At 41.0% G+C, this 72,089-nt stretch overlaps 1 pseudogene; it reads left to right on the top strand.

The window, feature by feature from the left end:
* Nucleotides 1-13,443: 13,443 nt before the first annotated feature.
* Nucleotides 13,444-41,102, top strand: LOC141638669 (calpain-type cysteine protease DEK1-like; annotated as a pseudogene).
* The last annotated feature ends 30,987 nt before the right edge of the window (nt 41,103-72,089 follow it).

The raw sequence follows: 72,089 nt of genomic DNA, 5'->3' as shown, positions 1-72,089 counted from the left end.
AACTTAGGGATATCCGTCATGCTAAAGTTAGTGGGCAATTTGGAATTGACGGCTTCATACTTACGATTGTTCTCCCGGTAAATGTCATCCCCCTTAAGGTACATCAATTGCTCCTCTAGGTATTGGAGTCTTTTCTCACCGCGGTCATCCCCATGAGAGGACTTTCATCCTTAGACTCGTCATCGGAAAATTGTAGTACTTCACCTTTAATGGGAGGCAACCTTCCCTCTACGTCAAAGATACGGCCTTCGATGAGCTCGAGGCGGTCATAGGTTTGGTTTTGGGTGACTTGCATTTGGGCTAGCGCGGCTAGGATTCGATCATTACTTTCTTGAATTTGCTTTGGAGGTTCGTATCATCACTTGACCCGGGCATCTTGAAAACTGGATAAGAGATCGGCGACGAATCAAAACACGATCGACCTTTCTATCACACTTGCTAAAAGAGGAAAAATTTGACTCGTGAAGTGGGTGTGTGCCACTTGTGTTGAGTGAGTTTTGGAGAAAGACAAGGTCTTTGAAAATGTGTGTCCTAGTCAACCGTAGTGTAGTTGTAGGAGTGGACTCGAAGTGAGGTTTGAAATGGGCTTGTGGCCCGAATTTTGACACGACAAACGGACAGAGCTTTGACCGGATTTATACTAATTAAAGGCCCTATTTCGAAATTCTTGATTGAAAACGGGTTTTGATTTTTTGAAAATTCGTCATGGTTTTGTTTAGAAATGGTGATCACGTAAGGTTTACATATTTATACAAGCATTATAACGGGATGTTGAGTGCTTTTAGAAGGGTTTTGGTTTAAAGGGTGGGTTGCCATACCGAACCATCAAACCCGAAGTCTCAGGGAGAGGCTCGTGCCAAACAAGAGTAAGGCCGATTCCTAGTCCATTTCCTCAAGTAGTGAAGGCCCTTGATACAAACAAGAGTAAGCACCATGGTATGGATGACGTCAATCGCTATCCATCCTTAGGCCCAAATAAGAATTAGGACCGTTTAGACGGGACGATTGGTCGAATGGGTTGGGTTGGGCCTAGGAAGGCCGAATTAAACGGTCTAGGAAGACCGAGTTATGAAAACCGACAATTGTCTTGTACAAACTTATTCCCTAACCTTGTTCAAGTTTCACCCTAGCTACACGTAAGTGTATAATCCCAGTGAGTCGCCAAATCGTGGACAGCGGGCCGCCCACGGGGCGCTTGGTGAAGGGGCTCGAAAACAAGCGTTTGCATTTTGTATGGAGTCGCCACCAATTTTTATGGGAAATTGGAACCGTTCGAACACCTCGTGTCATGTCAAGACACAAAGTAGTGACATGAACACTAAGCAATCGTTACCCTTAGCATTCTATGTCTAGAATGACTCTCGTGGATGCCAATGAACACGGGTGCTCACGGAGATCCGGGTAAGGGGTGAGGGTACGTATTAGGAAGCTCTTTTGATCGAACACCTAATCCCGCCCGCCTCGATAGCGGCCTCTACTAATGATTAGGGAAGTTATTCATACTTGATATACCGTCGGCTATATGCATGCAATGCAACATCCATAGATTAATCCTAACATGTGAGAATTAGACTAAGTCGGTTGACAATCAATTTAGCATACTATTGGGTCGAAGTAGTATTTAATGCTCATTTACATGTGAAAACATACAAACAATAAAAGAAATACAATAATTATAAATTACAATAATGAAAATTACATTAATTACATTGAATTAGGCGATTTATGTCGAAAATACCTTTAAAACGGATGATTTGAGAAAAAGAAATAAAAGAATAAATTAAATAAACTAACGAACAGGAATTAGCGTGATATTACGGATAATAGTTAGATAATACGTAGACTAATTATACTACGTCAAGGCAGAAACGGAGTTCAGGGACAGAACTCATCCTGGAACAGGCGCAGCAGAGCTGCGTCTTTTGGAATAGGCGCAGCAGACGCTGCGTCTGTTCCTTGGCTCAGTTCTGGTTGTGAAGCCGTATATGCACACCGTTAATGTCAATTGGTAAATTTATCGATGGATTAAAATAATTACTCGGATGAAAGTGATTAACAGGTTATTTAACATATGAATGGGTCATAAAAACAGTAAAACATGGATGAGACGGAATTAAGATGAATTAATTACATGGATGAACGATTAATGAACGAATTAACAAACTAACTAAACAAATTAATTAGACTAAACATAATGAATGATGACGAATTAATGAATAAACAGATGAAAATATATCAACGATGAATCCCAGAAACTCAATATGAACGAATTGAATTTCTAAAACCCGAATTGAATATTAATGACGAAAACCCGCAAATATGAATTACTTGGGATTTAAGTCGGATTAGATGAATTAAACATGTGAATGAATGATGAAATTATATACATGAATTAATTATGCTATCATGTGAACGAATTAAAGAACAAACAAACGAAATCAAATAAGAACAACGAATTACGAGAGGGACGAAGAAGAAGAAGAAAAGAAGCGAGAAATCTGCGGCGCCCTCACGAAGAGGCGCAGGAATCGCGCTCCTCAAGAGGCGCAGCAGTTGCTGCGTCTTTTCTCGACGTCTGTCTACTGGAAATCCGCAAAAACAGATTTTAACAAAGGGTTTTTAGAAATCGATTTTAATGAGGTACTTTCGACATAAACCTTACAATTGTTATGCAATAATTAAAAATACAATAAATAAAAGGAATTATACACCCTCAGACTTACATGTTGACGGAACGAGAAGAACTAAGAAGATCGATTAGTGATGCTCGACGCGAATGCAAGGAAAGAGTGCCCTCTTAAGAGGAAAACGATTTAACAAGTTGATTAATTAGATTGATTGAGTGTAGTGGTCAAATTGGTCGGTCATGCAACGGAGAGGCTGGTACCCGGAAAGATCCGAGCTTACGTGGTCGGAAGTCCAAGCACGTAGGCGCCAATTAGTAAGAACGAAGTCTAGAATGCAAAGGGAGAAGAGAAGGGCGGACACTCGCGTGAGAAATATGAGGAACGAAAGCTCCTATTTATACTAATCACGTGAAGGAATAGGGTTTCGGAGACTCTTTGGAAGTGAATCTCGGAAAGATATAAAAAAGATACGTAAATCATGCAAAGAAGGGCCTGGGAAGAGGCGCAGCGAGCCACATGCGTCTCTTGGAAGAGGCGCAAAGACTGGCTGCGTCTTTCCCCGGAGGTTTCCTCCCGCTAAGAAAGATTTCCGTGTTTAAGTTATGGTAGGACGGATTTAATTCGATTATCTTTTGAATATTACGGGATATTGTTTGCCAAAAGATAAAATTTGATGAATATGGAATAGAAATATCCGGAACATTCCAGAACATTCGACTCGGGATTTAACAACCATCGAAATGGAGACGGTTTTTGACCCGACTCCAATGTACTCTAATTACTGCCAAAACGACCGTATCGGCACGTAGATGACAACTAAGAGGTTGACATAAATGTTTGAGCAATCACTTGACGATAAACTTACGAACTGTCACTAATCGTTCCGCGAATCAAACATGCGGCCCAATCATCACCGGGTGGTTTGCGAGGGGTGCAGAAACGAGGTGTCTACACTTGGCCCACCCATATGCACTACCCGCCCCATATAGACCAATGTGGTATCGATTTGCCTCGTCTCTTGTTTGTGACGGATAGCGTCCGTCACAAACAAGAATTTGTGTGCTAAGATTACCCACTAATTTATTTTCTTTCCTTAAATTCTCTTTAAATAGAAGGGAATAATAAGAGAGGGTAAACCTCGATTATTAGTATTCTACTATCTATTTAGGACAATATCATACCCTCCCTCCTAGTCAGTATAATGTTCCCTCTTTCCCAAAACGGATTATTCAACTAATGTTTCCCTTTCTATTTTTAGAAACTTTTACTCTTATTTTATTCATTCCTCTCTCCTATCACCAAACCCCACACAACTCTTTTACTCCTATTTTATTACTTTCTTTTATGTTTTGGCCCCACAATTCTTTATTTAACTACTAATAATTCATCTCTCTCTTCAATCACCAACCCCACACAACTATTTTACTCCTATTTTAATATTTTTCCTTAAATATTGTGCTCATATCAAATGGGAACAATATAGTGACCGAGAGTAGGGATGGCAATGGGTAGGGTCTGGGTAGGGTCCATCCAGACCCGAACCCGAGATTTTCCCTTTGGACCCGTACCCGACCCAAACCCGTAAGGGTCTAAAATTTGAGGACCCATACCCGGACCCTATGGGTAAGGGTCGGGTCTGGGTCTACCCGCGGGTCCGAGTTTCAGCCACTTTAATAATAGGATTAACAGCTATGGGGTCTATAATATAAAAAAAAATTATACTACTTCAACATTATGAGTTTATTAATCTCTATTGTATACTACCAAATCCAATATACATACCAAAGAGATTAAGAAAGACAAAGAAGACCTAAATTAATTTTACCTTTAAATACATCTGAAAGAATCAAACTCGGAACCCTAAAATCAATATCGTACTTGATAGCCGTCTCCATCTAACCGTCGCTGGCTGCCGTTAATGGTGGTTCTCGATCGCCGCCTATTAGAGAGGTGGTTGCCAGTCGCGTATCAGTGCTATGGTGGTGGTTTCCTTGTGTAAGTGGTGGAGTGGTGGTATCTACATAGTATAAAAGCTGAGTTTTTTCTTGGCTTCTGATTGGCCGCTGAGTTTTTACATGTGGGTCCCCCCATGTTTTCTTATTCTATTAAATTACTCTCTCTCCTCGACACAATTCCTATTTATATCTCTTATTCCTATTTTATTTACTTATGTTAAAACATAGGTTAAAATGTCACAATTTACATAAAATATTGCAATTTAAATACATTTAACGGGTCTAACATGTCAAATAACTTTAATATAATTCTAATAAAATAAGATTGTACATTATCTAATATTTATCAAATATTCGAATCTCCAAATATAGACTATTTATATTGTCACGGCATTGAACACTTAATCACGCTCAATTATATGTTCATGTATCTAATGATAGCGTCTGCTATTACGACCCGTGCATTTTTTGCACGGGTATAAAACTAGTTGTCAAAAGAGTTTGGTCGGGTTTTATCACTTTATGGGATGAGGGAAGAGAAAGAGACTTTAGTTACTTTGTTTCTACGGTCCAGTATGAATTCAGAAAAGTTGTGATTTTGATTTTTTTTTTTTTTTTAATAAAGGGTCTAAGGGTCGGGTATGGGTCTCATAACTTAGATCCGGACCCGGACCCGAAATATTTTCTTAAGATCCATACCCGCCCCACACCCATTGGGTCTGAAAAAATGAGACTCATACCCGACCCATTAGGGTCCGACCCTCAGGGTCTGGGTCGGGTTCCCGACCCACTGCCATCCCTAACCGGGAGGGAGTATGAAGCTTCTTAACTACTCCCTCCTATTCAAGATAAACCTCCCTATTTCCATTTCCGTCTATTCACAATAACTTCCCTATTTCCTTTTTTGGTAAGTGTTTGTGTGGTCCAAATTTAATTGTATAGTGGGGTAGTGTATTTGTGTGGTTCAAATTTATTTATATGGTAATGTGTGTTGATGTGGCACTTAAAAAAATATGGCCCTTAGATATGAACTATTAGTAATTCATTAAAACTATTTATTTATTTTTTTAAGACATACTCTCTTCAATTCACTCATTTCTTCCCTTTTTTCTTATTCTGTTTGTTCATGTTTTCTTCCCCTTTTTTTTGAAATTTTTTAGTTGCAAAGATGACCAAATGGTCCTTGTCTATTTTTGTGTTTTACACCAATTGTCACTCATTAACCCAACCTCCTCATTGATCCACTACATTTCTCTCCACAATCTTCTTGGTCCATTTGGTACCTTTATTCATTTTTTTAATTCCATTCATTAATTCTTGTGTACAAGAACAAAAAAAAAAGTGAATATGAGGAAATATTTTTAAATTTGTTAAACCTAAAGCAAACCATTTAGGCATGGATATAGGTTCGATTGTGCATGTCAATGTACTTCGAGCAGTGGTTTTAGTCCCTTTACAAAATTGGGTTGTTTAATAGAAATAATCCAAAGTCCAAACTATTAGTCATCTTCTCCTAATAATCAAAACTTCAATTTAACTCAAAATAAACATTACTCTTACTCTCTTTTTCGCATACTACACTTAGTCATTCTTAACTTGTAAAATCCGGTAAACCACCTTTATCAACCAGTCTCATTTTTTTTCTTTTAGCTTACTTTCTCCTCCTCATCCATCAACAATACTTGTCAGTTTTGTCACCAACCATGCAACCACCACCACCCACCACCAGCCTATAATTCAGTCTCAGTATGCGGCTCTGGCAGGTGAGATGAATGATAGGAGTGGGTGGGAGAAGGAGAGATGGCTTTGGAATCGTCTTTGGAAAGTTCTTGTGTGACCTCGTGTCAAGCTTTTCTTCCGGCAATTGTGTATTGAAGCACTGACAACAACGGACAACATTGCTACTTGAGTTAAAGGTGAGTCCTCTTCATGTTATTTATGTTTTGCCTTTAATGAGTCTTTTCTTCACTTGTTTCGGGATTATGGAGTGGCTAAGTGGGTGTGGGATGGCTTGGGGTTGAGTTGTGAGGAGGAGGGCGTAGGGAGTGGATTGAGCATCGGTGGAGAGAGTTGGCTGTTGTGGAGTGTTGGCTATTTATGATGGGGTGTTGGGCGCTACGGGAACACCGTAACAAAGTAGCTTTCGAAGGGGTGGGGGTGGATCCGAAGAGGGTGGTTAAAAGGGTAAAGGACGTGGTGGTTGGTGAGGCTGGTGGGAAGAGACGGGGTGGTAACGGGCGTGGTGATAGGCTATCGCACACCTAACAAAGATAACTACTCTAGTAACAAATGAATGTAATAGTAGGGGTCGAACACAAGGAGACAGGAGTTGCTAAACAAATTGTCATGGAGCGGATTTATCAAGGTTGATTAACGATTGGGTGTTTGTTTTGGTTTTAGAAACAATGATAACATAATGGAAGAAAACAATAATAAAGAGGAGTCTAGGGGAATCGGGTAACACATGCAATTATGTAAATGCTCATGCCAAACAAGGAATTCTTAATAACGATAATTGTGTAGGCTTAAAGACAACCACCTCTCGGCCTTATTGTCAATCATATAACGGGTTCTAGCGAGCTCTCTCTACTACTAGACCGGTCTAATAAAACATACTTAGTCTAATTCAATTTCGTGCCTCTTGACTTTTAAAAGTGAAGTAACAAATTTAATCTAAGATAATGATCAATTATCAAAGACTAACAAACAATACAAGCATCTGATAGAAACTTTTAATCGGTATCATAGCATCCTAATTCAAAATTTACAAGTACTATTTATGCATGGCTCCCCTTGTAACATTCCGTTTGATGTTATGAGTGTCTTGATATCGCATTTTCTAGTGGATAATATGTTACGGAGCTATCAACGTTTGTGGATAATAGTTGGTAGTGTTTGGAGTTGGTGTCGAGAGAGACTATGATGTAGTTGATACGATACCGTGAGCCGTGTTGTGGAGGTAGACATAGTTGGTGGAGATAGTGTTAAAAATTCATGTTTTATAGGTTGGGGTTTTGTTTTGAGTTCTTAGTTGCGTTGTTGTGTCTTAATCGAGTTAGTATGTTTATTTTTATGTATGGGTTGAACTTAGGGGACGAAGTTCCTTTTTAAGGAGGGAAGATTGTAATACTACGGTTTTCTATGTCTTTGGGTACTCTATCGAGTGGGCTTACTTTGTCGAGTAAGTAAGTTGTTTTACAAAACAATGTTCTGTCTGATGGGTACTCGATCGAGTATGTGTAGGTTGTGGCACTCGATCGAGCAAGTGACTTACTCGATCGAGTAAGTGTGTTTTACGGGTGATTTTGACGGGTTTTGTTAATAATGCGGGATTAGTATATAAAGCCTCTGTCATCTTTCTTAATCTCTTTTATCATTCTAAAAACCCCTTTTGAGAAGAAAATAAGTTACGTAAGTGTGTTCCTCGCATTGATAACAAATCCCCAAGGCTAGGAGTGTCGAATCATCTTGTTCTTTACGCCGTTGTGATCCTTGTGTCGAGGGTAAGCTTTTTATATAATTTTTATAATGTTTCGTTAAAGTTGGTTGAAACCCTAACTGGGTAATTTGGGGGTTTTGGGGAGTATTGTTGATGTTAGATTGTGATTGTATGATTGTATGTTTGATAGGAAATAATTTTAGGGAAGGACGATATTGATTAGCTGATTGCGATGATCTTGGTGATTGTTTTCCAGGTAGGATTTCCTTACTCAGTATTGGTTACATAATGTTGTTGTTGTTGTTGTTGTTGTTGTTGTTGTTGTTGTTGTTGTTGTTGTTGTTGTTGTTGTTGTTGTTGTTGTTGTTGTTGTTGTTGTTGTTGTTGTTGTTGTTGTTGTTGTTGTTGTTGTTGTTGTTGTTGTTGTTGTTGTTGTTGTTGTTGTTGTTGTTGTTGTTGTTGTTGTTGTTGTTGTTGTTGTTGTTGTTGTTGTTGTTGTTGTTGTTGTTGTTGTTGTTGTTGTTGTTGTTGTTGTTGTTGTTGTTGTTGTTGTTGTTGTTGTTGTTGTTGTTGTTGTTGTTGTTGTTGTTGTTGTTGTTGTTGTTGTTGTTGTTGTTGTTGTTGTTGTTGTTGTTGTTGTTGTTGTTGTTGTTGTTGTTGTTGTTGTTGTTGTTGTTGTTGTTGTTGTTGTTGTTGTTGTTGTTGTTGTTGTTGTTGTTGTTGTTGTTGTTGTTGTTGTTGTTGTTGTTGTTGTTGTTGTTGTTGTTGTTGTTGTTGTTGTATCTCATATCGGTATTGGATTGGTTTTGGTGATTGTTGATAGTATAATGTTGATTGGTTGTATAACTGCCTGTGATCTTCGGGGTGCGTCCCTGGCTGAGTGGAGTCACTTGCGGGAGTGGCTTCACGCCTTTGATTCGCTTTATGTGGAACCCGCCATAGAAGGGATGTGCACATTAATGAACATGGGTTTATCGCTCGATGGAAATGAGCGAGGCTTAGGTGGGAACGGCTGCGGTCCCCCACTGGCGGTGAGGAGTACCTGTTGCGATGGGTGCTCTAGCAGGGCTACACACTGTTGGGAAATGTGCCCTCAACAATAGTGCGATCACATGATTTAAATATCATTATTATATCTCATTTTAAGAATACATGTGGGATGTAATATTTTACAGTCAACTGGTCCACACATATCGGTAATGATTGGCTGACTAGAGTTTGACATTACTGTCGTGCGACGGTGGTGATCAGTTGATCCCCTTAGGTCATACCTATAGGGAAATACTCTTAATTGATTATTTAATTGATCGTATACCGATACGAGTTAATTAAATTACTTAAAATTGACGGATGATTTTGTGAGTATAATTTACGTATCTTATTGTAAATATGATTAAATGAGACACGGTCTAAGTAATCGAATTGTTTTATTACTTAGATGAAATCATTGTTTACAGAAACAATTGGAACGGAATGAATAAATAATTATAAATACAGAATGTTGTAATTTATAATTTGGAAACATTTTGGCACGAGTAATTACGAATTACTAGTCAATTTTGTAAATGACATATTTTATGAGTATGTTGATTTTTAATATGTTAAAAATACATTACATTGTGACATGTCATGTAACATGTTACATGTGACAAATTTGACAAATGACAAAATAAAATGGATTCTCCATTTTATACCTAAAACCGAAAATATGGGTGTGTGTATAGTTTATATTGTGTTATTTATTTTTAAATGGAAACACAATCATAACACTAGGTAGTAGGCTTGCATGCCTAGTCTCTTGTGAAGAGCAAAAATGAAAGCTATTGGGCAACCTACCCAAAGTCATATTTTCGGCCAAAATGAAAAGAAAAGAGAGGGTTTTCTTTTTCAAATAATTCATTCATACAACATGATAATTTTCTAGTGTGAGAAAATTAAGATACTCTCTACATATTGTGAAATCTAGAGAAATAAAATCTTACAAAACACTCCCTCTTGACCGAAATATTCAAGAGGACAAATACAATTTATTTTGTGTCAATTTTATAGTAAAACATATATTATTACTAGATCATAATAATATTTGTTATTGAGAGGTTTCCTTGGGTATATGCTTTTGGGAGGGATTCTATACTTGAATCCTTGTTCTTCCATTTGGAGAGCTCAAGAACAAGTGAGTAGGAGAACTCACTTGTGCCCATAAAATCCGAAACATCCAATGTAAGATGATGATTTCTTCTTTATATTGTTTAGTAGTTTGCATGCATAAGATCATTAGTTAATTTTATGACAAATTAAATTAAAACATATATGAGTATGTTAAGTATATAGATCTACTTTTCCTTCACACACTTCGGTGTGTAGTCAGATGTGTGGAGAGGAGATGGAGTTGTGGAGATTGTGTTGTATTGTTTGAGTGTTTATAATATTGTTTCGTTGCAGCTGCTTGTTTTGTGTAATCAGTACTGACCCCGTTTAAATGTTTTAAAAACTGTGATGATCCATCCGAGGGTGGTGAGCAGTTATTGAGCAGGTATGGTTGATGCGAATGGATAGCTGGGTTGAGTCATCACGAGCTGTTTTAGAAGTCTTCCGTTGTGTCGAACGTTGTTCTTTAGCTAGTTGGTTTAACATTTGAGAACCTTTGTATTTTCTTTTATCAGTTTCGGATTTGATTGTATCGCTTTAAACTTTATTATTATTAAAGTACATTTCATTATTGTCTATTTGATTATCATTGCCTCGGGTAACCGAGATGGTGGCGTTCTCATACCTTAAGTGGTCCTAGTAAGGCACTTGGAGTAAGAGGGGTGTCACACCCCTAATCCCTAGACAAATAAACTACTCACACATATTAAAAATTAAACTAATAACATATGATGTAATAAACATGATGGTAATGGAATAATATAAGTACTAGATAAAGAATTATCTTAACAATAGAAATGGAAAATATAAATGAAGAACAAGGTAGTAAATGAAAATAACTTGAAATGTAATTTGTATTACAACTTGAAATGCTTAAAAGTAATGTTTGTAACAACTAAAGAAAATTAAAGGAAATTTAAATTTTATTCTGAAAGTTAAGACTAAAACATATGAAAAAGTGTGTAAGTGGTGTAAAAGCGGTGCGATAAATGACGGATTCAACACCCCTTATATAAGAATAAGGGGTGAAACGTAAAAAACTCAAAGAGGGGTAACCCCGATCGGGGACACCCAACCCCGATGGGGGTCGTGGTGATTCGAGATTTGTCATTTATATGTTGATTAATTGGTATAGGGAATCTAATGACCCGTCTTAATGCCTCTTAATTTCTCCGACTTAGTGCACAAAAGAGGATCCTAAGCTTTGCTTCTATATCTTTATGGGCTTCATTTGTTTACTTCTCCACCAACCAAAGTTGGTTTCTTCATGCTCGGGATTTCCATGCTTGGAATTTCCCAAAACGCCCATCCATGGTCAAGTCTCGTTTCTTTTAGCCTTGTGAACTTTAGTGCTTGCTGACTTGACGGGAAAAGGCTACCGAATGCTTCATTTCCTCGAAAATACAATGAATACAAGCAAAAACACCTAGAACACGGAATTAACTCACAAATACACTTATAGAAGTGCAATAATCAAATAAAACCGAGTTAAAATAGGGAGTTAAACTATATATAAAATAAACTTATCACGTGGAAATGTGGCTGGGCAGGAACAGAAGGGATGGAGGCCGGCCGGAGCGGGTTTGGTGAAGGTAAATGTTGATGTCGGAGTGAAGGAAGGGGATGGGGTGGGTACATGGGCGGTGTGTAGGGATGAGCATGGTGCAGTTTTGTAGGGATTGTCGATTGCTAAAGAAGTGACGTGGGAGCCTGGTATTGTGAAGGCGGTTGCGGTTTTGGATGGTCTCCAGGAAGCGCTGACGAGAGGACACTAGCTTGTGGTTGTGGAGAGCGATTGTTTGTAGGTCGTTGATGCGCTGAATGGGAAGAACAAGGGACAAAATATCTTCTCGCTGAACATTGATGATGTTTTTGTGCTTTGTAACAATTTTCAGTCAGTTTTTTGGTCGCATACGAGCTGTGTAAACAATTGTGTGGCTCATGTAGTGCCTAGGGTGGATAGCAAGGTAGTGTGGTCAGATGTGCTACCACCATCTGCGAATTTTGTTATTTTGTTCGATTTATCTTTATTGAAGTAATGCCCTTCGGGATTTTTTCCCTCGAAAAAAAAAGGTAAACAAAGGGTCATGCTCATTCGTGTACATGATTTACTCAATCATGGACATGAATGACCATTATATCCTTGTCATTTCTATTCTATAATCTTCCATTTGTTTCATAATCAATAAATCCTCTCAACTCCGTCCTGCAAACCATCAGCATCTGCCACCATCGCCTCCCATCCCCTCACCTATGATACCACCGGACCCCTACACCGAAGACACCATTGGGGCGACCCCACCGGACCAACCGCACTGACAATACTACATACACCCTTCACCAGCCTAATTGTTACTATCATTTGCATAGTTTTATACGATATATAACACTAAATTGGGTGATCAATGTATCATATACCCCCATCTCCACTGAATATGAAAGTATATCCAAAGAGTTTGGTGAACAATAATTCTCGAATAATGGACTTAAAATTAATTGATAGGAATAATAATTTTTGCAATAAAGTGTAGATTGCTGGAAAGATAAAGGAATACACAAGAGAAGACAATGGTGCGGATTGTGGAGCATTTGAAGTCCAAAAACATTATATAAAGTATTCATCTGTGAATCAATGATACACGACATTATAACTTATTCAAACCCTAATTTCATTAGTCTAAATTAATCGAATTCCTCTTATTTGATATAACATAGTTAATAAATTAGAATTATTACTTGATCGACGTGAGAATTAGCGTTCATAATTGAGTAATTTGACGGATTTGATTAATTTGTGAGGAAGAGAATTAGAGAGATAGTGATTATTTTGTGTTTTTAGAGAAGAGTTAAGCTATGGAAAATTAATTGACAAATAGTCCATAAAAGAGTAATTATTGTCCATGAAAGAACAACTACTTTATACTTTTGAATTTGGATAATCGATTTTCGCGGTTGTATTCTCACAATAAATAGTTACAACTTTTTGTAAAAAGATAATACGAAAATAGATTATATAAATTGTAAATGACAAATTTAACAATGTAAATTTTCGTATATTTGGAGGAGTTATGGGGGGCAAATTTAAAATTCATTTACAAAATGAGGTTATAAGTGTTTTTGGAAATCCTAAAAAAAGAAAAAAGAAAAAAGAAAGAAAAGTTGGGGTAAAGGTAAAGTGTGGTAGGAGCAGTAGGTAGTAGAAAGTAGAAAGTGGAGGTAATGTCAAGTGTGAACAAATTGTGAATTAGTGTGTCTGTAGTCCTCCGTACTTGGTAGTGGCGTTATCGCTTTTCTACCTTTCTTCTTCTTCTTCGTCTTCTTCTTCTCTCTTTCTGAAATTGAAAAATTGAAAAATTAAATCAGTTGAGTTAAGGTGTTGGGTTTGTTGGGTTTGTTTGAACCCCATCGTCAATTAATTACTAATTAGTGAGGCGGAAAGCCGAGTTGAGCTACTAGTAATAGTAGCAGTAATCAGTGAGTTACTCATCTGGATTCATTCATTCATTTGGTAGGTATTCCGTATTCATTCATTCCGTAGCAGTAGGACGCTACTTGGTTGTTGCATTTGATTTTGGGGGAAAGGAAGATTACTGACTGACTAGTACTACCAAACCCTAGCTTTGAATTAACAATTAAGGTGGTGGACTGTGGAGGGATGAGTACCTGCTGCTGCTGCTGCTGCTGCTGCTGCTGCTGCTTGTTGCAGCTTATGCTTTGAACAACACACTCACTCACCTATATTCCTAATTCAACCATAAATGGAGCATCACGCTCACCACTTTGCTGTTGCCTGTTTAGTATCCGCTTCCCTTTTCGCCTTCCTCGCTGCCTCCTCCTTCTCTCTTCTTTGGGCCGTCAATTGGCGCCCCTGGCGTCTTTACAGGTACGTACTCCTTTCTTCCTTCCTTCCTTCCTTCCCTGTCCTTTCTTTTACTACTTTGCTAACACTAGTCTTTTGTCTTCCTCAGTTGGATCTTCGCTAGAAAATGGCCTCTTTCTTTTCAGGGATCCAGACTCCCTCTCCTCTGTGCCTCTCTCACTCTCTTTGCTTGGACTATTGTTGTCTCCCCTCTCCTCGTCCTCCTCGCCTCCGGTTCCTGGTTTATTCTTATTTTCCGCAGAGATCTCCTTGGCTTGGCTCTCATTATGGCTGGAACTGCTTTGCTTTTCGCCTTTTATTCTATAATGCTTTGGTGGAGAACCCAATGGCAGAGCTCCCGTACGTCTTTCCTTTTCCCTACTTTCTCTCTTTCCTATCTTTTCTTCTACTTTTCCCTTCTTCACCGAGTCTCTAATTACGCTACTTGGTCCCCATACATAAGAGACTCTTCCACTTCCAGTCTTCACCAATATTGATTTGGTAGAACCACAAAAGCTATGGCCTACCCCATTTCGTTAGCATGAGGAGACAATGCCTAGTTGCCTACATATTGGGATTATAATAAGCTTAAGCGACTTTATTGTTCAGTCACCTATATGTTCCGACATCAGGAAAACAACTATTTATCTCTATGAGAGAAAATTCTTGAAATCTTCAATAGCCAAGGTCTTCTTGTGTGAGTTAGTGGTCTTACTTTCTATATGAGATACTGCTCAATTGATGAAAACATCCGATGTTAGGAGTAAGCATTCATGTTCCTTTATGGCAATGCCCACTAAATCCGTTCCTTCTACTACTAGCATAGTCATGAAAGGTATACGGAAGTCCAAAGTTACAGTAAAAGTCAGAGGTTTGTTGGTCTATGGCTTTGGGTAGAATGAACATATAGATTGCCCTAAAAGGTGTAGATCTGTTACTGTTCTTGGTCCATATGTGTGTGTTCTGTGCTGGAAATATATGGAGTCCGGATGTATGTATTCCCTCATTGAATCTGTTACTGTTAGTGGTCCATATGTGTGTGTTCTGTGCTGGAAATATTGTGAGCCAGGATTTATTTATTCCTGCATTGTGATGCTGCCCACTTCATGGCTGTGGTTAATTGGATTTAGTCCAGAAAATTGGATTTGTCCTTTTCCGGTGATTAATCGGCATTAATTTTTGAGGGTGAGGACTACGAGAGGAAAGTTGTCTTGGAGATACGCGGTGATGTCCGTCTTTTTTTTGGTGGATCTGGTTGGAGCTGAATTCTTGTACTTTTCAGCAAGGGGTGTAAACTAGCTGATATGATCTCGAGTTCGATTGGGCTGGGAATCGGTTTGAAATTTTGAGCTCGAAGCTGGTCGAGTATAAAAATTGAAGCTTGAGCTCGGCTCGGAAAAAGCTTGAGCTAGTCATTATGTTATTTTCATTTTTAAGTATAAATATAAATATAAATATTTGTTTTTAAAACCAAATATAATTAATTATAAAATACCAGAATATAATTATAAATGATTAAATGCCAAAATAACATATAATTAAAAAATATTAAAATTACACAAAAAAAACTAAAAATGAGCCTAAATGGGAGTCTCGTTGAGCTCGGGATCGACTCAGGTTCAGTTAAGTTTGGCCCGAGCTTGAACTTAAACTCGATTTGACCGAGCTTGAGCCAAGCTTTGACCAAACCGATTCTGAGGGTTCATCGAGCCGACTTTCAAGCGCTCATCGAGCCGACTCAGATCATTTACATCCTTCTTCAGAAAAATGCGTACTCTGGTAATAATTGGGGATTCAGTTGTTTTACTAGTTTCTCTGTGGGATAGAGCTGGCAGTGCTTTTAAGTCCATTTAAATGATGTTTCTGTAACAACACCGGCCTTCTTTGTGTATTTGCAAATTAAGAGCCCCTGTCCTCTTTTGCTTCTTCATTTCTTTAGAAGTATCTATTTAATTGTTGAAAAAAAAGCAACCCCTAATACGTAGAAGCTAGAAGTACTGATCATGTGCAGAAAATAAAGATGAAAATTAAAAATACAAAGTTCATGTAAAAGCTGATTGGCTGTGAAGAGTGATATAATCATATAACTATTTTATGCTGTACAGATTTATTTCTAGTTAATGGTTATGTTTCTGCTTATTCAGTGACATGTTTTATTTATTTATTTATGGCATTGATGTTCTTACAGCGGCTTTTCATACGAAGAGACTGAAGAAGTTCTGCTTCTCTCATCTGACTCTTTTCTCGGTTTATCCTGACAGGGGCTGTTGCTTTTCTTCTTTTTCTCGGGGTTGGATTACTTTGTGCCTATGAGCTTTGTGCTGTGTATGTCACAACAGGATCCAGTGGATCAGAGCGATATTCTCCTTCAGGATTCTTTTTTGGTGTATCTGCTATTGCCTTGGCAGTCAATATGCTTTTTATATGTCGAATGCTATTCAATGGTAATTTCTTCAAGGCTGGCTAGAATTAACTTATATTTTGTTTAAGTATTTGCGGTTTTGCATTCGTCAGCTCTTGTTTGTGTCTTTATAATTACTTTGTAGTTGTTGAATTTATGCCTTGTCCACATCTTTACTTGTGCAAACCTTGTCAGGAAATGGTTTGGATGTGGATGAATATGTGAGGAGGGCATACAAATATGCGTACTCTGACTGTATTGAGGTGGGCCCTGTTGCTTGCTTGCCAGAACCTCCGGATCCAAATGATCTATATCCTCGTCAATCCAGTAGGCAAGTCCTTATTAATTCTGTCTGTTTTAATGTTGACTTGCTTAGTCAGGCTGTTTTCACATCCACTAAAGGCATTTAAAAGCTCGCTCTTAATTCCATCAGACTTTCTTGCAACTATTTCACTTGTTTTTACTTGTCTGGAAAGGTGATATTACTAGATCTTGTAAATAGTTAATCTTCTTCGGGAAGGGGTGCATCTAATGTCATGCTTGGATTTGTGCATCACGATGATGGGATTTCATTTTGTGTTTGGATTGTGGACTTCTATCTGCAGGGCGTCACATCTGGGGATTCTTTACCTTCTATCATTGCTGGTACTTCTTGTCTACTCAATATTGTATGGGTTGACGGCTAAGGAGGCACGTTGGTTAGGATCCATCACTTCAGCCGCAGTTGTAATTCTTGGTATGCCTTCTGGTGTTTGTTAAGAGTTGGGCCTTTGTTTCTAATAGGTCTGATATTTGGATGCGATTTCTTGTGCTCTTGACTTTGGCGCAGATTGGAATATGGGGGCATGCTTATACGGCTTCAAGCTTCTCGAAAGTCGCGTTGTTGCGCTGTTCATTGCTGGCGCATCTCGTGCTTTCCTCATCTGCTTTGGAGTACATTATTGGTTAGCATCTGTATTTTTTTTCATGAATTCATGAGGTGGTATTATTTGCTTTGCTTAATTTTCATTTTTAAATGTTTTTTTATAATTACATCTCATGCATAGTAAATTCTTCTTCTTTTGGCTCTGAGATAAAATGGACTGAATCAATGTGATTTGTAAAGCCCTTATGCTTTCCCTTCTTTTTATGAAAAACCACACGGCCTTCCTGGTTTTGATTTGATGGTCACTTGGGAAACAACCCCTTTGATGTTGTAGCCTTGTCGAGTTGTGGGGTAAAAGACTACGTATCTCCAACCCCTTCGACTCTGTTTTGGTGGGAGCATCTCTATGGGCACGTGAGAAGTGATGATGATGATTGCATCTCATTTGTATTTCTCTGCTTATAGGTACTTGGGACATTGCATAAGCTATGTAGTTATGGCATCTGTATTGTTAGGAGCTGCTATCTGTCGTCATCTACTTGTTGTTAAATCCTTCAGCTGCAAGAAGAGATGCGTTGCAGAGTACAGTTATTCGTCTCAGGGAGGGGTTTCGCCGGAAAGAGAATCACACTTCGTCCAGTTCTTCTGAAGGATGCGGCTCAAGTATGAAACATAGCAGCAGTACTGAAGTGGGTCACCTCGGACATGGAATGGAAGCTATCAATAGAAATGCCGTGCATTGTACTGGGGATACCAGTGGCTGGAATGGCAGTACTTTGCACAGAACCACAAGCTCCCGTGAGGGAATTAACAGTGAAAAAAGCATGGATAGTGCAAGGCCTAGCTTAGTTTTGCGTAGTAGTTCGTGTCGTTCTGTTGTTCAAGATCCTGATGCTGGTCCCTCCCTTGCTGAGAAGAGCTATGATCACACCTCGGTCATTGCTTATAGTGGTGGTCTTGAAAGTCAAGGCTACGAGTCAAGCACATCTACTTCAGTGAATCATCTTCCAGATCTAAATATAGCTCTTGCATTTCAGGAAAAGTTAAATGATCCCAGGATTGCAGCCATGCTTAAGAAGAAGGCAAAACAAGGCGACCGTGAACTGACAAATTTATTGCAGAATAAAGGATTGGATCCAAATTTTGCGATGATGTTGAAAGACAGAAGTTTGGATCCAACAATTTTAGCATTACTTCAAAGAAGTAGTTTGGATGCTGATAGAGATCATCGTGACAACACAGATCTTACTATTATTGATTCTAGTAGTGTTGATGCTTTGCCAAACCAAATTTCTTTATCTGAAGAGTTAAGGCTCCACGGTCTAGAAAAATGGTTGCAACTTTCAAGATTACTTTGGCATCATGCAGCTGGTACTCCAGAGCGAGCATGGGTTCTTTTTAGTTTTGTTTTCATTGTAGAAACAGTAGTCGTGGCCTTCTTCCGTCCAAGGGTGATTAAAATTGTAAATGCTACTCATCAACAGGTGAGCTGCTATTTCACCTTTTCACTTTTAACCATTCTTGCCTCTATATTTTTTTATTTCAAATTTGAATGTAGAGCTTTCCTGAAATCTAAGCTTAAATTCTGTAGTTTGAGTTTGGAATCTGTGTGCTGCTGTTATCACCTGTTATCTGCTCAATAGTGGCTTATATGCGGTCCCTGCAAGCTGACGATATGTCAACCTCATTTACTCCCCGAAAGGTATCTCACTTTATTCCTTCACGCCTTCCAAGTTATATGACTGCCAGTTGGACATGATTTTCTTTTAAATTTGTACTCCCCGACATCTCATTTACATCATCGGTTATTTGACTTTGGTGGTCGAATGACGTCGACTTTGGCAGCGGGGTAGAAGAAAGATTGTTGCTGGAGAGAGAGGAGGTGAGATTTGTGGGAGGGGATCAGAATTAGTGTGGTTAATTGTGAGTTTTAGTTAGTTTAATACAATGCTATAAAATTTCTTATATACCGTACCAAAAGTAAATGGGAAGAACACGTCAGATGGTAGGGAGTATTATTTTAACAGATACTCACGTAAGTTTTTAGGATAAAAATGCGAGTTTTCAAAATTGTAACCAACACTTATAACACCAAACTTCATCTTCAAAATTCCCGATTCTGTATCTAAAAGTTAAGTTATGGTTTTATCTTGGAAATTAATGCCGGTAAGTTTGTTCAAATTGTCATATACTGAGATACGAGAATATGTACAACCCAACACATCAGATGTAATATACATGTAAGGCTGTGAATAGCCAAGATTCAAAAGGGTAATTTAATTATGCATTAGCATGCATTTCAACTAGACTCGCTTAAGGAACGTCATTCTATTGAGTGATTTCGTATCTGGTAATAACATCCTAAGTTAATAACAATATTCTCTATTTTGTATTCACTTAAATATATAACCTATCCTAGTGTTTTTGTAGGCTTTAGGCATACCTAACGTCCTAACCTGAGTTTTTTTTTTTGGTTTTTGTTTTTACTTCACAACAATTCCTATCCGTAGTATTTTAACAGTACTCATCACGTAGGCCTCATATGGAAGGAGATTCAGGGTAATTTTTAATAAATCTACCTAACTGAATTTACTATGATATTATTAGTGTTATTATTTTCTTACCACATTAGTTAGAACTTCTGGAGGTACATGAGTACATCTAGGACCAAGTGACTCTTATACAAACACTTCAATGGAATCTATATATATAATTTATAGAGGAACATGTTTGGCTAAATGTAATCAAGAAAATAAATGTTTATACTTTAAGCTTTATAGAATCGTTCGATATCGTTCGATATAGGAAATCCTTTTATAGCTTGCAAGTTAGAAAACAAATTTCAATTCCTTTTTACGTGATATTTTAACTCTTATGAGGTTCAAGAAAACAATGGACTTGTATTAGTGAAATAAATCTGAAAAAATTACTAAGCTTACTTGAACATTGCAATTAGGAAATTTTTTCGCATGCAAAAAGTATAGGTTAGTTAATTCCAAGCCTACATGGATACTAGAAACACGAAATATTTTGAGTGAATACCATAAGAATAATGATTATTTTTATATTGAATACTACTTTACGAAATCACTCCATTTTATTGCTCATTTTGATAAGGTCATTTTATTGCTCTATTGTTCTCGAGAGCTTTACTTGGTCATTTTTTTTGTATAGGTAAGAATTTATTTATGTATTAATAAACAACAACATCACATCCTTAATCCCAAAATGATTTGGGGTCGGCTGACATGAATCATCCCTTAGAACCGTCCATGGGTGAACGCAGACCTCAAATGCAAAAACAAAAAATAGAAAAGAAAAATTGAAAAACAAAAGGGGAGTGAAACATAATACAAAAGTCACGTAAACTTTTAGGTTTTAAAATCGAAGTCCGGATTTCTTTTACTAAAAACTTAGAATTTAAACTAGGGATGTCAGCAGGGCGGGTAAAAGCGGGTATCGACCCGCACCCGCCGCGGGTACGGGTAGAGCTTTCGCGGGTGGTGGGGCATGTACAAACAACAACGACAACAACATCAGAGCCTTAATTCCAAAATGATTTGGGGTCGGTTGACATGAATCATCCCTTAGAACCGTCCATGGGTGAACGCACACCTCAAAATGCAAAAAAAAAAATAGAAAAGGGAAAAATGAAAAACAAAAGGAAGAGCGAAACATAATACAAAGTCTAAGGTAAACTTATAAGTTTAAAAATCGAATTCTGGATTTCTTTTATAAAAAACTTAAAATTTAAATCGAGAATAAAGATTAAAACCATTTTGAAAACCGAAGTAGAAGTTAAGGATCCGGAATACCTTAAAAGTAAACTAAGTAAAATATATAAGAAAGTGGTTGGTAAAAAAGATGTAATAAAGGAGAGAAGAACAAATAAATTCTTTAAAAATTAAATAAAAACACTAAATATGTCAAATAACAGCAAATACTAAAAAACAACATGCATCCTTTCCCTTCATTGTGCCCTCTCCGTCATCATACTCTCCTCAAGCCCGAGAAATCTCATATCGTGCTCTTTCACTCTAAACCATGTCTGTCTCGGTCTCCCTCTACCCCTAGAGACATTTTCTGTTCTCCAAGTCTCCAGCCTCGGTGGGTCCATAGTTCTCCTTCTCACATGGCCAAACCATCTTAGTCGATTTTCCATCATCTTGTCCTCTAGTGGCGCGAGTTTTACCTTTTCCCTAATCACCTCATTTCTTAATCGATCTTTCCTTGTATTACCGCACATCCACCTCAACATATGCATCTCCGCCACACTCATCTTTTGAATGTGACAATGTTTCACGGCCCAATGGAACCGTAAAAGTAAGGCAGGCCTAATTGCCGTGCGATAAAATTTTCCCTTTAATCTTTGGGGCATATCTTTATCGCATAAAACCCTGAAGCGCTCTTCCACTTTAATTCTGTGAGCCACATCTCCGTCTAACTCCCCATCTTTTTGAATAATAGATCCTAGATATCTGAAGAAATCTGACCCTTCAACAACATTCCCATCGAAAATAATACTCCCCGCCTCTATCGATCTCGACCCCACCTCGGTCTTTACTCCTGCTCAGCCTAAACCCACGAGTACTAAAATTAAAATTCCACCCGCCATGGGTGGTGGGGCGGGGATGGGTTTTAAGTCATACCCACCTAATACCCGCCTACCCACCAATTATTAAAAAATATATATTTTTTATTTTGACTTCTTATAATGCTTTTTATTAACTAGAAATATAAAAACGAAAATTTAAGGAAATTCATAGTGATTAAACTACATTTTATTCAAAAAAGTATCGCAACAATTATGATATAGGTGGTTGGTGGGTAAATGGGGCGGGTACGGGTCTAGATTTTCACTCGGCGGGGCGGGTATGGAAACTTGTACCCGCCATGGGTGGTGGAGCGGGTACGGGTACGAGAATTGCTTGGCGGGTACGGGTACGGGGAGCCTATTCACCACTGCCTCGCCCCAATGACATCCCTAATTTAAACCGAGAATAAAGATTAAAACGATTTTAAAAAACGAAGTAAAACTTAAGGGTCCGAAATACCTTAAAAGTGAACCAAGTATTAATATATAAGAAAGTTGTTGGTAAAAAAATGTAATAGATCCCAAAAGAACAAATAAATTTCCAAAAATTAAATAAAAACATAAAGTATTTCATATAACGTCAAATACTAAAAATCCACATGTATCATTGCCTTCCATTGTGCCCTCTCCGTCATCATTCCCTCATCAAGCCCGAGAAATCTCATATCGTGCTGTATCACTCTCAGCCATGTCTGTTTTGGTCTCCCTCTACCCCTAGCAACCTTTTCTGTTCCCCAGCTCTCCAACCAACCCCCTAAGTGGTGCGTCCGTAGGTCTCCTTTTCACATGGCCAAACCATCTTAGTCGGTTTTCCATCATCTTTTATGTATTAATGAATGCATAAAATAACAAGGAGTGAAGATAAAACATTCTCGTACGAGGTCTAATTACAAAATTGTTTATTTTATGTTAAAAATCATTTTTAGAACCCTTACTTCTTTTCTCATTAAGAGGCCAAGTAACTGACCATCCCACAAGAATATTCTATATTATGAGGCAATTCGGAGAGGACATGAAAATTCACATCATTGAACTTTCTTCTCCTTCCTATCTTCAAATGGTATGTTTGTAAGTGGCCCATGTTCCACGTGATCCAAAAGTATAATCCCTACACTCCTCATCCATCTGTAAGAGCTGTATTTATAAAGACAAGTGATTCCACAGTGCAAAATAGGTATTAAATATACTCCCTCATATTCACTCATTTCTTCCCTTATCATTTTTGCTCAGGAAATAAGAAAATGATTTTCGACCACACGAAACACTCTACCCCACTCTTATCCCACACGCAATTGAATTTGGACCACACAAAAGTTTACAAAAAAGGAAAGAGGGAAGAAAATCTGACTAGCATGAATAAGGAAAGAGGGGAGAAATGAATGAATAGGAGGGAGTATCATTTTTGACTGGGGCCTTCTGGTATATTTCCTATGCTAGCGTTTTTAGTACTGGATTAGACAATCATTACTTCAATTAATAGCGAGGTCTATGTTAAACATGGATACGATTTCTAGAAAAATATTGTGTGTTCACTGTCCGGCTCTGTGAAAATTTCTACATTTTGGCTTTACAGTGTCACATCCATGATCTATTGTCCATAACCAAGATTACTAGGCCTGGTGGTTACTTGATAGCTTGTTTAGTCAAAAGTTGAAATCACATTAAGGAGCACTAAATAATGGTTTACATGCATTCTTAGGGGCCAGACTTGGTTAGGGTGATGTGGTGAGATAGGTCCAGCTTTATGTCAGTGTGACCCTATTTTCATATCACCCCTGAGGAAAAAATATGACAATGTGAGTATCTGACTAGGTACGTGAGGGATACTACAAGTGCATGAAACATCCTTCTTATTTTTGATGATATTGCTTCTTTGAGTCAAGAGTTCCAATATCAATTTTGAAGCTGTTGTGTAGCTGGATGAAATGCTCTCGCTGTTCTTTGATTGCTGGTTGCGTACTTGCATATCGGTATTTTGACTCTTGTGAGCATCTTTAATTCTATGTCATTTTTCTGTTTCAGTGTGGATTTTTCGCATGGCTGCTGAGCACTGGTGTTGGTTTGCTACTTTCCTTTTTGAGGTATCTTACTGAGCCTGTACATAGCAAGTTATACCCCTTTTCCGTCATATTGTTGATTAATTTTTTAATATGTGGCTTGCAGTGAGGTTAACTCATACGAATGTTTTGTTGAGGAAATTATGAATTTGATACACTTATCTAGAGTCTAGACCTTGAAAAACAAACCTGAACCCAGAATACTGATCTGAATATCCTAATTGTTATCCAATCGGAGATCCAAAGTGAGTTGTATTATCTGAAACTGGATCAGTGTAAGTTGAAACAAGGAACTGAAATCTGCCTAGAGGACTAATTCCAACTTGAACTGATTTGATCTGAATAACAATATGTTAAGTGTACGAGTTGGATCACTGGTTCTTGATTTGACTGCAATACTTTGAAATAATATAGATATAAGATATTATACTCATTATGGAGAAATAATATGAATTTGACTAAGCTCATTCACATTCTACTGAATAATTATCCCATTTGTATCTCACGTGATACTGAATAATATAGATATAAGATATTATACTCATTATGGAGAAATAACTAATGCTCAATGATGCTGATCTAATTTAAGTTGATCTGAAGATCCCTCAAACCTACAGGGTTTTGATATCTTAAGGGAGACGTGCTGTAAAAATAGATGATTGAAAAGAAAACTTAGGCAACTGTTGTTATGCTGTCTACTTCCAAAATTATATGTATGTAAATTTAGTTGCAAATAGTACTTTGTTATCATTGAGTCTGAATCCTGTCCAGTAACTGGAGCGGATCCAAATACGTTGTCATTTTGGGTGATGATTGAACATCATTGTTTAATTTGGATGTTTAGAGATTTTCGTTATTGAATAGTTTTAATTTGCCGTCATTATTGAATAGGTATATTTAAGGGTGTTGATTTTCGTAGTACGTATTTTACTCAATACAGTACACTTTTCCCCATTTTACCCTTTGCATTTCCCCCACCTATTGTGTACTGTACTTGAAAAAAAAAAAGAAAATTTTGCTCCCCTTCACCAACCACCACCCTCCCATTGATAACCACCCTTCCTCCACTGCCTCCTCTTCCACTCGCCCCCCTTCCCACTACCGGAAAACGACGGCCGTCGCTGGACGAAGCATCGCCACTCCTCATCCAACTCCCCCACACCCGATAATGTCGCACTCTCACTCCCCCTCCGTCGAAGCTGCCACCTCTCCCCCTTGCATTCACCGACGACACCACAACCTCCCCCTTCCCCTCACCGGCGGCAAGTCTGTTCGCTTCCCCTAAGGAAGCTACCTCTTTCTCTCTCCTTCTCACAAGAGAATCCACGGGCCACGACCACCGCTTTCCGCCAGCCACTGCATACGTCGTCACCTAGCGCCGCCTCAGCCTGCCGTCCCTACCTAAGTCGCCTGTTCACCACCACCACCACCACCAACCAATCCCCCTATAACACAACAAAAATTAACCCCAAATTTAACTATTTTTTTAAGCAAAAAAACCTCAATTTGATTCAAAAGTATACAATTAAGAAATTGAACATAAGTTTTTACATTCAAATTATTGTTAATAGAAGAATTTTGATTAATTTGAAAGGTTGTGCGGTGAAAAATCGAGAGAATTAGGTTTAGTCATAATTTTAGCCAAGGGCATGCAAATGGAAAGTATCACCCAAAATGTATCTGAAATGAGTAAAATGTGTACTGCGATAATAAACTACATAATTTAAATATGGTTCCCAATTCTATAAGTTATTTTCCATAATGTTTACAAGTTGATGATCACAAAATATATAAGAAAATTATTGCTGGTGTATATAAGTATTACAAGATGCTAAACATAACAGTTTGAAATAGTTACGTTACATAGATATATAGTTAAAAGTAATAAGATAAATGTTAATTATTATTTGATTCGTCGTACCAAAACTAAAGAATACACATGGTATTAGGAATGGAGTTCCACTCTATAGCACCTTAGTTTGACTCCCAATTCTAAACCCATACCATCATGCAACCCAACCACCCCCTCAGATTAGCAGGGAGGTTAATTACGAGGGAAGGTCTGCTTGCTATTGTCACTTAATTATGTCGATTTGCTCTCAGATTTTTCATCTCTATCTATTCATTTATCTGCATGTTTCTCGTCCTTCTTTAGTTTCTAGAATTCCCTCGAAGTTGAGGATAGTTTATCTTAGCTCACCCCAATTTGGGACCAAGGCTTCTTTTTTGTTACCATTTCTCATTATCATAGAGGTTCTGTTCGGTAAGCAGAGTTCCTTTTTTTTTTTGTTACCATTTCTCATCATCATAGAGGCTCTGTTCGGTAAGCAGAGTTCCTTATAGATCGTGAAATTATGATCTTGCTACTTTTGTTACCGTATCAGAAAACCCTTCTTATCTGTACTTGTAATTTTTTTTATTTATCTCTGGATTATGCCACCCAAATTATTTTGGGACTTGAGACATTATGCTGTTAAGTAGTTGCTAATGAGTTCTGTTCTCAATATTTTTTTTTGTTTTTGTTTTTGTTTTTGGAGTAACCTATCTACTGATGGTGGCATGCCTCTCATTTCCAGTTCCCTTGTGATTTCTAATAATTTGAAATGTTTTATTTTCTTGATATTCCTGCAGTAAATCATCTGTTCTTCTTGGTTTATCATTGACTATCCCACTTATGGTGGCATGCCTTTCCTTTGCGGTTCCCTTGTGGATTCGCAATGGTTATCGTTTTTGGGTCCGGCAAGATGATTCAGCTAGCCGAAGTGGAAATCATCAAGCTCTTGGGAAAACAGAGGTTATTGAATATTTAAATGTTGCTGTGGGAAATTTAGTGCTGGTTTACTGATTTTCTGTTATACTCCCTCCGACCCAGACCAAAGGTAACATATGGGAAAATGGAGTATTTAAGAAAAGGTGGAAAAAGTAAGGGTAAAGAGGGAAAAAATAGGTGGGCCATGTAATTGTGGGTTGGTAGGTGGGTTATGTAATGGCATTTTGTGTAAATATCAAATGGGTATAAGGACAACTTGGTAATGTTGTGGGCCAAATAAGGAATGTTACATTTTGTTTGGATTGCCCGTTTATAGTAAGTATTACCTTTGGTCTGGATCGGAGGGAGTATGAACTAGGTGGCGTATAGCATTATAACTTGCTTACATCTATTTGTTGCTTTTCAGGGTGTTGTACTCATTGTCTGTGCAGCTATATTCATATCATCTGTCATATCTCTTGGTGTTATTGTATCTGCTAAGCCATTAGAAGAGTTATCCTACAAAGGATGGAACGGTGATGAGAAAAGCTATATATCTCCATATGCGTCATCTACTTATGTTGGCTGGGCCATGGCTTCTGCTATTGCATTACTTGTCTTGGGTATGCTGCCAGTTATATCCTGGTTTGCAACATATAGATTCTCTCTGTTTTCTGCGATCTGCTTGATCTTGTTTGCTGGTAAGGAAACTACCTCTTAACTCTTTAGACAAACTTTATTGTTGCCTTTTCTGCACTTACACTTTGGTTTATTCTTGTGACTTCTTGCAGTTGTTCTCGTCGTGTTTTGTGGTGTATCTTATGTGAAGATAGCCGAGTCTAGGATAGATCATGTACCAACAAGTGGAGATTTTCTTGCTGCGTTACTTCCCTTGCTTTGCATTCCTGCTTTTCTCTCGTTGTGTACTGGCCTGCATAAATGGTAGGCAAATTTAGCTTGGAAGGCAGATTTTGAACTTTGTCTAGGGAATATTGATCTTCTGTAATGATATTCTTGTAGGAAGGATGATGAATGGAGTCTCTCTCGTGGCGTCTATATATTTATAGGAATCGGTCTTTTTCTTTTGCTCTGTGCTATATCAGCTGTTATTGTTATGGTGAAACCATGGACGGTGAGTTACGTTCTTTTAGAGGTCTGCTTATGTTTTCGATGTAAGGTGAACAGAGTATAGAACAAAATTGGAGGAAAAAGATCGAAAAGGGAGACTTTCTAACTTGTGCATTTCTATTGCACAGGTAGGGGTGGCACCTCTCTTGGTCCTTCTTTCAGTTGTGCTGGCTATTGGTGCTATCCACCTCTGGGCTTCAAATAATTTCTACCTAACCCGGGCACAGATGTTCTTTGTTTGTCTTCTTGCATTCCTTTTGGCTGTGGCAGCATTTCTTGTTGGGTTGTTTGAAGGTGAGACAATATAGATTTTGCAAACATTGTTTTTGATATGGTTTTCCTATTATTATTGTACTTATATTGTCTTATGGTTTCCAGCCAAGCCTTTTGTAGGAGCATCTGTTGGTTATTTTTCGTTATTGTTTCTTCTTGCTGGTCGAGCATTGACTGTAAGCTTGCTTTGAAACTAGTTCTCCTTCTCATGGTTTATCCGTGTCTATTTTCTGCCTTTTGCGACATATGTGTCTCTTGTTTGCATGCAATTGTCTGTTTCATCACCCATATCTTCGCAATTTTCTAGGTTCTTCTTTCACCACCTATTGTCGTGTATTCTCCAAGGGTGCTTCCTGTGTATGTGTATGATGCTCATGCAGATTGCGGGAAAAATGTCAGGTCTGTCCTGTTCTTTCGTGGTTTCATGTTTATTTTAGCTTTTATTAAGTTATTATTTTTGGGTGATTTTCTCACGAGCCTCGTGCAATGTTATTTCCATTACAGTGTTGCTTTTCTTATGCTTTATGGCATTGCCTTGGCAACGGAGGGATGGGGTGTTGTAGCCAGTCTGAATATATATCCGCCATTTGCTGGAGCTGCTGTATCAGCACTTACTCTAGTTGTATCCTTTGGATTTGCCGTCTCACGTCCCTGTTTAACTCTTGAGGTGCCTTTTTCTCGACACTAATTTCTTGTAATTTATAATACGACCAGAACTGCTAATTAGAGGAACTTTGGTATCACCTTACCAAAGTTGTTTTTAAATTTTTACGTTTTGAACAATTAGAAACTCTGAAATCCCCTATTAAACCTGGTCATGTTCAGACCTGTGATGCTTAATTTTTACGTTTTGAACAATTAGAAACTCTTAAATCTCCTATTGAACCTGGTCATGTTCAGACCTTTGAGGCTTAATATAACCTGTGATGCTTAATATACAAGGTTATACTTTAAAAATGATTATTTTCAAACTCACTGTTTTATTCTAGAGCTTACATATTTTAAAATCTAACAAGTCTGTTCATATCTGCATGATCAGAGATTCCTATGCAAGTTTATTTGCTAAGCCAGGTTTTTTATGCAAGTTATACTCCTTTAGTTCTAGTTGATTGTTTGCTTTGGGCACAAAGTTGTAGGAGAGTCGAGAGTTTCATGCAACTGCAAGTGGGATCAGATGACTTTTAAGCTAATACTAGATAGTATCCCGTGCTTCGCACAGCCTGTTTGTATATTTTGTTAGTATAATTGCAAAAAATAAAATATAGTCGATATATAATGTTGTTTAAGATTAAGCCTATAAAATAAAATAGATTGAACTTTGTCAACAAATCTTTTTAGGTTTAACTTCAAAGTATTTAAAATACAACATTAAAACTATTTTTAAACGAAAGTATAGTCAGTTAGGCATAATCAATGTTTTATACTTGACGTGTACATATTTAATTGAAATAACTATAACAAGATGTATTATGTTTTCTACTTGTTCATGTTTGTTATAGCACAATTGTATTTAATAGTTATTACGGTTGTTGTGACTACTCAAATCCACTCGCTATCACAATGTACATACATATTTGTTTCACACTATTTAAGAACTCCTAAAATCTTGTTTTGTATTTTGCTCTTATATGTATATCATTTCTTTGCAATATAATTTGCTCATTATTCCATGTTACAAAAAATTATCTTTTAGTAATTATTTTTTTAATAAATACTATACAATGGCTTTTAAAGATATTTATTTGGGATGGATCTAATGGTCTAAGTTTTATAACTTTCTCAAAAAGAGTTTTCTTACTTAAGCCCTGTTCTTTTGGACTTCTATTTGCCTCTATAAGTTCAGTTCAGTTCTTATAAGTTCAGTTCAGTTCCTATAAGTTCAGTTCAGTTCAGCTCCTATAAGTTCAGTTCCTATAAGTTAAGTTCAGTTTAGACAAGTTCATACAACTTATATTAACTATAAATTCATACTCGTTTTTTAATATTGGCGAATTAAAAAAAATAGTACGCTTTTTATTAAAATCAATGCAAAAAAATTCAATATTAAAATTATCATATACACATTAAAAAAAAAACGTAGTAACTACATCCACACAAATTACTAAATTATTGTAAGTAAAATAGTCAAACACATACTACATCTTATCTTCTTCTACATCTAACATCTAACATCTAACAAATTAGTGTAAGCGTAAGGAAGGTATGTACAAGGTACGAAGTAACATAGTAAAAGACATTTGGCGAGACAATGGATTCAATGATGTTAGTGAAAATGAAGATGAAGATGAAAGTGACGAGGAGGATGCTAATATGAAAATAGATGGTTAGAAAAAGAAATGTAATATGTAATTTATTTTTTATTGTAATGTATAGTAGTACTTATATAAAAAAAATTAACTTGTATAAAACGTAAAATTTTTACAAGTACAACTCCACTTCTATAAGTTCAGCTCTTATAAGTTTAGTTCAGCTCAGCTCCTATAAGTTCAGTTCAGTTCAGCTTTATAAGTTCAGTATATATATATACTTCCTCCATTCAACTCCACTCTACCACTTTCATTTTTCTACACTATTCACAAATAAACATTCAATTTCAATTTTCTCTCAATACATAAGTGGAAATATACTCATGTGGAATCTTGTTAATTCGTCTTTACGGGTGCTTTAAAAATATCTAACTTTTATAGTTTTTGCAAATACATAGCTAACGATATTTACCACATAAAACACGCGTTGGCAAACGTGATAAAGTAAAGTGGTAGAGTGGAGTTGAATGGAGGAAGTATATATCAAAATATTTTAACAACAACAACAACAACAACAACAACAACATCAGAGCCTTAATCCCAAAATGATTTGGGGTCGGCTGACATGAATCATCCTTTCGAACCGTAATGATACTCAATTGAAAGCATTTTTCGTGATAAACGTAATGATTTACATTTTAGATTTTTTATCAATTTTTTTTTTAAAAAAAAAAAAAATTTAGAATCAAGTCATACGTTTTTAGCATAATTTAATAAATGACATAATAAACTATAATTAATAATCTGCTGAGATTTATGCAACATTTATTATGTTCATATTTAATAATCAGTTGTAATTAATGCGTGTAATTAAGGTTGTATACGCCACGTGGTGCATCCACAACGTTTCAACCCAGTTTATATATAGATGTAAGATAAGATGTTACCATTATACCCAAGTTAAAATGGGACCTTTAGCACATTGACAGGCATTGTTGTTAAAATCGCGATCCAGATCCGATCCAAAAAGTGGAAAACGATTCAAATCGTCGTAGGATCGTTTTGGCGGTAGGATCGGTATAGGATCGGTCAGGATCGTGTAGGATCGATGGTAGGATCGTTCAGGATCGTAAAATGCTTTTTTGTGTTACAAATTTGTGAGTTGGTTGTTCTTCTATACTTACAACTCTAAATTAAAGGTATATGTAATATATTGATATGATTATTAAGACTTTCATGTCATTAAATAAACTTTTAACATTATATATCACATATTATACCAAATTGTTTACATAAACTTGTTTATCCAAGCTATTTGTAGGATCTTACGATCCTACGATTCGATCCTGCGATCCGATCCTACCACCGCTCCTCGATCCAAAGTAGGATCCCGATCCTGACAACATTGTTGACAGGTTTTAAAAATAATTAATGGGTATTTTAGTTGCTCCCTCTGATTTTTTGGATCTTCCATAGTTTTCGTTCTTGGCCAATTTCTCTGTATTTGGCACTATTAATCTCCGTTTTACCCTTACAACTTGAATTAATGTAACACATTTCATGACCACCTAATTAATCTTCATCATTCCTATTTTACTCTTGTTTATTGTCTACCCACTTGCTCCCTAAATATTTGTGCCAAAAGCAAATGGGGCACTTCCAAGAAATAGGGGGTAATATATGACATGTCAATGACTTGGAAACATAACTGATCAAATAAAACGGCTCAAAAAGGAAAAGGTAGACAATCAGATGGAAGTATGAAACACTACAAACGGAGTAGTCTATACACTCGTATCCTACTATTTTCTTGTTGGCTGTATCATTTCCTCCTAGTGATATCCCGCCTGAAGTGTATAAGTTTAATTTGGAATGTCTTCTGTCATATCAATTGTATTAAATAAAACTTTTCTTCCTGTATTTATCATGATAACTTCTCTAGTCTATATACCTGTACCCTACTATACGTCTCTGGATTTTGAACTCAGCAGGATTTTCTTTAGGTAGTCATTTCTGTCGTTACTGATGTAGTTATCAGTCCATATTTTCATCTATCAATATAATTTTTCCTAGAAGCTGTTGTGACTACAAAGTTTGTTTTTGGCTGGCATAATCCATGCATATTTTGACGTGCAGATGATGGAGGATGCTGTTCACTTCCTTGGCAAAGAAACTATTGTTCAAGCAATTGCTCGATCTGCCACAAAGGTGTGTATGACTAATGATTTCTCTGCTGGATAGCAGAATATGTATCTTTGACGGCTACAGTATGACGTCTTTTGTGTCAAGGCTAAAAAAAGCCCATATTGAGTACTTACGAATTTGGTTAGTTTTGCCTGACAGACTTTCTTAAAAATATGCAACTTTGTCTTTGTTTGTGATTACCTCTACCTTCTTTTTCCTGATAAAGGGAAGGGATTGTTGCATTAATAAATTCACAAGTATATACATAACTATTACAACCAAGACACCTTAACAGAAGTATGAGCTCTTTGTGTAATGCCCCAAGAGTATGAGAGGAAAGCTGTCCCACATCGGGAAAATATGGAGCTTGTGATATGTTTATAAGGGATTCCACCCACCACTTAGTAACAATGCCTTGTGCTTTTGGGCTTAAGTGAGGACAAATAATGGGCCCAAAGGTACACTTCCCATCTTATTGGGGTTGTGTTATAAAGGTGGCGAGTCGGGTTGTTATACTTTGACCCTTAGCTCAACGTTAAATGTCTCATCATATTTCCTTGCCAACATCTTAGAACGTGTTAAAGCTGCAGTGTTGTAGCAGTTAATGAGAAACAAATGACTTTGATTCCTATGACCCACTCCTCCTATCTTGATACTAAATATAAGTAACATTAGGGCTCAAATTGAATTTTGGGGCTTGCCATCACAAAAATTGATTGATGGTGGCCTGCTGGCCCCTTAAAGATAAAGATATAATAGGTGTTTTTGAGAGATAATAGGGTTTTGAGAAAGCTCAACTGAAGCATCACTACATTTCTTGTTTCTATTCGTTTTCTGATGGCTTCAAGATTGTCTAATGCTAATATATCTGTGTTAGTGGAGAATATGTCTAGTATGCATGGACAATTTGTTAAAGTCACTCATGATGCTTCATATCTGAAATCATCATTAGATCACGAGAAAACCCTTGATGATATATTAGAAGCCCAAGAGAACCTCAGTTATCATATATATCGCATCGTCTTGTCAACCTGTTTTCAAGAAAATATTTTCAAGTGTCACCTATGTTATCTTTGAGACTATTCAACTGGATGTGCTGCATGTGCAGACCCGTAATGCGATTTCAGGAACTTACTCGGCTCCGCAAAGGTCTGCAAGTTCAGCTGCACTTTTAGTTGGTGATCCAACAATTATGCGTGATAGGGCTGGAAATTTTGTGCTCCCAAGAGCTGATGTGATGAAACTCAGAGATCGTCTGAGAAATGAGGAGTTAGCTGCTGGTGCATTCTTCGCCAGATTTAGTAGCTGTCTAAACTTTCAGCATGAACCCACCAGTGATATGGGGCACCGCAGGGAATTATGTACTCATGCTCGTATCTTGGCTTTAGAAGAGGCTATTGATACTGAATGGGTGTGTATGTGGGATAAGTTTGGTGGATATCTACTTCTTTTGTTTGGTTTGACTGCAAAAGCAGAGCGAGTGCAGGTAAGAGGCGTCCTAACTATTTATTTTTCTTTTTCGTTACGGTTTTTTCAAATAGTGACTTCACAAATCAGGATTTTTAACTTTGGCCATACTTCTTCAGGACGAAGTCCGTTTGAGACTTTTTCTTGATAGTATTGGGTGCTCAGATTTAAGTGCTAAAAAGATTCAAAAGTGGATGCCAGAGGATCGAAGACAATTTGAACTCATTCAAGAGAGGTCGATTATCAAGCTCCTTGAAACTAATTAGTTTTTGAGTTTTATTACCTCTGTAGTTTTTGCTTATCATGCTATTGTACTTCTCCAGCTATCTGAGAGAAAAGGAAATAGAAGAAGAAATCTTCATTCAGAGACGTGAAGAGGAGGGCCGTGGCAAGGAGAGGAGGAAAGCCCTTTTGGAAAAAGAAGAGCGTAAATGGAAGGAGATTGAGGCTTCTTTATTATCTTCTATCCCCAACGCTGGAAGCCGTGACGCTGCTGCTATGGCTGCTGCAGTTCGTGCTATTGGTGGTGATTCAGTTCTTGATAATTCCTTTGCACGAGAAAGGGTTTCTAATATCGCTCACCGCATTCGTGCTGCTCAGTTATCACGCAGGGCAATTCAGGTAATGTCAGATACTGATAACTTCCTTTTCTGTGGACATCTCTGTTTAATTCGAGAGACTGGTTTCACTTCTTAGTAATTAATTGATAGTGTCATAATTGATATAGGAGCCTGAAGTTCTAATTTGGTGACTGATCTTTCATTTTTCAAACTTTGCACTTTACGTAGTTATGGTCTTAATTTTGACATATTAGTGGGCTGGAAAAAGCTTAATCTTAAAGTTGTTGACAGACTGGAGTATCTGGTGCCGTTTGTGTTCTTGATGATGAACCAAGAGCGATTGGGAGGCACTGTGGACATCTAGATCCAAGTCTATGCGAGAGTCAAAAGGTCACTTTTTCAGTAGCAGTAATGATTCAGCCAGACTCGGGACCTGTTTGCCTCTTAGGTACAGAATTTCAGAAGACGCTCTGCTGGGAATTCCTAGTAGCAGGATCAGAACAAGGGATTGAAGCAGGTCAGGTTGGGCTCAGACTAATTGCAAAAGGTGATAGGCAAACCGCTGTTGCCAAAGAGTGGAGCATCTGTGGAACTTGTATTGCAGATGGGAGGTTTGTCTAAAATTGTTCTCTATATAGTAACTCTCTTTAGCTGATTTAGTTTTATACTTTTATATTTATTTTTCGAGGAATATAACGGGGGCTCATATGTATTATAGAAACTTAGGTCACTAAGGGGCCCTTTGGCTCATACTAAGGGAAAGGGTTACAAGGGGAAATGAATTTGATGCCCTAAGTTGTTTGTTTGAAACTTGAAAGGGAATACCCCAAATCCAACCAACACCGACTCCACCCTGAAAGCCACTCCCACCACCAACTCCAACCTTAAAAGCCACTCCCACCACACCCCTCGGACTATATGTCGCGGGCAACTCTTTGCCACCCGCTGTTGCCACTTGCAGACGACCCCCCCCCCCCCCCCCCCACACACACACACACACCATGCGCAGCAGCTTCCCACCCCCCTCAAAAACTCCCCCAAACCCTGAAACCACCACTCCCAACCCTAATAAATCGCTCCCCCACCCACCAAATCCACTCCCTAGCCCCAAAAACACCACCACCCCAACCCTAAAAAATCACTCTCCCACCCACGAAATCCACTCCCCAACCCCCTGAAAACTCCAGATCTGGTGTTTTCGGGACTGAGGAAGGGGATTCCGTGAGTGGGAGAATCACCAGTGGAAGGCAAGCGGCTGGGGGAGAGGAGGGTGGGCGCCAACATATACAGTGGTGATGATGTAGCTAGTGGTTGTTGGAGGTTGAGGGTGGATGTATTAGAGAAAGGGTTTTGGAAACCCTTGGGGGTCAGGGAATGGATTTGGTGGAATGAGGGGTAGACCCATTCTGAAAATGGGTCAAGGGAAAGGAAAAACCAGGCAGCCAAACACCAAGCAGGGCAATGGGCAAATTTCTCTTTCCCTTTCCTGAAACACTCCAACCAAACAACCTCTATACATAAACATGGTTTCCAGGCATTTACTTAAAAAGGATAGTTATTGTCCTACAAATCTGGAAAACATAGACAAGGTACCTAGATTGAGATATTCCATCCCTGTTATTTATTTACCTTCACCAGTTGGCCTTATTCATCTAAACTGGATTCTTATATGGTCGAATTATGTCCACTGTCGAGTACTGTGCATTTCCCGCGTTGCAGTCTTTGTTTTTTAGTCATTCAACTTGAATTTCTTTTTATAATTTGTTTTCTGTCTAAAGTAGTACTCTGTACGTGATAACACGTACCTTGGTTTCTTGCTCGTTGCCCAAGGTTTGCCCTCAACAATAAACTGGTAGTCTTTGTTCAACACTTGTCATGTTGCACATTCCTTATAAATTGTAGTTTTGTATTTGATGACTGTTACTGTGTTACATACGATATTAGCCTGTTTTGTTGCACAAACATCACATGATCTTGATGTATTTCTTAGTGCCAGTGTATATTGATGCTTTCCTTTTTTATCACCTTATAAGCTTCACTGTCTTCCTCTTCCCTTATTTCTCATATCTCTTGGTAGTTGTTATATCTATCGGTTGCTGTAGTAATTAATTGACAACTTTGTCCTGATGAATACTCATCCTCAGGTGGCATATGGTGACACTGACCATTGATGCTGACCTGGGTGAAGCAACATGCTTTGTTGATGGTGGTTTTGATGGCTACTTAAATGGATTGCCATTACAAGTGAGTAATGGAATTTGGGAGCAAGGAACAGAAGTTTGGGTTGGTGTTCGACCGCCTACTGACACAGATACATTCGGAAGGTCAGATAGTGAAGGGGCTGAGTCCAAAATGCATGTAATGGATGTTTTTCTCTGGGGACGATGCTTGAGTGAAGATGAGATTTCTTCTCTTCATGCAAATTTGGGCTTACCTGACTATAATGCAGTTGATCACCTGGAAGAAAATTGTCAATGGACAGATTCACCTTCTAGAGTATGTTTTGATAGTCTTCACTCTTTTCTTCCTCTCTTTGAGCTTTTAAATTTATGTGGTGATATTACGCCTTCCAAAAGAACCTGAATAAATTGAAAGGCTGGGAAGCTTTTTGACAAAGAAGCTGCCTTCAATGTTTGCAGGTTGATGAGTGGGATAGTGATCCTGCAGATGTGGATCTGTATGATAGGGATGATATAGATTTTGATGGACAATACTCTAGTGGAAGAAAAAGGAGGTCTGGTCGTGAGAGTGTAATGCTTGATGTGGATTCTGTGTCTAGGAAATTTAGGAGACCAAAGGTAGAAACGAAGGAAGAGATAAATCAACGGATGATATCTGTTGAAATGGCTGTTAAAGAGGCTCTTGCTGCCAGAGGAGAAGAGCATTTTACAGATGAAGAATTTCCTCCAAATGACCAATCTTTATTTGTGGATCCGGAAAGCCCTCCTTCAAAGCTGCAGGTAACTCTTTGAGATCTTATACTTATGTGGTGCTACTTTGTCTGTAGTAAAGCTGACCAATGCGGGTTTATTTAGGTTGTTTCCGAATGGATGAGGCCTTACAAAATTGTAAAGGAAAGTAGGATCAATTCTCAGCCATGCTTGTTTTCTGGTCCAGCAAACCCGTCTGATGTGTGCCAGGTCTGAGCCTTGTCTTTCCGTCTTCCTTTATTCTTTAGTAGGATTATTCAAAAGAGGATTGACCTTGAGGGTTTAATGGTCTTATTTCTGTGTTTAGAATCTCACTCACGCTGTTGGAATTGTCAGGGACACTTGGGTGACTGTTGGTTTTTAAGTGCCGTTGCTGTCCTGGCTGAAGTCTCTCGTATAAAAGAAGTGATTATTACCCCAGATTACAACGAGGAGGGAATTTATACGGTTCGGTTCTGTATTCAGGTAATCAGTTTATGTGTACTTGATTATTTGTTTATGTCCTATTTATCCGGAGAAACCTTGTGCATTGAAAGTCCATTTTCAAACATGAAAATATTATACACAAATAGTGGAAATTTGTGTCATGGAGTTGCAGCAACAAGTCAAAATAATGGAGGATGTTAGAGAGAGATCATGAGTAAATTGATGGATGGTCCTATATTATCATCCTATTATCCTCCTATTTAGGATAGTTATATTGTTTACCCTTAAAAACAAATGTTGGTACATCAGTGTAGCCTGAATGTGCTATGTCGGGGTTTTTGGGTCCAGTGGGTTGTCATCAGTTTGGGCGATTGGTAGCCCAAGAAGCGCCGTGGAGATATGGACCAAGATGACTTCAGTAAGGGAGTGTATACAATGAATTCCCTTGTGAAGCGGGCATGCATAGTCTTTGAAGTGGTTGTGACTATGGTTTATCTTACATGGACATGCAGCTGTTGAGTGGTGACATGTGGTGTATGTATGCATACATGACTTGATGGCATGCAGTATGGTGCATTTAGGGGTCACGGTTGATGGGACTCACATGAAAGGGAAGAATGAATAATGTGCGAGCTATCTTCCAGATTGGAAAATTGTGTATTTTTACAAGTCTAGTTGGTACTTTACTGAGATCAAGGATATGTGGGTTACATTCGCCTTGCTGTCTCCCCTGACATTTCAGACTTTCAGTTGACTTAAATCGCGGTTTCATAACTCGTGCTGCCTGATGATATTATTCTACGTAGATTGTTGAAATCTTATTAGAATGCTTTAATGCTCGTCACCATTAATTATACTTCCATGAATTTAACCATGTTACTCGATAATCTGTTTTGTTTAAACCTGGCTTCCTTGATATTTTGTAACTATGAATTATGCTTCTAAAAAATTGGGTAATCCATGCTGTATCTTACGGCTAGAACCTACTTATTGTTGTGAATTCGTGGTATTGTTTTGTTGATTCATTTCTGATTTTTGAACATTCAATTCAACCTTCGAATATTGTGTTTCGCTGTTGAATGATCTTCAGGGTGAATGGGTGCCTGTTATCGTTGATGATTGGCTTCCATGTGAAGCGCCTGGAAAACCTGCATTTGCAACTAGCCGAAAGGGGAATGAATTATGGGTTTCTGTGCTGGAAAAGGCATATGCCAAGTTGCATGGTTCATATGAGGCTTTAGAAGGCGGGCTTGTCCAAGATGCTTTGGTAGATCTCACAGGAGGAGCCGGTGAAGAAATAGACATGAGAAGTGCACAGGCCCAGATTGATCTAGCAAGTGGAAGATTGTGGTCTCAGTTATTGCGCTTTAAGCAGGAAGGGTTTCTGTTGGGTGCTGGAAGCCCATCTGGCTCTGACGTTCATGTCTCTGCTAGTGGTATTGTGCAAGGGCATGCATACTCAATATTGCAGGTCACTGAAACTCCTGTCTTTGCCATGGTTGTAATATGCGTTCTATTTGAAGAGTAGCTCAAATTATTGAGTGTAATACTGGTGGCATAGACGGTGATTATTATTCTTTTGTAAATGCTGCAGGTTAGAGAGATAGACAGTCATAAGCTTGTTCAAATTCGGAACCCATGGGCAAATGAGGTCGAGTGGAATGGACCGTGGTCAGATTCATCGCCTGAGTGGACAGATAGGATGAAACATAAGCTCAAGCATGTACCTCAGGTCTCTTTTTGCTACAGATTACATTTTGTGATATTATACTCATTTACCTACTCTTATGGGCTGGAAGATTTTCATCTTTTATTTGCTTCTAAAACAGTCAAAAGAAGGTATATTCTGGATGTCCTGGCAAGATTTTCAGATTCATTTTCGGTCTATATATGTCTGCCGTGTGTATCCCCCAGAGATGCGTTATTTAGTCCATGGACAATGGCGAGGATATAGTGCTGGTGGTTGCCAAGATTATGATACATGGCATCAGAATCCCCAGTTCCGCCTGAAGGCAACTGGAACAGATGCATCAGCTCCAATACATGTCTTTATCACACTGACGCAGGTATGAATTCCCTCTTTGCACCCCGAGAATAATTGTTTTATTTTATTTTTGTTATATGTAGGTGCCTGGTACCTGATGAGTGTAGTTGGCTAGTTGCGTTTGGCATCCTACAAATATTTTGTTTCTTTAAGATATCTGATATCATTCTTCTTCAGGGGGTGAGTTTTTCGCGAAGTTCAGCTGGTTTCAGGAATTACCAATCAAGTCATAATTCAACCATGTTCTACATAGGAATGAGAATACTCAAAACACGTGGACGCCGGGCAGCTTATAATATTTACTTGCATGAATCTGTTGGTGGGACCGATTACGTAAATTCCAGAGAAATATCATGTGAAATGGTTTTGGATCCTGATCCCAAGGGCTATACAATAGTACCTACAACAATTGCGCCAGGGGAAGAGGCGCCTTTTGTTCTTTCTGTATTTACGAAGGCATCTGTAACATTGGATGTGTTATAGCGCAAGATTTTGTTCTTTTTTTTCTTTTTTTAACTGCACTCCATTAGATGATGTACTATCACCTAGTCTGGCAGATCCTAGCCTCCTACTGGGCGTTGTATGACTGAAGTTCAAGTCCAGGCATGACAAGCGAGCTGGTCAACTGACTTGAAGGAACCATATTTGGTATAACCTGTAACCTTTTCCTTATAGAATACATTGTTTTCATAGTCAGAACCGTAGACTGTTTTTGAATTTGGACAGTTGGGTCACTTTTTTTTTTTTTTTTTTTTTTTTTTTTTTTTTTTTTTTTTTTTTTCGTAGATGTTAATAGTTGTTTTGTCTTTGACAGAATTTGTATCAGCCAAGCTGGCCCTTCATCCTTGGGTAAGTCACCTCGGATCACTTGCTTGGATGGGGGATGGGTATCAGCCAGTGCTTCTGGTTGCCAACTCCAGATGATGTCACTTTTGGAAAGGGTTCGCAGAGGATACACAACTGTACATGAGTTCTTGTAAATGGAGTTACATGGGGTAAATATGCAACGATGTAATTAGATTTAATCTGATGAAATATTGCAAATGAGCATAGTGGCTTTGAAGGTTTGATAGCAGCCATTTATTGTCTAAAGCCGAATTTTGTATTCGTTGTAATATTTCGCTGTTAATATAATCATTTTTGAGTAGCATGTTGAATGTTGTGGATTCTTTGAATTTGCTCATCTGGAGATATGATGGCTGCCTGGCTGGAAGCCTTGAAGTAATCACGGGGAAATTAGTGCAAGCCCAGTTTGAGTATAAATTTTGAATTTAGTTACAGACAGCTTGGAATGAACAAAATGAATTCTTCCCAGTTTCCTTAGTACCCAATTACATACGGTGGTTCCGCAAATTGTAAATGTTTTCTAGCTCTCCATTCCATTTATATTGTGCTACTTTCTATTTTTGTGGATTTAAGCAAAACTTATAAAATGGTAAAGATGAGTAATTTGTAGTGTAAAATACTTGATATAGAAAGGGATAATGATTTTGAGATAAGTTTTGAGGGGAGAGGGGACTATAGAATTTGATGGGAAGGGAGTTCAACTGTTCAAGGTCTAAGGAGGAAGATCTGTATCTATCTTTACATGAGACTTGAAGGGATTTTGCTCTGTTGGAAACTTTGAATCATCTAAAATTTAAGCAATTTGAAGTTGAGAGGCTTTTATGGATTTGCGAAAGTAAACCTGTATGTGTGGTTGGGATCCTTAATTCATGTGACTGTTTAAGAATTATGGTCGATGCAGGTTGGAAATCTATGTATAATGCAGGTATTGGGTGAGTCGTCTTATCTGTGTTTGGGAAAAGAATTTTTTCTACAGGAAAAGGTATTAGAGTTGAGTTGGCTTTGCAGGCGGAAGGGTTGGGGATACGAGAGGTTCTTCTATGGGCTATGGAATAGGGTTTTTGCCACTTGAAGGTCTCCTCTGACTGCCTTTCTCTTGTTTGCCATCATGTCGGGATTGCTCCAGTGTGCTACAAACCAGCATTCGCCGAAACTCAGATTATCGTGAAAAATGTGTTAAAACTCGTTATTTGAGGCTGAAATGGAACAGGTTGATTCCTGAAATCGAACAGGTTGATTCCTGAAATGAGCTTGAACGCGTGATTGAAAAACAGGGAGAAAAAGAAATAAGGTCCGGTACGACCTTCCGAATGGCTGAAATTGAAGTGCATAATACATGGTTTTTCGGGATTCCTGGGTCCCTAATTTTTTTTTCCTAAATCACATAGAAAGTTCCCCGGTCGGATAAGCGACCACGCAAAGTTTGAGCACCAACGGAAGACATTTGGGGTGCCGGTGTGCCTACAAACCAAAGATTCGCCGAAACTCGGATTATCGTGAAAAATGTGTTAAAGCTCGTTATTTGAGGCTGAAATGGAACAGGTTGATTCCTGAAATCGAACAAGTTGATTACTGAAATGAGCTCGGACGCGTGATTGAAAAACAGGGAGAAAAAGAAACAGGATCCGGTACGACCTTCCGAACTACCAAATTGAATTGTATAATACACGGTTTTTCGGGATTCGGTCCGGAACAAAAGTTTCCTAAAATCACATAGAAAGTTCCTCGGGTCGATAAAGCGGCCACGCAAAGTTTGAGCACCAACGGAAGACATTTGGGGTGCCGGTGAGCCACAAACCAAAGATTCGCCGAAACTCGGATTATCGTGAAAAATGTGTTAAAGCTCGTTATTTGAGGTTTGAAATCGAACAGTTGATTCCTAAAATCGAACAGGTTGATTCCTGAAATGAGCTCGAATGCGTGATTTAAAAACAGGAGAAAAAGAAACAGGGTCCTCGACCTTCCGAACAATTTGAAATTGAAGTGTATAATACACGGTTTTTCGGGATTCCGGTCCCTTTAACAAAATTCTCCGGAAATCACATACAAAGTTCCTCGGGTCAGATAAAGCGGCCACGCAAAGTTTGAGCACCAACGGAAGACATTTAGGGGTTCCGTGTGCCACAAACCAAAGATTCGCCAAACTCGGATTATCGTGAAAAATGTGTTAAAGCTCGTTATTTGAGGCTGAAATCAAACAGGTTGATTCCTGAAATCTAACAGGTTGATTCCTGAAATGAGCTCGGACGCGTGATTGAAAAACAATGAGAAAAGGAAACAGAGTCCGGTACGACCTTCCGAACGGCTGAAATTGAAGTGTGTATAATACACGGTTTTTCGGGATTTCGGGGTCCCGGAACAAAATTTTACCGGAAATCATATAGAAAGTTCCTCGGGTCAAATAAAGCGGCCATGCAAAGTTTGAGCACCAACGGAAGACATTTGGGGGTGCCGGTGTGCCACAAACCAGCATTCGCCGAAACTCGGATTATCGTGAAAAATGTGTTAAAGCTCGTTATTTGAGCCTGAAATCGAACATGTTGATTCCTTAAATCGTACAGGTTGATTCCTGAAATGAGCTCGGACGCGTGATTGAAAAACAGGGAGAAAAAGAAACAGGGTCCGGTACGACCTTCCGAACGGCTGAAATTGAAGTGTATAATACACGGTTTTTCGGGATTCCGGGGTCCCGGAACAAAATTCTCCGGAAATCACATAGAAAGTTCCTCAGGTAAGATAAAACGGCCATGCAAAGTTTGAGCACCAACGGAAGACATTTGGGGGTGCCGGTGTGCCACAAACCAGCATTCGCCGAAACTCGGATTATCGTGAAAAATGTGTTAAAGCTCGTTATTTGAGGCTGAAATCGAATAGGTTGATTCCTTAAATCGTACAGGTTGATTCCTGAAATGAGCTCGGACGCGTGATTGAAAAACAGGGAGAAAAAGAAACAGGGTCCGGTACGACCTTCCGAACGGCTGAAATTGAAGTGTATAATACACGGTTTTTCGAGATTCCGGTCCAGAACAAAATTTTCCTAAATCACATAGAAAGTTCCTCGGGTCATATAAAGCGGCCACGCAAAGTTTGAGCACCAACGGAAGACATTTGGGAGTGCCGGTGTGCCATAAACCAACATTCGCCGAAACTCGGATTATCGTGAAAAATGTGTTAAAGCTCGTTATTTGAGGCTGAAAACGAACAGGTTGATTCCTGTAATCGAGCAGGTTGATTCCTGAAATGAGCTCGGACGCGTGATTGAAAAGCAGGGAGAAAAAGAAACAGGTCCTATTTACCATCCGAACTACAAATTGAAGTGTATAATACACGGTTTTTCGGATTCGGGGTCCGGAACAAAATTCTCCGAAATCATATAGAAAGTTCCTCGGGTCAGATAAAGCGGCCACGCAAAGTTTGAGCACCAATGGAAGACATTTGGAGGTGCCGGTGTGCCAAACCAAAGATTCGCAAAACTCGGATTATCGTGAAAAATGTGTTAAAGCTCGTTATTTGAGGCTGAAAACGAACAGGTTGATTCCTTAAATCGAATAGGTTGATTCCTGAAATGAGCTCGGACGCGTGATTTAAAAACAGGGAGAAAAAAAAACAGGGTCCAGTACGACCTTCCGAGCGGCTGAAATTGAAGTGTAATACACGGTTTTTCGGGAATCCGGAACAAAATTCTCCGGAAATCACATAGAAAGTTCCTCGGGTCAGATAAAGTGGCCACGCAAAGTTTGAGCACCAATGGAAGACATTTGGGGATGCCAGTGTGCTACAAACCAGCATTCGCCGAAACTCGGATTATCGTGAAAAATGTGTTAAAGCTCGTTATTTGAGGCTGAAATGGAACCGGTTGATTCCTGAAATCGAACAGGTTGATTCCTGAAATGAGCTCGGACGCGTGATTGAAAAACAGGGAGAAAATGAAATAGGGTCCGGTACGACTTTCCGAACGGCTGAAATTGAAGTGTATAATATACGGTTTTTCTGGATTCTGGGGTCCCGGAACAAAATTCTCCGGAAATCACTTAGAAAGTTTCCCGGGTCAGATAAAGCGGCCACACAAAGTTTGAGCACCAACGGAAGACATTTGGGGGTGTCGGTGTGCCACAAACCAGCATTCGCCGAAACTCGGATTATCGTGAAAAATGTGTTAAAGCTCGTTATTTGAGGCTGAAATCGAACAGGTTGATTCCTAAAATCGAACAGGTTGATTCCTGAAATGAGCTCGGATGCGTGATTTAAAAACAGAGAGAAAAAAAACGGTCCGTTTACCTTCCGAACAGGCTAAATTGAAGTGTATAATACACGGTTTTTAGATTCCGGGGTCCCTAACAAAATTCTCCGGAAATCACTTACAAAGTTCCTCGGGTCGATATAAGCGGCCACGCAAAGTTTGAGCACCAACGGAAGACATTTGGGGGTTCCGGTGTGCCACAAACCAAAGATTCGCCAAACTCGGATTATCGTGAAAAATGTGTTAAAGCTCGTTATTTGAGGCTGAAATCGAACAGGTTGATTCCTGAAATCTAACAGGTTGATTCCTGAAATGAACTCGGACGCGTGATTGAAAAACAATGAGAAAAGGAAACAGGGTCCGGTACGACCTTCCGAACGGCTGAAATTGAAGTGTGTATAATACACGGTTTTTCGGGATTCCGGGGTCCCGAAACAAAATTTTACCGGAAATCATATAGAAAGTTCCTCGGGTCAAATAAAGCGGCCATGCAAAGTTTGAGCACCAACGGAAGACATTTGGGGGTGCCGGTGTGCCACAAACCAGCATTCGCCGAAACTCGGATTATCGTGAAAAATGTGTTAAAGCTCGTTATTTGAGGTCAAAATCGAAAGTTGATTCCTTAAATCGAACAGGTTGATTCCTGAAATGAGCTCGGACGCGTGATTGAAAAAAGGGAGAAAAAGAAACAGGGGTCCTAAGTTTACCTTCCGAACAGCTGAAATTGAAGTGTATAATACACGGTTTTTCGGGATTAAAGGTCCCTTAACAAAATTCTCCGGAAATCACATAGAAAGTTCCTCAGGTAAGATAAAATGGCCATGCAATTTTTGAGCACCAACGGAAGACATTTGGGGTGCCGGTGTGCCACAAACCGAAGATTCGCAAAACTCGGATTATCGTGAAAAATGTGTTAAAGCTCGTTATTTGAGGTCGGAATCGAACAGTTGATTCCTTAAATCGTACAGGTTGATTCCTGAAATGAGCTCGGACGCGTGATTGAAAAACAGAGAGAAAAAGAAACAGGTCCTATTTACCTTCCGAACTACTTTGAAATTGAAGTGTATAATACACGGTTTTTCGGGATTCCGGGGTCCCGGAACAAAATTCTCCGGAAATCACATAGAAAGTTCCTCAGGTAAGATAAAACGGCCATGCAAAGTTTGAGCACCAACGGAAGACATTTGGGGGTGCCGGTGTGCCACAAACCAGCATTCGCCGAAACTCGGATTATCGTGAAAAATGTGTTAAAGCTCGTTATTTGAGGCTGAAATCGAATAGGTTGATTCCTTAAATCGTACAGGTTGATTCCTGAAATGAGCTCGGACGCGTGATTGAAAAACAGGGAGAAAAAGAAACAGGGTCCGGTACGACCTTCCGAACGGCTGAAATTGAAGTGTATAATACACGGTTTTTCGAGATTCCGGGGTCCAGGAACAAAATTTTCCGGAAATCACATAGAAAGTTCCTCGGGTCATATAAAGCGGCCACGCAAAGTTTGAGCACCAACGGAAGACATTTGGGAGTGCCGGTGTGCCAAAAACCAACATTCGCCGAAACTCGGATTATCGTGAAAAATGTGTTAAAGCTCGTTATTTGAGGTCAAATCGAACAAAGTTGATTCCTGTAATCGAGCGGTTGATTCTGAAATGAGCTCGGACGCGTGATTGAAAAACAGGGAGAAAAAGAAACAGGGTCCGGTACGACCTTCCGAACGGCTGAAATTGAAGTGTATAATACACGGTTTTTCGGGATTCCGGAACAAAATTCTCCGGAAATCATATAGAAAGTTTCTCGGGTCAGATAAAGCGGCCACGCAAAGTTTGAGCACCAATGGAAGACATTTGGAGGTGCCGGTGTGCCTGACAAACCAAGATTCGCAAAACTCGGATTATCGTGAAAAATGTGTTAGAGCTCGTTATTTGAGGCTGAAAACGAACAGGTTGATTCCTGAAATCGAATAGGTTGATTCCTGAAATGAGCTCGGACGCGTGATTTAAAAACAGGGAGAAAAAAAAAACGTGGTCCAGTACGACCTTCCGAGCGGGCAAATTGAAGTGTAATACACGGTTTTTTGAATCGGAACAAAATTCTCCGAAATCACATAGAAAGTTCCTCGGGTCAGATAAAGTGGCCACGCAAAGTTTGAGCACCAATGGAAGACATTTGGGGAAGCCAGTGTGCTACAAACCAGCATTCGCCGAAACTCGGATTATCGTGAAAAATGTGTTAAAGCTCGTTATTTGAGACTGAAATGGAACCGGTTGATTCCTGAAATCGAACAGGTTGATTCCTGAAATGAGCTCGGACGCGTGATTGAAAAACAGGGAGAAAAAGAAATAGGGTCCGGTACGACTTTCCGAACGGGTTTGAAATTGAAGAGTGTATAATACACGGTTTTTCGGGATTCCGGAACAAAATTCTCCGGAAATAACATAGAAAGTTTCCCGGTCGAGATAAAGCGGCCACACAAAGTTTGAGCACCAACGGAAGACATTTGGGGGTGTCGGTGTGCCAACCAAAGATTCGCCAAAACTCGGATTATCGTGAAAAATGTGTTAAAGCTCGTTATTTGAGGCTGAAATCGAACGGGTTGATTCCTAAAATCGAACAGGTTGATTCCTGAAATTAGCTCGGATGCGTGATTTAAAAACAGAGAGAAAAAAAGAGGGTTCGGTATGACCTTCCAAACGGCTGAAATTGAAGTGTATAATACACGGTTTTCGGGATTCCGAGTCACGGAACAAAATTTTTCGAAATCACATAGAAAGTTCCTCGGGTCAGATAAAGCGGCCACGCAAAGTTTGAGCACCAACGGAAGACATTTGGGGGTGCCGGTGTGCCACAAACCAGCATTCGCCAAAACTCGGATTATCGTGAAAAATGTGTTAAAGCTCGTTATTTGAGGCTGACATCGAACAGGTTGATTCCTGAAATCGAACAGGTTGGTTCCTCAAATGAGCTCGGACGTGTGATTGAAAAACGAGGAGAAAAAAGAATAAGGGTCCGATTTACCTTCCGAACTACTGAAATTGAAGTGTGTATATAATACACGGTTTTTCGGGATTCCGGGGCCCCGGAACAAAATTCTCCTGAAATCACATAGAAAGTTCCTCAGGTAAGATAAAACAGCCACGCAAAGTTTGAGCACCAACGGAAGACATTTGGGGGTGCCGGTGAGCCACAAACCAGCATTCCCGAAACTCGGATTATCGTGAAAAATGTGTTAAAACTCGTTATTTGAGGCTGAAATCGAACAGGTTGATTCCTGAAATCGAACAGGTTGATTCCTGAAATGAGCTCGGACGCGTGATTGAAAAACAGGGAGAAAAAGAAATAGGGTCCGGTATGACTTTCCGAACAATTTGAAATTGAAGTGTATAAATACACGGTTTTTCGGGATTAAGGGGTCCCAGAACAAAATTCTCCGGAAATCACATAGAAAGTTTCCCGGGTCAGATAAAGCGGCCAGACAAAGTTTGAGCACCAACGGAAGACATTTAGGGGTGTCGGTGTGCCACAAACCAGCATTCGCCGAAACTCGGATTATCGTGAAAAATGTGTTAAAGCTCGTTATTTGAGGCTGAAATCGAACATGTTGATTCCTGAAATGAGATCGGACGCGTGATTGAAAAACAGGAGATAAAGAAACAGGTCCTAGTCGACCTTCCGAACGGTGAAATTGAAGTTTATAATACACGGTTTTTTCGGATTCGGTCCCGAACAAAATTCTCCGAGAAATAATATAGAAAGTTCCTCGGTCGAGATAAAGCGGCCACGCAAAGTTTGAGCACCAATGGAAGACATTTGGGGGTGCCAGTGTGCTACAAACCAAAGATTCACCAAAACTCGGATTATCGTGAAAAATTTGTTAAAGCTCGTTATTTGAGGTCGAAATCGAACAAAGGTTGATTCATGAAATGAGCTCGGACGCGTGATTGAAAAACAGGGAGAAAAAGAAACAGTGTCCGTGCGACCTTCCGAACGGCTGAAATTGAAGTGTATAATACACGGTTTTTCGGGATTCCGGGTCCCTTTAACAAAATTTTTCGAAATCACATAGAAAGTTTCTCGGGTCAGATAAAGCGGCCACGCAAAGTTTGAGCACCAACGGAAGATATTTTGGGGTGCCGGTGTGCCACAAACCAAAGATTCGCAAAACTCGGATTATCGTGAAAAATGTGTTAAAGCTCGTTATTTGAAATTTGAAATCGAACAGGTTGATTCCTGAAATCGAACGGTTGATTCCCAAATCGAACAGGTTGATTTCTGAAATGAGCTCGGACGCGTGATTGAAAAAAGGGAGAAAAAGAAACAAGGTCCGATACGACCTTCCGAACTACCGATATTGAAGTGTATAATACACGGTTTTTCGGGATTCCGGGGTCCCGAACAAAATTCTCCGGAAATCACATAGAAAGTTTCTCGGGTCGGATAAAGCGGCCACGCAAAGTTTGAGCACCAAAGGAAGACATTTGGGGTGCCGGTGTGCTACAAAAACCAAAGATTCGCCAAAACTCGGATTATCGTGAAAAATGTGTTAAAGCTCGTTATTTGAACTTGAAATCGAACGGTTGATTTCTGAAATCGAACAGGTTGATTCCTGAAATGAGCTCGGACGCGTGATTGAAAAATAGGGAGATAAAGAAACAGGTCCGATCGACCTTCCGAACTACCAAATTGAAGTGTATAATACACGGTTTTTGGGGATTCCGGGGTCCCGAACAAAATTCTCCGGAAATCACATAGAAAGTTCCTCAGGTAAGATAAAACGGCCATGCAAAGTTTGAGCACCAACGGAAGACATTTGGGGGTGCCGGTGTGCCTGAAACCAAAGATTCGCCAAACTCGGATTATCGTGAAAAATGTGTTAAAGCTCGTTATTTGAGGCTGAAATCGAATAGGTTGATTCCTTAAATCGTACAGGTTGATTCCTGAAATGAGCTCGGACGCGTGATTGAAAAACAGGGAGAAAAAGAAATAGGGTCCGGTACGACTTTCCGAACGGCTGAAATTGAAGTGTATAATACACGGTTTTTCGAGATTCCGGGGTCCAGGAACAAAATTCTCCGGAAATAACATAGAAAGTTTCCCGGGTCAGATAAAGCGGCCACACAAAGTTTGAGCACCAACGGAAGACATTTGGGGGTGTCGGTGTGCCACAAACCAGCATTCGCCGAAACTCGGATTATCGTGAAAAATGTGTTAAAGCTCGTTATTTGAGGCTGAAATCGAACGGGTTGATTCCTAAAATCGAACAGGTTGATTCCTGAAATTAGCTCGGATGCGTGATTTAAAAACAGAGAGAAAAAAACAGGGTTCGGTACGACCTTCCAAACGGCTGAAATTGAAGTGTATAATACACGGTTTTTCGGGATTCCAGGGTCACGGAACAAAATTTTTCAGAAATCACATAGAAAGTTCCTCGGGTCAGATAAAGCGGCCACGCGAAGTTTGAGCACCAACGGAAGACATTTGGGGGTGCCGGTGAGCCACAAACCAGCATTCGCCGAAACTCGGATTATCGTGAAAAATGTGTTAAAGCTCGTTATTTGAGGCTGACATCGAACAGGTTGATTCCTGAAATCGAACAGGTTGGTTCCTCAAATGAGCTCGGACGTGTGATTGAAAAACAGGGAGAAAAAGAATAAGGGTCCGGTACGACCTTCCGAACGGCTGAAATTGAAGTGTGTATATAATACACGGTTTTTCGGGATTCCGGGGCCCCGGAACAAAATTCTCCGGAAATCACATAGAAAGTTCCTCAGGTAAGATAAAACAGCCACGCAAAGTTTGAGCACCAACGGAAGACATTTGGGGGTGCCGGTGAGCCACAAACCAGCATTCCCGAAACTCGGATTATCGTGAAAAATGTGTTAAAACTCGTTATTTGAGGCTGACATCGAACAGGTTGATTCCTGAAATCGAACAGGTTGATTCCTCAAATGAGCTCGGACGCGTGATTGAAAAACAGGGAGAAAAAGAAATAGGGTCCGGTATGACTTTCCGAACGGCTGAAATTGAAGTGTATAATATACGGTTTTTCGGGATTCTGGGGTCCCGGAACAAAATTCTCCGGAAATCACATAGAAAGTTTCCCGGGTCAGATAAAGCGGCCAGACAAAGTTTGAGCACCAACGGAAGACATTTAGGGGTGTCGGTGTGCCTGAAACCAAAGATTCGCAAAACTTCGGATTATCGTGAAAAATGTGTTAAAGCTCGTTATTTGAGGCTGAAATCGAACATGTTGATTCCTGAAATGAGATCGGACGCGTGATTGAAAAACAGGGAGATAAAGAAACAGGGTCCGGTACGACCTTCCGAACGGCTGAAATTGAAGTTTATAATACACGGTTTTTCGGATTCCGGGGTCCCGGAACAAAATTCTCCAGAAATAATATAGAAAGTTCCTCGGGTCAGATAAAGCGGCCACGCAAAGTTTGAGCACCAATGGAAGACATTTGGGGGTGCCAGTGTGCTACAAACCAGCATTCGCCGAAACTCGGATTATCGTGAAAAATTTGTTAAAGCTCGTTATTTGAGGCTGAAATCGAACAGGTTGATTCATGAAATAAGCTCGGACGCGTGATTGAAAAACAGGGAGAAAAAGAAACAGGGTCCGGTACGACCTTCCGAACGGCTGAAATTGAAGTGTATAATACACGGTTTTTCGGGATTCCGGGGTCCCGGAACAAAATTTTTCGGAAATCACATAGAAAGTTTCTCGGGTCAGATAAAGCAGCCACGCAAAGTTTGAGCACCAACGGAAGATATTTTGGGGTGCCGGTGTGCCACAAACCAGCATTCGCAGAAACTCGGATTATCGTGAAAAATGTGTTAAAGCTCGTTATTTGAGGTCGAAATCGAACGAGTTGATTCTGAAATCGAACAGGTTGATTCCCGAAATCGAACAGGTTGATTCCTGAAATGAGCTCGGACGCGTGATTGAAAAACAGGGAGAAAAAGAAACAAGGTCTGGTACGACCTTCCGAACGGCTGATATTGAAGTGTATAATACATGGTTTTTCGGGATTCCGAGGTCCCGGAACAAAATTCTCCGGAAATCACATAGAAAGTTTCTCGGATCAGATAAAGCGGCAACGCAAAGTTTGAGCACCAAAGGAAGACATTTGGGGGTGCCGGTGTGCTAAAACCAAAGATTCGCAAACTCGGATTATCGTGAAAAATGTTTTAAAGCTCGTTATTTGAAGCTGAAATCGAACAGGTTGATTCCTGAAATCGAACAGTTGATTCCTGAAATGAGCTCGGACGCGTGATTGAAAAATAGGAGATAAAGAAACAGGTCCGGTGCGACCTTCAATTTGAAATTGAAGTGTATAATACACGGTTTTTCGGGATTCCGGGGTCCCGGAACAAAATTCTCCGGAAATCACATAGAAGTTCCTCGGGTCGATAAAGCGGCCACGCAAAGTTTGAGCACCAACGGAAGACATTTGGGGGTGCCGGTGTGCCCAAACCAAAGATTCGCCAAACTCGGATTATCGTGAAAAATGTGTTAAAGCTCGTTATTTGAGGCTGAAATCGAATAGGTTGATTCCTGAAATGAGATCGGACGCATGATTGAAAAACAGGGAGAAAAAGAAATAGGGTCCGATTTACCTTCCGAACGGCCAAAATTGAAGTGCATAATACACGGTTTTTCGGGATTCCGGTCCCTAACAAAATTCTCAGGAAATCACATAGAAAGTTACTTGGGTCAGATAAAGCGGCCACGCAGAGTTTGAGCACCAAAGGAAGGCATTTGGGGATGCCGGTGTGCCACAAACCAGCATTCGCCGAAACTCGGATTATCATGAAAAATGTGTTAAAGCTCGTTGTTTGACGCTGAAATCGAACAGGTTGATTCCTGAAATGAGCTCGGACGCGTGATTGAAAAACAGGGAGAAAAAGAAACAGTGCAGTACGACCTTCCGAACAGGCAAATTGAAGTGTATATATAATACACGGTTTTTCGGATTCGGGGTCCGGAACAAAATTCTCCGGAAATCACATAGAAAGTTCCTCGGGTGAGATAAAGCGGCCACGCAAAGTTTGAGCACCAAAGGAAGACATTTGGGGGTGCTTGGTGTGCAAACCAAAGATTCGCCGAAACTTGGATTATCGTGAAAAATGTGTTAAAGCTCGTTATTTGAGGCTGAAATCGAACAGGTTGATTTCTGAAATTGAACAGGTTGATTCCTGAAATGAGCTCAGACGCGTGATTGAAAAATAGGGAGAAAAAGAAACAGGGTCTGTTTGGGCTAAAAATCACATAATGGGGAAAGTCCCACTTAACAAATAATGGGTCATAAGAGAAAGGATAAGGAGAAGGGGGGCCCGTGGTTGGAGTAAAGCACGGGGGAAGGGGAGTGGGCTGGCATATGCGGGAAGAGACCAAAAGCCCATTAGAGTAGACGCTTGGAATTAGGAAAGAGGAGTTAGGGAGAAGTTAGGGAGAAGTCAGGGAGATCAGGGAGAATTGAGGGAGACGACCAAACATGGAAAGAATTGTTATGGAAGTTATATTCCCTTTCCATAAACAAGGAAGGATATGACTAGGGTTCTTACCCTATAAATAGACAAGGGAGCAATCAAAGAAGGACATTCATACATTCACATTCATATTCACGTACGCACACATACATTCATCCAAGATCATACAAGCTTGATACCTCGTGCTAGCAATATTAGCATTACGATACAATTGTAATCATCCTCCTATTTAAAGCTAGTGCAGTATTTGGCAGGGTACCGTCCCTCCCGCGGTTGTTACCACATTGGGTTTTCCGCGTCACCAAATCTTACGTGTTAATTTATATTTCGTACTTTATTTCCTTCTTTAAATATCGTCATACAAACAAACTATCAAACATCCGACGATTAAGACCACATTGACCCGAATCAATCAATTCGGTAAAAAATACCTAAACAGTTTGGCGCGCACCGTGGGGAATTGTGGTCGTCAATCGTTGATAATCAAAGTACGCAATGCATAAGCAAGCATAGGAAGCTGTGTCAGGGAGCAGGCAACCGTCGCCACCGCCGACTTCTACTCAAAATCCAGCAGTGGTAACACAGGCTCCCGGACATACCTCAAGAACCACACCAACGTCAAAAACTTTTTTGCCTCCTAAAGCTCCTGCTGTCACGACCCAAGCTAGAACAGATAAGGGAGTGACAAGCTCAGGCCTCACCCCACCACCTAGCCCCACACAAACCTTGCTCGCTGGCGTGGAGAACCTCCAGAAGGCCATTGAAAACATGAGAGAAGACTAGAAGAAAGCTGAAGCTGAAGCAAGGAAGAGGGACAGAGAGCTCTGGGCGCAAATAGACATCCTGAAACAGCAGTCTGCCACCTCGATAAGCAGGGCAGGTGAATGAAGGTCTCCACTAGTAGATCTGACACAGGGGGCATCAGGCAGCAGGAATTCACTTCGACAGATACCAGCCGAACGAGTAACAAGGTTGGATCTAACTACAGTACTGACGGATGGAAGAATAACCCCACAGGGGCTGAGATACCTCACACCAGACACCTGGCCATCAGCCAGCTGTGTGGAGGCACGAACAGGTGGCATCCCCGCTGCCAGCTTTAACAACAATTGATCGTGACACCGAGCGGGACCCGAGTGGAACCAGCAAGTGAACGCGGCGAGGAACAATCGTTACTTCTACTCCCTTAGGCTGGGACACATCGGAGAACCTTCAAGAATTCGGGTCGGAGGCAAGATATTGAATCGGCCCGGGAATGACGGGCGGACCCCGACTCGGCGGATAATGAACCAAAGAAAGAATTGGAGCTAAGAGAGATGCTAAGCGGGTCCCGGATTGCCGCCCCCACTCGAGAAAGCAAGACTGACATTTATGCCGACTCGGATTCGTGGACACCATATCCATCACAACCATGCCAAAGGGATTCACAAATCCAAATATGCCTCTCTTTGACGGCACAAAGATCCCTTTGATCATATAAGCCAAGACAAGCGAGAAGATGATGACAAGAATAAATGTAGGGCAAGTCAAGGAGGCTTGCATGTGTAAAGGATTTGGATCCACCTTAACCGGGCCGACACTTTGATGGTTTGTAAGCCTGCCCAACAGCTCGATATCCACATTTGCTGAACTAGTAAACGCGTTCACCCAAATGTTTGCAAGCAGCAGGAAGCCGCAAAAGCATGCGGGAGATCTGTACATAATCGTCCAGGGGGCAGGAGAGACCATTGGAGAATACAATACTAGATTCAACAATGAGAAGGTAGCAGTACAAGAGTGCGACGTTTCGACAGCAGTAGAAGCCTTCAGGAGAGGCCTCCACCATGACTCCGACCTATACAAGCAGCTGACTATGCATCCCTGCCATAGTTTTGAGGCGATACAGAAAAAGCTACTGCGCGTAATCGAGACTAGAAGAAGACATCCTAGCCAGAGCCAGCCTACCTAATACACCAAGTGTTTCTAGTACCTCAGCCGTGGAGAAATCAGGAAGAAAGCAAACCACCAGTAAGAAGGATGAGAGATGTAGGCCATATGGAAGGGGAGTCAACAGAATCGAAGAAAATCAGCAACTCCCTACTCTGGCAGAATACGGATTCACTATAAGTTTCGGAGGAATCCTGAAGGCACTCAAGGAAATGGGAGATAGAGTAAGGTGGCCCAAGCCACCAGTACAAGGGCAGGCATGGCGAAAAGATAGCAAGAAGAAGTGTGAATTCAACCGCGACATCGGGCACAACACTGAGGATTGTTACACATTACGAAGAGAGATAAGGCGCCTGTATGAGCAAGGAGAGCTGAGCCACCTATTACCACGTGGGGGCAAGCAGCAGGATAAAGTAGGCTCTACGAAGCCTACAACCCCACCCACGTGCACCAAAATCATAAACGTAATAACAGGCGGCTCAGACCTGAGTGGACTGACATACTCAGCAGCTAAAAGGCATGCCACGGAAACCAAAGGAGACAGGCCAGCAAATTCTTGCAGAATTTCTCACAACGATCTGCCAGCAGTCACCTTCGATGAGGGAGATACTTATGACGAACGGGAACATCACGATGCACTCATTATCACCTTGTCAATGGCTAACTGCACAGTCAGAAAGGTCTTGGTTGATGCAGGCAGCTCGGTCAATCTAATTATGCTGAAAACCATAGAGAACATGGGATTCAGCGAGAAGGATTTGTAGAAGAAGACTATCCCACTAATAGGCTTCAGCGGAGAGACAACCAACTCACTGGGCGAGATAGTCATCCCAACCTACGTGGGAGGAGTCAAAAAGCAGATCAGGTACTTGGTCATAGACGAACCCTCTACCTACAATGTCATCTTGGGTAGGCTGTAGCTACACCAGATGAAAGCAGTCCCTTCAACATATCATTAATGCATAAAATTCCCCACACCATGGGGAGTAGAGACAATAAGAGGAGATCAGGAGGAAGCTAGAGGCTGCTATAAGAAGGCACTAAAGTGCACTGCTAACCCTCCCGCATAGCAATTACAGAAACAGCCTGTCCATGATGAATATATCGAGCCCCCATCAGAAGAGCTAGATCAAATTAACCTGGACAAGCTGCACCCAGAAAGAGCTGTGCTAATTGGAGCAGGATGCACAGGAAGCTTGAGACAACAACTAATCAAATTCCTGCAGGATAATATGGATTGTTTCGCATGGTCACACGACGACATGATAGGAATAGATCCGTCCATCATAACGCATAAGCTCAGTGTGGACCCAAAGTGTAAACCCATCCAGCAAAGAAGAAGGAAGTTTGCAGTAGAAAGAAACAAGGTAATAAACCAGGAGGTAGATAGCCTCCTGGCAGCAAAGAAAATAAGAGAAGTAAAGTATCAAGAGTGGTTGTCTAACGTAGTAGTGGTAACTAAGAAGAATGGAAAGTGGAGATTATGCGTGGACTTCACCGACCTCAACAAAGCATGCCCTAAAGATCCCTTCCCACTGCCTCATATTGATGCAATGGTGGATGCGACAGCTGGGCACGAAATGTTGACATTCCTGGACGCATGGAGTGGGTACAACCAGATCAAGATGGATCTTGCAGATCAAGAGAAAACGACATTCATGTCTGAGAGAGGAATATATTGTTACAACGTCATGCCATTCGGCCTAAAGAATGCAGGCTTCACATATCAGAGGCTGGTTAACCGCATGTTCAAAGAACAAATAGGAAGAACTATGAAGGTATATATTGATGACATGGTGGTAAAATCAGAAAAAGCCAAAGATCATATGCGGCACCTAGCAGAAACATTTAGCACCCTAAGGGAGTACAAAATGAAGCTAAATCCATCTAAATGTACCTTCGGGGTATCCTCTTGCAAATTCTTAGGCTACATTGTAACTCAAAGAGGGATAGAAGCCAGCATCGAGCAGATCAAAGCCGTCTTACAATTGAAGTCACCTGAAAAGCCTAAAGATGTTCAAAGACTAGCTGGCAAGGTAGCAACCACGAAAGCGAGTTCATCTCAAGATCCTCGGATAAGTGCGAGGCTATTTTACGACATACTAAGAAAGAGCCAGAAATTTGAGTGGACCGCGGATCACGAGCAAGCATTCGAGAGAGCTGAAACACTACCTCGGCGACCCACCACCGCTATCAAAACCGAACCGGAGAACCACTATTCCTATACCTGGCCGTCACGGGGTGGCGGTGAGCGCCGTCTAGTCGAGAGCACGAAAAGGAGCAGGCTTGATGATAATACGTAAGCAAGTCTCTGCTGCCGCAGCGAGACAAGGTATACATCTCTTGAAAAATTAGTACTAGCACTGGTAGTAGCATCTTACAAGTCGCGCCCTATTTTGATTCCCACACCATACATGTTGTGACCAACTACTCAATAAATCTATCATGAGGAAGCCGGAATCACAAAGCGAGAATGTCAAAGTGGTCTATACACCTCGGTGGGTACGATATCCAGATGACCCCAACGAATCAAATCACAAGCAATCGCGACTTTGTGTCGACTTGACCCGACCATCCAAAAAATCGCGACGAGGAAATCCTCACCTTGGAGGGGAACAAGGAGGCAAAGGTCCGGCAGATGCATATTAACGAGCCTCCAACCAAAGGGGGCGGGTGTAGGGTTGATCCTGCGATCACCACAGGAGACCTGATAGCACAAGCGGTAAGATGTGAATTCAAGGCAACCAATAATGAAACAGTACGAGGCCTTGATATTAGGAATGAAGCTAGCTCGGAATTAGGAGTCAGGCACCTGCACATATCCAGTGACTCTCTACTAATAGTCAACCACGTAAATGACGAGTTTATAGCCAGAGATTCAAAATTGATTGCATACTTAAAAGTAGCAAGGGAGTTAAAGCAGAAATTCGAAACTTGCAAGATTAAGCAGATCCCCGAGATCGAACGTGGAAGCGGATGCCTTAGCAACCCGGGGGCAACATTCAAACCGACGTGAATCGGCCCAAAGATCCCCATAGCACACATGTTAGAGCCTTCTATCCAGAAGGCAGATGAAATAGATAGAGGAGAACTGGAGGATCCACAGAACGGAGAGGGATTCCAGGCAGCTACAGAGGTAGGTGAGGACTCTCAGCCAACCGATCAGCCGCCTGACCAAACAGCCGAACAAGCAGATGACTGGGATTGGCGCACACCTTACCTAGACTGGCTGCGTCTTAGCAAGCTGCCGATGACAAGAAGGAAGCGAGGGCTTTCAGAGTAAAGGCCTCTAGGTTCATACTTATTGACGATATCCTATTCAGGAAGTCACTAGCAGGCCCCTACTTACGATGCCTGGACAAGGAGGAGACGCAAACTGTGTTACATGCTCTCCATAGTGGCGAATGTGGAAACCATGCAGGGGGCAGGAGTCTGGAAAATAAAGCTCTCAGGCAGGGATACTTCTGGCCCACAATGAAGGCAGATGCAGCAGAATATGCACGCAAGTGTGACGCTGCGCAGCGCTCGGACCAATGATCCATCACCAAATAAAACCTTGCACCCTATCATTTCTCTCTGGCCATTCATGGCATGGGGCATGGACATAGTAGGACCTCTGCCAAGAGCCACAGGAAACAGGACATGGATGCTGGCAATGACAGATTACTTCTCCAAGTGGATAGAGGCATAAGCATTCACAGAAGTAAAGGACAAACAAGTCATTTCGTTTATAAAGCGAAACATCATTTGCAGGTTTGGTATCCCATCAGAAATCATATGTGACAATGGCTCACAATTCATCTCCAATGATACCGAGGGATACTGTGCCAGGTGGAACATCACCCTGAAAAAGTCAGCACCCAGGACTCCAAAGTCCAACGGGCAAGCTGAATCCAGCAACAAAATCATCATGGACAACCTGAGAAGGAGGTTACAGGAGTTAGGAGGAAAGTGGGCATATGAATTGCTACTGGTATTGTGGTCAGATAGAACAACGTCAAAGATAGCAACATGTCAAACACCCTTCAGCCTGGTGTTTGGCGCGGAAGCAGTCATTCCATCAGAAGTTCTAGTTCCCACTCACAGGTATGGACGTATGACACGGGAACTGAACAATGCGGAGATGGTCAGAAGCCTGGACACAGTAGAAGAGCTGCGAGCAAGTGCAAAAATACGTCTGGCTGCCTACAAGAAGTCAGTGGCCAAGAGTTACAACAAGAATGTGAAAGTCAGGCTCCTTGAGGTAGGACACCTGGTTCTCGGAGAGGTGTTTAAAAACACTAAGAATCGAAAGGCAGACAAATTCGCCTACAAATGGGAAGGACCATACCAGGTAGAAGGAGTTGTTGGCCATGGTGCATACAGACTGATGACTATGGACGGTCAAATCATACAACGCCCATGAAACATACTTCACCTGAAGAGATATTACTTTTATTAATAAGTAGATTTTAGCCTTCAGAATGATGTACTATGAAAAGCCAAATCATTTTGAAATCAAAATCCGGTGGTAGGCATGCCGCCAATTTTATTCCTATTTTTGGTGTCTCTAACTGTTTCAAACTTTAAACTGCTATTAGATGGTGTGGTCTGGCAGCGTCCTGAGAGCACAATTGCTCTAGTACCCCATGAGATGGCGTCAGGTACTTCACATCATTTTAATAGATTTTCCTATTTTCAGGCTTCTCTAAATACATCACTCTGAATCCTAGTGTCTATGGTACGTTGAAAGGATATCTAGCAGGACTGTCAACTGTCAACGCGGGGTGACAAGGCACATGGCACTCCAACATGCCTAACCTATTTTCTCCATCAGGAGCACCCTTACCAGGCAGACTGTGGAACATACGAAAGGGAGCCTGGTTGACAGCTAAACACGCTTACCCATCTACCCCTGATACCACCCCCTGGACGTAGCTCGCACTAATCGCAATTAATCAGGGCCCCAACATGCATGCACACATACATGGAACGTAGGGATCTCTGCACTACCAGAATCCTGCAGCGTCCCATTGGTCTTAGAATGACGATAAACTTGCCTAAATTACGCCCATGTTGGCTTTAAACGTGATGAACACACCTTGCGTCATGAACAAGGTTAAGTAGTCAAAAATTGCGGCATACGCCTAAATCAGTCGTCAGACTGACACGGCAGCTAGCTGAGTCAGAATAAGCCTTTTCAGGCTGACACGACTGGTCTAAATCAACCTCTCAGGTTGACACGGCCACCACACCTTACAATGCGGCATACACTTGAATCAGTCAGCAGACTGAAACGGCAGCTAGCTGAGTTAGAAAGTCAGCTTCTTCAGGATGACAGGACTCGCCTAAATCGGCCAGCAGGCTGACACGTCAACTTCCTAAACTAAGGAAACCTAAGAAACAAGCACACATGATATAAGCTAAAACTTGCCAAAAATTAAGGCAAGGGGCATTCCAAAACATGGCCAAAATACGGCCCCTTGAGTTTAACCGCCACCTTGGCGGAGCTACCAGAAAAAGTTTAAAAACTTACAAGTCTGCCACCAATGGGCCAGACTACCAAAAAGTTCATTTATATAAAAAAACAACAACTTAATTATCGGTCACATTAATGACCTCCACTTCTGGCACCTCCTCTGCCTGCTGACCCTCTGTTTCAGGTATCGCACCAGCTTGCACACCCTCAGCTACCATAGCTTCCTGAGCTCCGTCAGCAGCATCATGGGGCATTCCAGCATCTCCACCAGCAGCTTGCTCAGCTAGTGCAGGAGAATTCACCTCCCCAACTTCAGGCATCAGCGCACTCAGATCAGGTGGGGTGGGGTAGAGCATCTCCAGTTGTCTCTCCTCCTCCTCTATGGCTTGCTGGGTGGGAGCCTCCTCAAGAGCAGCACGCATCCCGCTGATTTTTCCCCGCCAGGTAGCATAAGCAACAACATTGGTGGCCAAGGAGATCAGCTCGTTGATCTTCTCATCAGAACGCTTGAGGGAATCAGAGAAAGTGCTGCACACCTCTTGAGTGCGTGCTAGCTGATCAGCCCCTTCCTTCAGCTTCTTCTTGGCAACAGCAAGCTCAGCCTTCAGCTCCACCACGCGTTCCTTCATATCAGATCGCTGCTGCGCCAAGTCGGCAACTGTTCCTTTCAGCTCTTGATTTTTGACGTTGGTGGCACGGCTGGTGGTCTGCACTATGTTGATCATCTTCCTGTTGTAAAGAGGAGACTGGAGAGTCTGGGGCAGGAAAAATTAGAGGTCAGCAAGACAAATCAGAGGGTAAAATTTAGAACAGGTAGAAGACGAAGATCACATACCATAAAGGCATTGTGCACATCGTTCTCAGCCATCTCCTCTGGAGAAAATTCTGAGAAGGCCTCCTTAAGAGGAGGGAAGAGCAGCTAGTCGATCTCTGGCTAGTACGTCACCTTATCAACATTCCCAAAACCTTCTGGGAAGTGAGCAATAGTGCCTCCGCTAACTGAAGTACGAGGACTGACAGGAGGAGTAGGGGGATGGCGAGACAATGGATCAACCTCCAAGGGCTCAAGCCTAGCAGAACTGGAATGTGTAGGAGGAATCTGGAAAGAGGCAGCAGGAGCACTCCTCTTGGAGGCGGATGCCACGTCAGGACTGGCGGTAGATCTCTATATTTTTGCACTCTGGAGGATGACTTCCAGAGGATCAACTTTCGAACCTACAAGCAGACATCACCTCAGGCGTCAGGATAATTAAAGCACTAGTAAAAGCTGCATGCAAACTGAAACAACTGTAGGAAGCTTACCAAAAGACATGCTGTGAGCTGATTGGAGAGGGTTGGAGGAGGTAGCAGGTGAGAAACCAGGAAGCAGGTTAGGAAACTTTCTCTCAGATTCAGAGATACAGAACAACTTGCTGCGGGCAGGGATCTGGGCACCAATGCGAGTCAGATCGCAGGGACCTACACGAGGGCGATGAAGTAAGCTAGTAAGCAGCGAGATAAATAAATCGGGTGACAGGAAGGCTACTTAATCGAAGTTATGACCCATTTCTCGAAGATGTAATCGACAGGCGGCTGGATGGAGTCCTTCCTCACGAAGAAGAAGTCCTCAAACCATTTCTCATCTCGGGATTTGGACACGTGCGTGAAGGGAGCCTCTCCACGGCCCCGGAATGAGAATTGGCCCCTGCCCAGGAACCTGATGTTGTACATGTGGGCTAGATCACCCAGGGAGAGGGAGTTGCCGGTGTTTTGACCAGAAGCCAAGGAGTAAAGGAGAACCCTCCAGACAGTGGCAGAAATTTGTGCCATGGCAAAATTATTTGTAAAGATGAAATCTTGGACGAGTTTGGGAAAAGGGAAACGGAGGCCATATCTAAACGGGTACAGATAAAAACAAACCCATCCTGGACGAAGGGCATCAGCTTTCTGACCCGGTTCAGGGATGGCAATATCCACCCCGTTACCAAGACCAAGCAAGCCCTTGATCATGGGAATGTCAGCAGGAGTCAAGACGGAGTCACAGTCATGGGGGTAAGTGAAGAGTCCCCGAGAAGGGAAGATTGGGTCAGGATTACGGTCAGTGGGGGTGGAGGTTGATGAGGAGTGTCGGGTTTTGCCCATTGTGAAGAAAGAGAAAATGGAAATTAAGAAGAAAAGAGGAGGGAAATACCTGGTGGAAGGGGCGATGGGGGATAAAACAGTGGAGCCGGCAAGGTGAGAGAAGAGGGAGGTTAAGGGTTTTAGGAGAGAAAGGGGGAGTTTTTTTGAAAAGTGATTAATGGAAGTGGGGGTGGAGGTTGAGGTTATAAAGGAAGAGAGAGGGAGTAGGGTGCAAGAAAAGAGGGGGTGGGCGGCTGAAATGATGGAGTTGCATGAAAAGGAGTATAAATGACGGCTTAGGGTTTTCACAGACGATTACTTAAATTCCTTGCTCGACACCTCGAAGCGTACTTCACAAAAAATTTGGGGCAAACTGTTTGGGCTAAAAATCACTTAATGGGGAAAGTCCCACTTAACAAATAATGGGTCATAAGAGAAAGGATAAGGAGAAGGGGGGCCCGTGGTTGGAGTAAAGCACGGGGGAAGGGGAGTGGGCTGGCATATGAGGGAAGAGACCAAAAGCCCATTGGAGGAGACACTTGGAATTAGGAAAGAGGAGTTAGGGAGAAGTTAGGGAGAAGTCAGGGAGATCAGGGAGAATTGAGGGAGACGACCAAACATGGAAAGAGTTGTTATGGAAGTTATATTCCCTTTCCATAATCAAGGAAGGATATGACTAGGGTTCTTACCCTATAAATAACCAAGGGAGCAATCAAAGAAGGACATTCATACATTCACATTCATATTCACGTACGCACACATACATTCATCCAAGATCATACAAGCTCGATACCTCGTGCTAGCAAGATTAGCATTACGATACAATTGTAATCATCCTCCTATTTAAAGCTAGTGCAATATTTGGCAGGGTACCGTCCCTCCCGCGGTTGTTCCCACATTGGGTTTTCCGCGTCACCAAATCTTACGTGTTAATTTATATTTCGTACTTTATTTCCTTATTTAAATATCGTCATACAAACAAACTATCAAACATCCGACGAGTAAGACCACATTGACCCGAATCAATCAATTCGGTAAAAATACCTAAACAGGGTCCGGTACGACCTTCCGAACGGCTGAAATTAAAGTGTATAATACACGGTTTATCGGGATTCCGGGGTCCCGGATCAAAATTCTCTGGAAATCACATAGAAAGTTCCTCGGGTCAGATAAAGCGGCCACACAAAGTTTGAGCACCAACGGAAGACATATGGGGGTGCCGGTGTGCCACAAACCAGCATTCGCCGAAATTCGGATTATCGTGAAAAATGTGTTAAAGCTCGTTATTTGAGGCTGAAATCGAACAGGTTGATTCCTGAAATCGAACAGGTTGATTTCTGAAATGAGCTCGGACGCGTGATTGAAAAACAGGGAGAAAAAGAAACAGGGTCCGGTACGACCTTCCGAACGGCTGAAATTGAAATGTATAATACACGGTTTTTCGGGATTCCGGGGTCCCGGAGCAAAATTCTTAGAAAATCACGTAGAAAGTTCCTCGGGTCAGATAAAGCGGCCAAGCAAAGTTTGAGCAACAACGGAAGACATTTGGGGGTGCCGGTGTGCCACAAACCAGCATTCGCCGAAACTCGGATTATCGTCAAAAATGTGTTAAAGCTCGTTATTTGAGGCTGAAATCGAATAGGTTGATTCCTGAAATCGAACAGGTTGATTACTGAAATGAGCTCGGATGCGTGATTGAAAAACAGGGAGAAAAAGAAACAGGGTCCGGTACGACCTTCCGAACGGCTTAAATTGAAGTGTATAATACACGGTTTTTCGGGATTCCGGAACAAAATACTCCGGAAATCACATTGAAAGTTCCCCGGGTCAGATAAAGCGGCCACGCAAAGTTTGAGCACCAACGGATGACATTTGGGGGTGCCGGTGTGCCACAAACCAATATTCACAAAACTCGGATTATCGTGAAAAATGTGTTAAAGCTCGATTTGAGGTGAAATCGAACAGTTGATTCCTGAAATCTAACAGTTGATTCTGAAATGAGCTCGGACGCGTGATTGAAAAACAGGAGAAAAAGTAACAGGGTCCGGTACGACCTTCCGAACGGCTGAAATTGAAGTACATAATACACGGTTTTTCGGGATTCCGGGGTCCCGTAATAAAATTCTCCGGAAATCACATAGAAAGTTCCTCAGGTCAGATAAAGCGGCGACGCAAAGTTTGAGCACCAACGGAAGACATTTGGGGGTGCCGGTGTGCCACAAACCAGCATTCGCCGAAACACGGATTATCGTGAAAAATGTGTTAAAGCTCGTTATTTGAGGCTTAAATCGAAAAGGTTGGTTCCTGAAATCGAATAGGTTGATTCCTGAAATGAGCTCGGACGCGTGATTGAAAAACAGGGAGAAAAAGAAACAAATGGCGTCGATTTACGACCTTCCGAACTACCAAATTGAAGTGTATAATACATGGTTTTTCGGGACTCCGGGGTCCCGAACAAAATTCTCCGAAAATCACATAGAAAGTTCCTCGGGTCGATAAAGCGGCCACGCAAAGTTTGAGCACCAACGGAAGACATTTGGGGGTGCCGGTGTGCCACAAAACCAGATTCGCCGAAACTCGAATTATCTTGAAAAATGTGTTAAAGCTCGTTATTTGAGGCTGAAATCGAACATGTTAATTCTGAAATGAGCTCGGACGCGTGATTGAAAAACAGGAGAAGAAGAAACAGTTCCGATACGACCTTCCGAACGGCTGAAATTGAAGTGTATAATACACGGTTTTTCGGGATTCCGGGGTGCCGGAATAAAATTCTCCGGAAATCACATAGAAAGTTCCTCAGGTCAGATAAAGCGGCCACGCAAAGTTTGAGCACCAACGGAAGACATTTGGGGGTGCCGGTGTGCCTAAAACCAAAGATTCGCCGAAACTCGGATTATCGTGAAAAATGTGTTAAAGCTCGTTATTTGAGGCTGAAATCGAACAGGTTGATTCCTGAAATGAGCTCGGACGCGTGATTAAAAAGCAGGGAGAAAAAGAAACAAATTCCGGTACGACCTTCCGAACGGCTGAAATTGAAGTGTATAATACACGGTTTTTCGGGATTCCGGGGTCCCAGAATAAAATTCTCTGGAAATCACATAGAAAGTTCCTCGGGCCAGATAAAGCGGCCACGCAAAGTTTGAGCACCAACGGAAGACATTTGGGGGTGCCGGTGTACCCTGAAACCAAAGATTCGCCAAACTCGAATTATCGTGTAAAATGTGTTAAAGCTCGTTATTTGAGGCTGAAATAGAATAGGTTGATTCCTGAAATCAAACAGGTTGATTCCTGAAATGAGCTCGGACATGTGATTGAAAACCAGGGAGAAAAAGAAATAGGTTCCGGTACGACCTTCCGAACGGCTGAAATTGAAGTGTATAATACACGGTTTTTCGGGATTCCGGGGTCCCAGAATAAAATTCTCCGGAAATCACATAGAAAGTTCCTCGGGCCGGATAAAGCGGCCACGCAAAGTTTGAGCACCAACGGAAGACATTTGGGGGTGCTTGCGGTGTGCCTACAAAACAAAGATTCGCCAAACTCGGATTATCGTGAAAAATGTGTTAAAGCTCGTAATTTGAGGTCGAAATCGATCGAGTTAATTCACAAAATGAGCTCGGACGCGTGATTAAAAAACAGGAGAAAAAGAAATAGGTTCCTGTACGACTTTCCGAACGGCTGAAATTGAAGTGTATAATACACGGTTTTTCCGGATTCCGGGGTCCCGGAATAAAATTCTCTGTAAATCACATTGAAAGTTCTCGGGTCAGATAAAGCGGCCACGCAAAGTTTGAGCACCAACGGAAGACATTTGGGGGTGCAGGTGTGCCACAAACCAGCATTCGCCGAAACTCGGATTATTGTGAAAAATGTGTTAAAGCTCGTTATTTGAGGCTGAAATCGAACAAATTAATTTCTGAAATGAGCTCGGATGCGTGATTGAAAATCAGGGAGAAAAAGAAACAGGTTCCGGTACGACCTTCCGAACGGCTCAAATTGAAGTGTATAATACACGGTCTTTCGGGATTCAGGAGTCCCGAAATAAAATTCTCCGGAAATCACATTGAAAGTTCCTCGGGTCAGATAAAGCGGCCAAGCAAAGGTTGAGCACCAACGGAAGACATTTGGGGGTGCCGGTGTGCCACAAACCAGCATTCGCCGAAACTCGGATTATCGTGAAAAATGTGTTAAAGCTCGTTATTTGAGGCTGAAATCGAACAGGTTGATTCCTGAAAGGCTGAAATGAGCTCGGACGCGTGATTAAAAAACAGGGAGAAAAAGAAACAGGTTCCGGTACGACCTTCCGAACGGCTGAAATTTAAGTATATAATACACGGTTTTACGGGATTCCGGGGTCCCGAAATAAAATTCTCCGGAAATCACATAGAAAGTTACTCGGGTCAGGTAAAGCGGCCACACAAAGTTTGAGCACCAACGGAAGACATTTGGGGGTGCCGGTGTGCCACAAACCAGCATTCGCCGAAACTCTGATTATCGTGAAAAATGTGTTAAAGCTCGTAATTTGAGGCTGAAATCAAACAGGTTAATTCCTGAAATGAGCTCGGACGCGTGATTGAAAATCAGGGAGAAAAAGAAACAGGTTCCGATACGACCTTCCGAACGGCTGAAATTGAAGTGTATAATACACGGTTTTGTGGGATTCCGGGGTCCCGGAATAAAATTCTCCGGAAATCACATAGAAAGTTTCTCGGGTCAGATAAAGCGGCCACGCAAAGTTTGAGCACCAACGGAAGACATTTGGGGGTGACGGTGTGCCACAAACCAGCATTCGCCGAAACTCGGATTATCGTGAAAAATGTGTTAAAGCTCGTTATTTGAGGCTGAAATCGAACAGGTTGATTCCTGAAATGAGCTCGGACGCGTGATTGAAAAACCGTGAGAAAAAGAAACAGGTTCCAGTACGACCTTCTGAACGGCTGAAATTGAAGTGTATAATACACGGGTTTTCGAGATATCGGGGTCCCAGAATAAAATTCTCCGGAAATCACATAGAAAGTTGCTCGGGTCAGATAAAGTGGCCACGCAAAGTTTGAGCACCAACGGAAGACATTTGGGGGTGCCGGTGTGCCACAAACTAGCATTCGCCGAAACTCGGATTATCGTGAAAAATGTGTTAAAGCTCGTTATTTGAGGCTGAAATCGAACAGGTTAATTCCTGAAATCAAACAGGTTGATTCCTGAAAGGAGCTTGGACACGTGATTGAAAAACAGGGAGAAAAAGAAACAGGTTCCAGTACGACCTTCCGAACGGCTGAAATTGAAGTGTATAAATACACGGATTTTCGAGATTCCAGGGTCCCGGAATAAAATTTCCGGAAATCACATAGAAAGTTCCTCGGGTCAGATAAAGTGGCCACGCAAAGTTTGAGCACCAACGGAAGACATTTGAGGGTGCTGGTGTGCCACAAACCAGCATTCGCCGAAACTCGGATTATCGTGAAAAATGTGTTAAAGCTCGTTATTTGAGGCTGAAATCGAACAGGTTAATTCCTGAAATCAAATAGGTTGATTCCTGAAATGAGCTTGGACACGTGATTGAAAAACAGGGAGAAAAAGAAACAGGTTCCAGTACGACCTTCCGAACGGCTGAAATTGAAGTGTATAATACACGGTTTTTCGAGATTCCGGGGTCCCGGAATAAAATTTCCGGAAATCACATAGAAAGTTCCTCGGGTCAGATAAAGTGGCCACGCAAAGTTTGAGCACCAACGGAAGACATTTGGGGTGTCTTTGGTGTGCCACAAACCAAAGATTCGCCAAACTCGGATTATCGTGAAAAATGTGTTAAAGCTCGTAATTTGAGGCTTAAATCGAACAGGTTAATTCTTGAAATGAGCTCGGACGCGTGATTGAAAAACAGGGAGAAAAAGAAACAGGTTCCGGTACGACCTTCCGAACGGCTAAAATTGAAGTGTAATACACGGTTTTTCGGGATTCCGGAGTCCCGGAATAAAATTCTCCGGAAATCACATAGAAAGTTGCTCGGGTCAGATAAAGTGGCCACGCAAAGTTTGAGCACCAACGGAAGACATTTGAGGGTGCTGGTGTGCCACAAACCAGCATTCGCCGAAACTCGGATTATCGTGAAAAATGTGTTAAAGCTCGTTATTTGAGGCTGAAATCGAACAGGTTAATTCCTGAAATCAAACAGGTTGATTCCTGAAATGAGCTTGGACACGTGATTGAAAAACAGGGAGAAAAAGAAACAGGGTCCGGTACGACCTTCCGAACGGCTGAAATTGAAATGTATAATACACGGTTTTTCGGGATTACGGGGTCCCGGAGCAAAATTCTTAGAAAATCACGTAGAAAGTTCCTCGGGTCAGATAAAGCGGCCAAGCAAAGTTTGAGCAACAACGGAAGACATTTGGGGGTGCCGGTGTGCCACAAACCAGCATTCGCCGAAACTCGGATTATCGTCAAAAATGTGTTAAAACTCGTTATTTGAGGCTGAAATCGAATAGGTTGATTCCTGAAATCGAACAGGTTGATTACTGAAATGAGCTCGGATGCGTGATTGAAAAACAGGGAGAAAAAGAAACAGGGTCCGGTACGACCTTCCGAACGGCTTAAATTGAAGTGTATAATACACGAATTTTCGGGATTCCGGAACAAAATACTCCGGAAATCACATTGAAAGTTCCCCGGGTCAGATAAAGCGGCCACGCAAAGTTTGAGCACCAACGGATGACATTTGGGGGTGCCGGTGTGCCACAAACCAATATTCGCCGAAACTCGGATTATCGTGAAAAATGTGTTAAAGCTCAGTATTTGAGGCTGAAATCGAACAGGTTGATTCCTGAAATCTAACAGGTTGATTCCTGAAATGAGCTCGGATGCGTGATTGAAAAACAGGGAGAAAAAGTAACAGGGTCCGGTACGACCTTCCGAACGGCTGAAATTGAAGTACATAATACACGGTTTTTCGGGATTCCGGGGTCCCGTAATAAAATTCTCCGGAAATCACATAGAAAGTTCCTCGGGTCAGATAAAGCGGCCACGCAAAGTTTGAGCACCAACGGAAGACATTTGGGGGTGCCGGTGTGCCACAAACCAGCATTCGCCGAAACACGGATTATCGTGAAAAATGTGTTAAAGCTCGTTATTTGAGGCTTAAATCGAAAAGGTTGGTTCCTGAAATCGAATAGGTTGATTCCTGAAATGAGCTCGGACGCGTGATTGAAAAACAGGGAGAAAAAGAAACAAATCGTCCCCGCATTTACCTTCCGAACTAAAAAATTGAAGTGTATAATACATGGTTTTTCGGGACTCTAGGGTCCCGGAACAAAATTCTCCGGAAATCACATAGAAAGTTCCTCGGGTCAGATAAAGCGGCCACGCAAAGTTTGAGCACCAACGGAAGACATTTGGGGGTGCCGGTGTGCCACAAAACAGCATTCGCCGAAACTCGAATTATCGTGAAAAATGTGTTAAAGCTCGTAATTTGAGGCTGAAATCGAACAGGTTAATTCCTGAAATGAGCTCGGACGCGTGATTGAAAAACAGGGAGAAGAAGAAACAGGTTCCGATACGACCTTCCGAACGGCTGAAATTGAAGTGTATAATACACGGTTTTTCGGGATTCCGGAATAAAATTCTCCGGAAATCACATAGAAAGTTCCTCGGGTCAGATAAAGCGGCCACGCAAAGTTTGAGCACCAACGGAAGACATTTGGGGTGCCGGTGTGCCACAAACCAGCATTCGCCGAAACTCGAATTATCGTGAAAAATGTGTTAAAGCTCGTAATTTGAGGTCGAAATCGAACAGTTAATTCCCGAAATGAGCTCGGACGCGTGATTGAAAAACAGGGAGAAGAAGAAACAGTTCCGATACGACCTTCCGAACGGCCGAAATTGAAGTGTATAATACACGGTTTTTCGGGATTCCGGGTGCCGTCTAATAAAATTCTCCGGAAATCACATAGAAAGTTCCTCGGGCCAGATAAAGCGGCCACGCAAAGTTTGAGCACCAACGGAAGACATTTGGGGGTGCCGGTGTGCCACAAACCAGCATTCGCCGAAACTCGAATTATCGTGTAAAATGTGTTAAAGCTCGTTATTTGAGGCTGAAATAGAATAGGTTGATTCCTGAAATCAAACAGGTTGATTCCTGAAATGAGCTCGGACATGTGATTGAAAACCAGGGAGAAAAAGAAACAGGTTCCGGTACGACCTTCCGAACGGCTGAAATTGAAGTGTATAATACACGGTTTTTCGGGATTCCGGGGTCCCAGAATAAAATTCTCCGGAAATCACATAGAAAGTTCCTCGGGCCAGATAAAGCGGCCACGCAAAGTTTGAGCACCAATGGAAGACATTTGGGGGTGCCGGTGTGCCACAAAACAGCATTCGTTGAAACTCGAATTATCGTGAAAAATGTGTTAAAGCTCGTAATTTGAGGCTGAAATCGATCAGGTTAATTCCTGAAATGAGCTCAGACGCGTGATTAAAAAACAGGGAGAAAAAGAAATAGGTTCCTGTACGACTTTCCGAACGGCTGAAATTGAAGTGTATAATACACGGTTTTTCGGGATTCCGGGGTCCCGGAATAAAATTCTCTGTAAATCACATTGAAAGTTCTCGGGTCAGATAAAGCGACCACGCAAAGTTTGAGCACCAACGGAAGACATTTGGGGGTGCAGGTGTGCCACAAACCAGCATTCGCCGAAACTCGGATTATTGTGAAAAATGTGTTAAAGCTCGTTATTTGAGGCTGAAATCGAACAAATTAATTTCTGAAATGAGCTCGGATGCGTGATTGAAAATCAGGGAGAAAAAGAAACAGTTCCCATTTACCTTCCGAACGGCTCAAATTGAAGTGTATAATACACGGTCTTTCGGGATTCAGGAGTCCCGAAATAAAATTCTCCGGAAATCACATTGAAAGTTCCTCGGGTCAGATAAAGCGGCCAAGCAAAGGTTGAGCACCAACGGAAGACATTTGGGGGTGCCGGTGTGCCACAAACCAAAGATTCGCGAAACTCGGATTATCGTGAAAAATGTGTTAAAGCTCGTTATTTGAGGCTGAAATCGAACAGGTTGATTCCTGAAAG

Source organism: Silene latifolia, unplaced genomic scaffold (assembly GCF_048544455.1).
Source record: "Silene latifolia isolate original U9 population unplaced genomic scaffold, ASM4854445v1 scaffold_212, whole genome shotgun sequence".
Classification (NCBI taxonomy): Eukaryota; Viridiplantae; Streptophyta; class Magnoliopsida; order Caryophyllales; family Caryophyllaceae; genus Silene; species Silene latifolia.
Note: the sequence above shows the minus strand (reverse complement) of the source record. Positions and strands in the feature narration are given on the sequence as shown.